Source organism: Hylobates moloch, unplaced genomic scaffold (genome assembly GCF_009828535.3).
Source record: "Hylobates moloch isolate HMO894 unplaced genomic scaffold, HMol_V3 SCAFFOLD_1, whole genome shotgun sequence".
NCBI lineage: Eukaryota > Metazoa > Chordata > Mammalia > Primates > Hylobatidae > Hylobates > Hylobates moloch.
The window spans coordinates 231,562,239-231,631,098 of record NW_026652276.1 but is presented as its reverse complement, the minus strand read 5'-3'; the positions used below and the strand labels follow the sequence as shown (position 1 = coordinate 231,631,098).

The 68,860-nt window shown below is 53.0% G+C and overlaps 3 protein-coding genes across 7 annotated transcripts in view; 2 read left to right on the top strand and 1 right to left on the bottom strand.

Annotated features, from left to right (window-relative positions):
* The first annotated feature begins 14,195 nt into the window (after positions 1–14,195).
* Positions 14,196–52,537, top strand: SMARCD3 (SWI/SNF related, matrix associated, actin dependent regulator of chromatin, subfamily d, member 3). Of its 3 annotated transcripts, XM_032762241.2 has the most exons (14): positions 14,196–14,475; positions 16,271–16,408; positions 45,931–46,142; positions 47,904–47,946; positions 48,766–48,888; positions 48,999–49,121; positions 49,371–49,466; positions 49,625–49,726; positions 49,950–50,111; positions 51,091–51,188; positions 51,367–51,502; positions 51,879–52,001; positions 52,128–52,229; positions 52,470–52,537. In XM_032762241.2, exons 2-14 carry the CDS (start codon positions 16,370–16,372, stop codon positions 52,521–52,523), a joined length of 1,413 nt encoding a protein of 470 aa, XP_032618132.1. In that variant the 5' UTR covers positions 14,196–14,475; positions 16,271–16,369; the 3' UTR covers positions 52,524–52,537. The 3 variants fall into 3 exon arrangements, with proteins under 3 accessions (XP_032618132.1, XP_058284098.1, XP_032618130.1); XM_032762239.2 differs by lacking the exons at positions 14,196–14,475; positions 16,271–16,408 and adding an exon at positions 42,906–43,114; XM_058428115.1 differs by lacking the exons at positions 14,196–14,475; positions 45,931–46,142 and having other exon boundaries at positions 16,279–16,408.
* Positions 52,538–52,585: 48 nt separating this feature from the next.
* Positions 52,586–59,133, bottom strand: CHPF2 (chondroitin polymerizing factor 2). 2 transcript variants are annotated; one of them, XM_032762237.2, is made up of 4 exons: positions 57,352–59,133; positions 56,006–56,570; positions 55,032–55,214; positions 52,586–54,251 (listed from the first exon to the last, which is right to left on the bottom strand). In XM_032762237.2, exons 1-4 carry the CDS (start codon positions 57,612–57,614, stop codon positions 52,944–52,946), a joined length of 2,319 nt encoding a protein of 772 aa, XP_032618128.1. In that variant the 5' UTR covers positions 57,615–59,133; the 3' UTR covers positions 52,586–52,943. The 2 variants fall into 2 exon arrangements, with proteins under 2 accessions (XP_032618128.1, XP_032618129.1); XM_032762238.2 differs by lacking the exon at positions 55,032–55,214.
* Positions 59,134–64,389: 5,256 nt separating this feature from the next.
* ABCF2 (ATP binding cassette subfamily F member 2) overlaps positions 64,390–68,860 on the top strand; it is a 16,085-nt gene continuing 11,614 nt past the window's right edge. The window contains exons 1-5 of one of the 2 annotated variants that reach the window (XM_032762234.2): positions 64,390–64,479; positions 65,142–65,337; positions 66,680–66,892; positions 67,563–67,745; positions 67,828–67,999. In XM_032762234.2, coding sequence (XP_032618125.1) covers positions 65,184–65,337; positions 66,680–66,892; positions 67,563–67,745; positions 67,828–67,999 — 722 coding nt within the window. In that variant the 5' untranslated portion in view covers positions 64,390–64,479; positions 65,142–65,183. Of the gene's footprint in view, positions 64,480–64,650; positions 64,786–65,141; positions 65,338–66,679; positions 66,893–67,562; positions 67,746–67,827; positions 68,000–68,860 lie in introns of those variants that run through there. The other variant, XM_058428109.1, reaches the window with a different exon arrangement.

The window sequence follows — 68,860 nt, the reverse complement described above, 5'->3', positions numbered from 1 at the left end:
CTCTAAGTAAGGGACAGAAATGCTTTTTGTCCCTCCTGATCCATTCTCTATCCTTCTCCTGCTTCATTTGTGCCCAAGCAAGCTGACCTCTATAGACTGCATTACCCCAGCTCTCTTATCTCCTGGCTTCTGGTTGGATTTGCCAATGCAGGCCCCAGCAGGAGACTGGAGGTGTAGAGGAAAGGTGAGTCATGGGATTTATCCTGATTTTGGCAGTGGCTGCATGTCCCCATAGTTCCTATGACACAGATCCTCTTCCATGGTCTCAACTCCAAAATGGATCTGATAGCCCAGCCCTGCTCCTTGCCCCTTGGTCTCCCTTTGGTGCTAGGGTCTGGGTGCCTTACCATCATTGTTGGTTCCCTTAGCCCTGCCCACCTCTTGTTAACGGGCCCTTCATTACTGTTCTTTAACTAAACCCTCTTTCTGTGCCACATCCTTCTTACCAGGAGTCTGACTGGTCCTGGGACCTTTAAGCAATTCAGCTTTGCCAAAGCACAAAGTTCAAGGTAGGAAGAAATGGTAAGAAATGAAGTGTATAGGCCGGGCGCGGTGGCTCACGCCTGTAATCCCAGCACTTTGGGAGGCTGAGGTGGGTGGATCATGAAGTCAGGAGATCGAGACCATCCTGGCTAACACGGTGAAACCCCATCTCTACTAAAAATACAAAAACAAAATTAGCCAGATGTGGTGGTGGGCACCTATAGTCCCAGCTACTCAGGAGGCTGAGGCAGGAGAATGGCATGAACCCGGGAGGTGGAGCTTGTAGTGAGCCAAGAGTGCACCACTGCACTCCAGCCTGGGTGACAGAGCGAGACCCGAAAGAAAGAAAGAAAGAAAGAAAGAAAGAAAGAAAGAAAGAAAGAAAGAAAGAAAGAAAGAAGAAAGAAAGAGAAAGAGAGAGAGAATGAAAGAAAGAAAAAGAAAGAAAGAAAGAAAGAAAGAAAGAAAGAAAGAAAGAAAAATGAAGTGTACAGGGAGAGTGATCAATTATGAGAAGCTTTGGATGCTGTGATAACATCAGCTGTGAGGCATTGGGCAAGTTACCTAACCTCCCTTACCCTCAGTGTCATCACCTATGGAATAAGGGCAATCATCAGACATGCTTTTTGGAGTGCCTGTGAGGATCAACGTAAAGAACACATATAAAGCACTCAACACAGTGACGGCCACAGCCAGGGATCGACAAATGTGAGCTGATTGTTGTTAGGGATGGTGGCTCATGGCAAGATTTTAAGAAAGGAATTGATCAGGGCCGATTTGGTAGTTCAAGAAGTTACACTGGAGGAAATGTAGAGAAGCGGTGAGGTTTGTCAGAGGCCACATGAAGTGCAGCAAGACTAGAGGCAGGAACACCAGTAAGGAGACTACTGCACCAGTCTTAGCAAAATAATAATAAATAAATAAAATACAATTATGAGGATCACCCCAATAAGGAATTAAACTAAAAAAGAGGAAGACATGGAATACAAGAAACAAGAGTTCTGACGCAACACCTGGGGCCTATAGATGGTTGTGTTTTGCTGAAGCATCGAACGTGAGGCTGCCCCTCCCCCAGCGCCACCTTCCATTGACTGAGATCCAGGGAGAACCCTCCTACATCTCTCTCTCTGCCACCTCCCCCGTCTTAATTCCTGATCATTTGGCTTTTTATTTATTTATTTATTTATTTATTTATTTATTTATTTATTTTTGAGACAGAGTCTCACTCTGTTGCCCAGGCTGGAGTGCACAGTCATGATCCTGGCTCACTGCAACCTCCGCCTCCCAGGTTCAAATGATTCTCCTGCCTCAGCCTCCCGAGTAGCTGGGATTATAGGCACACACCACCACACCCAGCTAATTTTTGTATTTTTAGTAGAGACAGGGTTTCATCATGCTAGCCAGGCTGGTCTTGAACTCTTGGTCTCAAGTGATCTGCCCTCCTCAGCCTCCCAAAGTGCTGGGATTACAGACATGAGCCACCACACCTGGCCAATTCCTGAAAATTTGAATGTCCATGTAGAGGATGCTTCCAGGACCCCAGCCTCTCAGTTCCTACCCTGCTCTCCTCCGATGAGCCTGCCCTTTATTCTCCCTTCGCATCTCATCTCCCTAGCCTTACCCTAGACCTCATCATTACCGATAACTGCAGCCTTTCCACACCTAAATAACCAATCCACACCCGCTCTTCTCCTCAAACCTCCAAAATCTCCTCCCCTATCCTCACACTCAGTTGATAATTTTGCTTCCTATTTCACTGAGGAAATAGCCATCAGAAGAGAACTTCCACATGCTCCCACAACTATGCCTCACACCTGCCTGTTTGGTGCCCATATACAGTTCCTTCCCCACGTTCTCTGCCAAGTCATCCCCAGAGACCCTGATTTCATGGGTCTGAGGTGTACAAATGGCAATTTTTTTTACAACTTGATTTTTTTTCTCCAGGTGATTCTAACATACATCCAAAGTTGAAAACTCTGCTATAGATGAATGACCCCTGCTTTTGTCTCCGGCTCACTCAAGAAAACTGCCCCAGCTGTTGTCTTCTCCCTCCCCCAGCATCATCAATGTTTCCCTCTACCGGCTCATTCCCATCAGCTCACAAACATGCTGTTAATTTCCCCACTTTAAAGAAACCTTTGCAACCCCATTTCTCCCTCCAACTCCTCTTCACAATAAAACTGCCCTAAAGGGCTGTTTCTAGTTGCTGTCTATAATTCCTCTTCTCCCCTTCTGGCTTTGCCCTACAGACCCATCAAAACTTTCACCAAAGTCAACAAATGACCTCCTCATTGCTACAGGCAACAGCCAAGTCTCAGTCTTCAACTTACTTGGCCACCAGCAACACGTGACATGGTTGATCACTCTTCTCCCTAGAATGCTTCCTCTAGAGTTGGTTTCTAAGATGCCGCATTCTTCTCGTGGGCCCTTCTCAGCCTCCTTTCCTGGCTTTTCCCTGTATCTGACCTCTTAGTGTTGGAATACCCTAGGACTCAGGCTTTGGGCCTCTTCTCTTTCAATGTTCATTCCCTTGGTGAGCTCACCCAGTCTCACGGTATAAACTACCAGCTAAATGTTGACTCCTAAAAGTGTATTTCCAGCTTAAGCTCCAGCCTCCTACATCCAAGTGCCAGCTTGACATCTCTTTTGGATGTCCAATAAGCATCTCAAACTTATCCTCCCAACCTTCCTCATGTGAGTAATAGCAGCCCCATGCTTCCAGCTGGGATCAGGCCACATCTTTAGGGCCATCCTACCTTCTGTCTTTCTTTCACACCCATGGGCAATCTAAGAGCAAATCCCACTGGCTCTAATTTGAAAATATACTCAGAATCCAACCTTTTATTCAAAACGTACTCAGAATCCAATCCATCTTATTCAAACCAGCCATTGCCGCCTACCTGAGTGATGGCACTGTCCTCCTAACTGGTCTCCCTGCCTTGAGTTAAGGGCCATAGACTGTGTCCCTCACAGTCTATGCTCAGTATGGCAGCAGATTGGCCCACTTACATGAATATCAGATCATGTCTATCCTTGCTTAAAATGCTACAGTGGCTTCCCATCTGATTCAGAGTGAAGGACAAAGTCTTTTTTTTTTTTTTTTTTGAGACAGAGTCTTGCTCTGTCGCCCAGGCTAGAGTGCAGTGGTGCGATCTCGGCTCACTGCAAGCTCCACCTCCCGGGTTCATGCCATTCTCCTGCCTCAGCCTCCCCAGCAGCTGGGACTACAGGTGCACGCTACCACGCCAGGCTAATTTTTTGTATATTTAGTAGAGACAAGGTTTCACCGTGTTAGCCAGGATGGTCTCAATCTCCTGATCTTGTGATCCGCCCGCCTCGGCCTCCCAAAGTGCTGGGATTACAGGCGTGAGCCACCCCGCCCAGCCAGGACAAAGTCTTTAAATACCCCCACAAGGTCCTGTACGACCCATCCTCTTCACTGCCCCCTATACATTGAGGCCATTATCTCTCTGACCTCACAGTCCATCAGCCACATTGCTGTTCCTCTAACACAGACCCTGAAAATCAAGGGAACTTGTACTTCATTCCCCTTCAGCTCCCACCCTTCAATTAAACTTTTTATGTGGGGATAATTGTAGATTCACATGCAGTTGTAAGAAACAATGCAGAGATGTGTATCTTTTGTCCAGTGTCCCCAACGGTAACATCTTGCAAAACTATAGCACAATATCACAAGGAGGAGAGTTGTGTTGGTTTCCTGTAGCTGCTGTAACAAATTACCACAAACTGGGTGGCTGAAAACAAGATAAATCAATGCTCTCATAGTTCTGGAGGTTAGAACCTCAAAGTCAAGGTACAGACAGGGCTGTGCTTCCTCTGGAGACTCCAAAGGGAATCCGTTCCTTGCCTCTTCTAGCAACTGATCTAATCCATCTTTCTGTGCTCCGCCTTCCCATCACCTTTTCCTGTGGGTCAGGGTGTGTGTGTGTGTGTGTGTGTGTGTGTGTGTGTGTGTGTGTGAAATCCCTTGCAACACTGGTGATGCCATTTAGGGCCCACCCAGATAATCCAGGATAATCTCCTCTCCAGATCCTTAAGTTAATTATATCTGCAAAGACCTTTTTTCCAGATAAAGTAACATTTAGATGTTCTGGGCATTAGGATGTGGACATATTTTTGGGAGCCATTATCAGCCTGGCACAAGAGTGAAGATTCCGGACGTTTCCAGTCTAAGAGAGCTCTTTAGACTGCCCTCTCATAGCCACACCCACTTCCCTCCCACCCTGTACCCTCCTTAACTCCTGGCAAGCATTAATCTGGTCTCCATCTCTCTAATTTTGCCATTTTAAGAGTGTTATATAAATGGAATGATTGAGTATGTAGCATTTTGAGATTGCTTTTTTTCACTCAAAATAGCTTTTTCACACTTTCAGTTAACTCAAAAAATTGAAATAATTTTTAAATTATTTGGAGGTTCCCCTGTGTAGCTGTGTTTTGTTTCTTTTTATTAGTTAGTAGTATGCCGTGGTATGAGTGTGCAACAGTTTGTTTAGCCATTTACCCATTGAAGGAATTTAAGTTGTTTCCAATTTTGGCTATTAGGAATAAAGCTGCTCTGAACATTGGTATGTAGATTTTTGGGGGAACATGAGTTTTCCTTTTTCTGGGATAAATGCCCAAGAGTGCAATTGCTGGGTTAAGTGCATGTTTGGTTTTATAAGAAACTGCCTAACTCTTTTCCAGAGTGCTGTACCAATTTGCATTCCCACCAGCAATGTATGAGTGATTCAATTTCTCCACATCCTCGCCAGCGTTTGCTGTTGTTACTGGTTTCTATTTTAGCCACTCTGAGAGGTGTGTAGTGTAACAGCTGCTGATGTTGAACATCTTTTCAAAGGCTTATTTGCCATCTGTAGGTCCTGTTTGGTGAAGGTCTATATGTGTTTTTTGCTCATTTTCTAATTGAGTTATTTGATTTTTTCTAACCTCTGAGATTTAAAACTTCTTTATAGTCTAAATACTAGTCATTTGTCGATACATAGCTTATACATATTTTCTCTTATTTTGTGGCTTTTATTTTCTTTTTTTTTTGAGACGGAGTCTCACTCTGTCGCCCGGGCTGGAGTGCAGTGGTGCAATCTCGGCTCACTGCAAGCTCTGCCTCCCGGGTTCACGCCATTCTCCTGCCTCAGCCTCTCCGAGTAGCTGGGACTACAGGCGCCCGCCACCACGCCCGGCTAATTTTTTGTATTTTTAGTAGAGACGGGGTTTCACCGTGGTCTCGATCTCCTGACCTCGTGATCCGCCCGCCTCGGCCTCCCAAAGTGCTGGGATTACAAGCATGAGCCACCGTGCCCGGCCTATGTGGCTTTTGTTTTCATCCTCTGTCACAGAGCGAAAGTCTTCACAAAACACAAGTCTTTTTTTTTTTTTTATGAAATCCAATTTATCAGTTTTTCCTTTTATGAATTGGCTGTTTGGTGTCAAGTCTAAGAATTCTTCACTTGGCCCTTAGCCCAAGATCCCAAAGATTTTCTCTTATATTTTTTCTAAAAGTTTCGTAGTTGGTTTTTTGTCTTAGTCCTTTTTTTTTATTTTTTTTTATTTTTGCAACAGGCTTTTGTTCTGTTGCCGAGGCTGAAGTGTGCCGGCATGATCATAGCTCACTGCAGCCTTGAACTTCTGGGCTCGAGGGATCCTTCCACCTCAGCCTCCCAAGCAGCTAGGACCACAGGTGCATGCCATGACCCCTGGCCAATTTTTTCTTTGTAGAGATGTGGTCTCGCTCTGCTGCCCAGGCTGATCTCAAACTCCTTAGCCTCCTGAAGTGCTGGGATTATAGGCGTGAGCCACCATGCTTGCCCTACAAGTTTTATAGCTTAATCTTTTACATTTATGTCTGTGATCCATTTTGAGTTAATTTTTGTATAAGGTGTGAAGGTTAGGTGAAGTTTGTTTTGTTTTGTTTTGCTTTTGGATGTCTGGCTGTTTCACCACCATTTATCAAAAGGCTATCTTTCCTCTATTGAATTACTTTGAACCTTTGTCAAAAATCAGTTAGGCTTATTTGCATGGGTCTATTTCTGGGTTCTCTGTTCTGTTCCATTGATCCCTTTGCCAATGCCCCATTGTCTTATTACTGTAGCTATATAATAAGACTTAACATGGGGTAAAGTGATTCCTCCCACTTTATTCTTCTATTTTTAAAATATCTTAGGTTTTTTAGTTCCTTTGCTTTCCACATAAATTTTAAAATAATCTTCTCTTTATCTACAAAAACTCTTGCAGGGATTTTGATAGGAATTGAATTAAACCTGTATATCAATTTTGGGAGAATTGACATCTTTACTGTGTTGTATTTTCCAATCCATCAACTTGCTATGTCTCTCGATTTATTTAGGTTTTCCTTGACTTCTGTTACCAATGTTTTGTAGTTTTCAGCATGCAAGTGCTGTATGTGTTTTGTTAGATTTGCACTAAGTATTTCCACTTTATTAGACAATTGTCAGTGATAGTGTATTTTCAATTTTAGTATCTACTTGGTCATTGTTAGTATACAGAAGTATAATTATAATAATTTTGTATCCTTTATCCTTTTATTTTTTTATTTTTATTTATTTATTTACTTTTTTGGAGACAGTCTCGCTCTGTCACCCAGGCTGGAGTTCAGGGACGCGATCTCGGCTCACTGCAACATCCGCCTCCCAGTTTCAGGTGATTCTAGTACCTCAGTCTCCCGAGTGGCTGGGATTACAGGCGTGAGCCACTGTGCCCGGCTAATTTTTGTATTTTTAGTAGAAACAGGGTTTCATCATATTGGCCAGGTTGGTCTCAAACTCCCGACCTCCAATGATCCTCCCGCCTCGACCTCCCAAAGTGCTGGGATTGTAGGTGTGAACCACCGTGTTTGGACTCTATCCTTGTATATCCTGTGGCCTTGCTGAACCTATTCATTAGTTCTAAGAGGTTTTTGTAGTCTTATTGGTGTTTTCTGTGTAGACAATCATGTCATCTGCAAATAGGGACACTTTTATTTCTTCTCTATTATCTCTATGACTTTTATTTCCTTCCCTTGCCTTGCACTGGCTAGAACTTCCAGCAATATGTTGAAGAAGCATGGTGAAAGTAGACATCCTTGCCTTTCCTTGATTTTAGGAAGAAAGCATTCAGTCTTTCTTTCACTTGTCAACCTAGATAATAAACAGAGAGGGAGACTCGCTGAAAGAAAATGATATTTATTTGGGAATAGAGCACTGCAATGGGAATATGCACACAATAGTAAATTATGTGCATATTCAGGGACACAAAGGAAGACTAAGGTTTTTAAAGGAAAAATGAAGAGAATTAACATAATTGTTTTGAGATAATTATCCTTGGCTACAAAAATCAATAACAAGGGTGGCCCCAGTTTGAGACTGGACAGGCAGTTGGCAAGTGGATGTCCTCACAGAAGTATTTGTGTGTGTGTAAGGTTACAATGGCCTTTGTGCAAGGTTGTGGTTTTTGCGGAGTCTTTTGTGATAGTTCTTGTTATCAGGCATTGTGGGTGAGAATTCTCCCTCGGTGGCCTTCCCTGGCTCTATTTGTCAGGGTTTTTAACACACATGACTCTATTTTGATTCTGATAACTTTCACACACCAGTAAGTGTGATATTAGCTCAAAGTGTTTTGTAGATGCCCTTTATCATGATGAGGAAGTTTCCCTCTTTTCCTATTTTTCTGAGAGTTTTTTTTATCATAAAGAGTTGCTGAATTTTGTTGAATGCTTTTCCTGCATTGCTCAATGTGGTGTGATTTTCCTTCTTCCATCTGTTAATATGGCAGATTACACTGGTTGATTTTTGAATATTGAACCAGCCTTGCATGAATGGAATGAACACCTCACATATTTTTCTTGGCTGTTGTCTATTTCTTCCATTTGATGATAAGTTCCGACTGGGCAGAAACTTCTGTTCATTTTGTTCAGTGCTGCATTCCAGTGCCTACAACAATGCTGGGCATATAGTGAGGACTCAATACTTATTTGCTGAATAAATAAATGAACAGAAGAGAGGTGAATGGAATCCCCAAGGCTATGGTGAAGGGAGACTCCAGGATGACAGCTGTGGTCCACCAGTCTGATGGGAGATGATGATTGTGGAGGAGGCTGTGCCTATATGGCGGCAGAAAGTTTATGGAAATCTCTGCACTTTCTGCTTAATTTTGCTGTAAATCTAAAACTGCTCTGAAAAACAAAGTCTATTTCTTTAAAAAAAAAAAAGAAAAAAAGCTGATCATTAACTCCAGGGAAAACAAAAGGGATCCAGGAAAAGAAAATACTCATAGTTTACTATCTGGCTCAGCCAGGGAGGGGAAGGTCCAGCTTGTGGGGCCGTAAGCTTATACGACTGGGGAGGGGACTATTTAAGAAAAGAAAAACACTAAATCAAAAATAAATCTGATTTAACCTCAGGGCAATTTCTGAACATTTTTTCTTATTTTTTATTTTTTTAGAAATAGGGTCTTGCTCTGTTGTCCAGCCTGGAGTACAGTGGCATGATCAAAGCTCACTGCAGTCTCAAACTCCTAGGCTCAAGCAAATTTTCTGGAATTTTTGACCCGATCTGTGGGGATATGTGAGGGACCATCAGGGATGGAGTGGGAGGTGCTGAAAGTCTTCCGGAAGTGGGCCCAAGAGCTCCAGGAGGGATGGCAGCCAGCCAGAGAGGTTAAGAGCTTTGCCTGCTGGTGCCCCATGGCCCAGGACAAGCCCACACCTCAGTGAGCATCTCAGAGCCCCCGCCTCAGGCATGCCCCTTGCTGGCCTTGTTTCCTGCCCCACCACACTGGTGGGTCCACAGGCACACTGTGCACTGTTCACACCCGTGACAGCAGCTCAGGCTGCTCCTCACAAGACAGGATCTCTCCTACCCTTCTTGCCTACCGGTAGTGACTCAATGGCCCCTCAACGCTCAGCACCAAAGCTGCCCCTTCTGCGAAATGTCCCCACCCTCCAGCTCCCACTCCCTTCCCTAGAGGCTGCCAGTTGAGGGGGAAGAAGTCTGACACATATGGATTTGGATCCCAGCTCTGCCACTTGCTGGTTATGTGGCCGCAAACATGTCACAGATCTCCCTGGGCTCTGTGTCCTGTCGTCTGTAAATGTCAATAATAATGTCCATCCTGCAGGGCCATTGGAAGATCAAACACTTGCCACAGAGCCCAACAGGTGGTGGGTGAATAAACACTCTTTCCATCCTTCTAGCATGTTTTCCCTTTTTTTTTTTTTCTTTGAGATGGAGTCTTATGCTGTTGCCCAGGCTGGAGTGCAGTGGCACTTGGCTGACTGCAACCTCCACCTCCCGGATTCAAGCAATTGTCCTGCCTCAGCCTCCCGAGTAGCTGAGATTACAGGCATGTGCCACCATGCCCCACTAATTTTTGTATTTTTAGTAGAGGAGGGGTTTCGCCATGTTGGCCAGGCTGGTTTCAAACGCCTGACCTCAGGTGATCCGCCTGCCTCGGCCTCCCACAGTGCTGGGATTACAGGCATGAACCACTGCGCCCAGCCTTCACTTATTATTTTTTTAAAACTTGGTAGAATACACATAACATACAATTTACCATCTTCACTGTTTTAAGTGTACAGATCAGTGGCACTGAAGAAATTCACACTGCTGTGCAGCCACCACCGCCATCCACCCACAGAACGCTCCTCATCCTGTGACACTGAAGCTCAGTGTCCTCATTGCACAGTAACCCCCCTCCACCAGCCCCTGGCATGTCCCATTCTACTCTCTCTCCTCTGGCATTTGGCCTGGCCTCTGTGACAGCACTGGCCCCTTCTAGCTGGTGTTGCCAGTTGCTTAGAAGTCTTAACCCCCCCGTAGGTCAAGCGGCATCTCATTCATCCTCACCCCTATTACCGAGGCATATGTTGATAACAGCGGTTCGAGAGGAAAATGCAAAGCAAACGAGAGAATGAGCAGAGAGAGGGTCACATGTGGGTTCACGGTTAAAGGCGCATAGCTTTGTGTCTGATTTTATGTAGCAGGTGCTCAGAATATATTGAAAGTCTAAATGATGATACAAGCGGTTTTTGTAAATGTTTAGTTATTTTTTGAATAGGTGAAATATTTGAAATTCAAAAAGGTACAAAAGAACACACAGTGGAAAGTCAGTCTCCCCCCAACCCAGTCCTCCAGCCTCACTGGAGCAACCACTCTGGCCAGTTTCTTCTGCATTTTTCTGGAGGAGTGTACACACACCACGCGTGCACACACTCACACGTGCGCATGCACATGTTCACACGGCACACGCTCGCACACTCGTGTGGAAGCATGCTTTATGTACTGTTTGCACATCCTGCTTTTTCTCACTTGACAGATCTTTGGGATCCTTCTAAGATCAGTATGTGGACAGTTTCCCCATTGTCTGATAGCATTCGTTGAATGACAAATTTATCCTGTCACCTGTTTACAGCTGTCACAGGATTTATGTCATCTGTCACCTGTTGATGACCATTCAGGCCATTTCTGAATTCTTGTTATACAAGCCATGTTGCAGTGAGCAGCCTCGGACACTCACGAATGACTGAATGACTGAATGCCTGAACATGACCCCTAACCCTATAGCCCAGTCTAACCCCTGCCTGGTCTCCCTGGCCCCCAACGCACCCCACCCTCCCAGGACTCCCACCTGCCCCCGCCATGGCTTGGGATCTTCCTCTTACTCCGTGACAGGCACTATGCTGGGCCCTAGAGCGTTCAGGCTGATGGGACCCAGTCCTGTCCTCACAGAGCCACAGCTCAGAGGGAGAGACAAATGAGGAAAGAGATATTTAGAAATCAGGTTTGAGTGCTGGGATAGACCTGCCACCCTACCTTTATGTCCCTCCCCTGACACCCGGGGAGCCACAGACTTATCCTTGATAACCTTATCCCCAATCCAGGCTCTCAGGGCCAAGGAGGAGAAAGGGAGGCTGTGGGGTGTGGGTCCAGGGTCAGAGGGGACCGAATGCCCATCTGGCTTCTCTGCCCTGCACCACCTGGGCCAGGCCTGTCTGTCTGATGCTGCCTGTGCCCATCGACTCCCCGCTGTGTCTTGGCTGCCTGCACTCTCTCTGGGCCCGCTCTGCCAATCCCCATGACAGGACCCTGCCACCTCACTGCCCTCCTCACTTTTGAAACTAACTACCTGTCTCATTGGAAGGGCTTTTCCACCCTTATTCTGCAAAGTTAATAGCTGGTGACAGTGGGAGGGGAAGGCAGCATTAAGGCCATTCAGATAGTGGGGAGAGGGCAGACACTGTCTGTACACAGGTTATCCTCGGCCCAAGTGAGTGAAGCCAGCGCTGACCTCTGGGCACCAGGGTCTGGGTCCCAGGAAGCCTTTCAAGTTGCATCAAAACCCACCATTCAGAAGCTCTCAGCCTCTCCCAGTTCACTGGACAACGCTCTCCCCACTCAAAATACCCACCCCACCTCTCCCTTCCCTGCCACACCTGCTGTCCAAGCACTGCCTCCAGGTTTATTTCCTGGGGTTATAAGACACTGAACCTCCAAAAACCCCTCATTCAAAGGGAAATGTCACCTGGAAGGACAAGAGGGACTCCTCCTTAGCATGGACTCAGGCCCCTTCATGACAACGGGTACAACAATCGGTTTTGATGAAGGGCATTAAGTAAGCAAATTTGGTTAAAATGTTCATAGCGGGTCCTTTGAGTAGCCAGAGGTGTAAGAGTGCCTGGGGTAAGGGTCCTGAAGGTAGAAACACAGGCGCTGGGGGAAGGGGCGTGGGAAGGCTGAGAACATCTTCTCAGGGCCGAGCCAGGGGCAGTTTCCTTCCTGTTTGATGTCCGCGTGTTTTAAAAGGGGAGTAAAAGCACAAATCACAACAGCCAGATGATGGAAGCATCCCAGTGTCCCACAGTAAATGAATGGATAAACAACAGTGCAGTGGCTCGAGCCTGTAAACCCAGCACTTTGGGAGGCCGAGCTCGGTGGATCGCCTGAGCGCGAGTTCGAGACCAGACTGGGCAACATGGCGAAACCCCATCACTACAAAAAATACAAAAACTAGCCTGGTGTGGTGGTGCGCACCTGTAGTCCCAGCTACTTAGGAGGCTGAGGTGAGAGGATTGCTTTAGCCCAGGAGTCCGAGGCTGCAGTGAGCCTAGATCGTGCCACTGCACTCCAGCATGGGCGACAGAGTAAGATCCCATTTCTAAAACAACAACAACAACAACAGGGGTGTATACACACAATGGAATACATTTCGGCCTTAAAAAGGAAGAAAATCCTGACTTGTGTTACAATGTGGGTGAACCTTGAAGACATTGTGTGAAGTGAAATAAGCCAGCCACAAAGGCACTATATGAGGTAAATGGAATAGTCAAGTTTATGGACAGAAAGTAGAATGTGGTTGCCAGGGGACGGGAAAGGGGAAGGGGGAGTTGTTGTTAGATGGGTACAGAGTTCCAGTTTGGGATGATGGAAAGAGTTCTGGAGATTGGTTGCACAACAATGTGAATATACTGTACAATACCTAACATACGCTTCAAAATGATAAGATGGTAAATTTTACATTATGTTTATTTTGTCACAATTAAAAATTTAAAACATGCTGGGTGCGGTGGCTCACGCCTGTAATCTCTGCACTTTGGGAGGCTGAGGCGGGTGGATCACCTGAGGTCAGGAATTCGAGACCAGCCTAGCCAACATGGTGAAACCCCGTCTCTACTAAAAATACAAAAATTAGCCCGGCATGGTGGCAGGTGCCTGTAATCCCAGCTACTTGGGAGGCTGAGGCAAGAGAATCTCTTGAACCCAGGAGGCAGAGGTTGCAGTGAGCCGAGATCGCGCCATCACACTCCAGCCTGGGGGACAAGAGCAAGACTTTGTCTCAAAAAAAAAAAAAAATTAAAAGAATAAAACATAAATATTTTCAGATGCAGGGAGGATAGGAAGGTACCAGAAAGGGAAGGGGTGGAAAAACTCTGTCTCTGCGTTGGGCCTGCCCATCAGAGACAAACCCAGGCAGTGCAGAGCCCAGACCCCAAAATACCCCTAGTGTGGAGGGTGTGGCCTGGCCTGGGGAAAGGCTGGATATCTGCAGGGGCAGAGGCGGGAACCTGAGGGAGAAGGACCTGACCTTGACCTCAGCCTCAGACCATGGGTCCCTGCTGCCTGCCTGCCTCCTACTGGGGGCCTGCCAGGCCCACTTGACCCCAAATGCTCGGCAGGCTCCCTGCCCGCTGGCTGCTTAGGGAGGTGCTCCCACTTCCCCCACCGTTGCCTGAGCTCTGTAGGGCTCCTTCCTTCTGCAGGTAGGCTGGGGTCCCCCTCTGTGCCGGGCACTGTGGTAGCTCAGCCGCGTGAGGCGGAGCCCTGGAAGAGCCCATGAGATGGCCAGAGCTGGGCTTGTCTGGCTGGAAGTTGGGAAGAGGCTTCTCCAAGCTGCCAAATTTAAGTATTGAGTACCTAAAAGGGGAAGATTGGCATTAGTGAGAACATGGCCCTGAGGCTTGATGGACCCAAAGCCTCCCAGGGTGTGTGCGTGTTGGGGGGTGGGGATGCACATGGGTGTCCGGGACCTCGTCTAGGTAATGTCTGCAGCCACACAGGATGATCTGACTGAATCTGTGTGTGAGGACAACTGTTTGTGTGCCTGTGTGTGTGCGCGCCCACGTGCATGCGCCTGTGTGGTCCTAATGTAGGTGTTGTCTGCGGCCACACAGGATGCTGACTGCGTGTGTGACTCGTGGGCGTGCAGATGCAAGCACAGACCTACGACACATCTGTGTACAGGCTGAAGATCACAACGGGTCTGGCCAGGGCCCGCCGCGGGCCTCCGAGCTGGCGAGCACACCGACGGCTGTATGGGGCGACGCTTCCTGCTCCGGTCCCTAACTCATTATTAAGCTCCTCGCTCTTTGCAGACGCTCCCTGCGCCTCCCCCGCTCCGGGCTGCAGCGGCGCAGGCGCCGGGCCGAGCCGAGCGCCGAGCGGGGAGCGGGCGGCTACGCTCCGGGCCGGGGTCCCGGGGGAGCAGGTGAGCGACCCGCGCCGCGCAGCCCCCACGGCCCTTGGCGAAGGCGCCTCCCGGCCGCGCTGCGCCGGCGCCCCCGCCTTCCCTGCCTGGCAGTCTCTGCTCGCCTCTGTTGGCATCCTCCTCCTCCCCCCTGCCTGGCATCCCCCTCCTCCCCCTGCCTGGCATCCCTTCTCCCCCCTGCCTGGCATCCCCCTCCTCCCCCTGCCTGGCATCCCTTCTCCCACTGCCAGGCATCCCCCCTCCTTCTCCTGCCTGGCACCTTCTCCTCACCTGGCACTTCCCCTCCTCCCTACCTGGCATCCCCTTCTCCCTTCCTGGCATCTTCCTCCCCTCCTCCTTTCCAGGTATCTCCCCCACTCCTGACTCTTTCCATCCCCCCGCCTGGCATCTCCCTCCACCGCCACCCCAACCTCGTACCTCTTCCTCCTACCCTTTCCTTGCACCTCTTCCCTGACTGGCAGACTCCCATTCAGCCCCTCTGTGACACCACCTCCTCCCCATCGCTGCCTGGCATCTTCCCCTCCTTCCCTCTCCAGTACCTTCCTATCCTCCCTCCACCTGCATCTCCCCTCCTTCCCTCGTCTGGCACCCTCCTGCCTGGCACCTTCCCCTCCTCCCCCTGTCTGGCACCACCTCCTCCCATTGCCTGTCACCTCCCCCCTGCCGAGCACTTTCTCAACCTGCTCCTGCCTGGCATGCTCTGCTTCCTACTCCCCCTGTCTGGCACCTTCCCTCCTTCCCCTGCCTGGCATCCTCTCCCTCCTTCCCCTACCTAGCACCTTCCCATCATTCCCCTGCCTGGCACCTTCCCTGTCTCCACTTGCCACCGTCTTCCCTGGATACCCCTCTCCTATTCAGGTTGTCCCTCTGTCCCCCACCTTCCTGCAGGGCACCTCCCCCCAACCTTGGACTGGTAACCCCTCCCCTACCGCATCTTCCTCTCCTCATCCTCCCCTCCCACTCTGTCTCCCGGACTCCACCAGCTCTGCCATCCCCAGCACTCCCTGTCTCCAGCCTCCTCTTTCCTCATCCCCTTTCCTCCCAACCCTGCTCAGGGTTGATCCATGGGCAGCAGCCCCTTTTGCCCACATGGCTTAACCAGACCCTGAGCCACTCCCAAGCCCCACCTCTGTCACCCACACCCTGCTCCTACAGCACTGCTCTCTTCTTAGCTCCCATGCCCCACCGTCTGCTCAGGGACTTCAGTTCATGAGTTGGGTCCTGACCCAAGGAGCTGGAGGCCTTCCTGCTCTTTCAGCAGGGAAGGAAGCAGGGCAGGACAGGACAGAGCAGGCACTAGCAGGTACCAGGAGGGAGGCGCCTAGGCCAGCTGGTAGTCATGGAGCAGGCTGACTACCTGCCTGCCACCTCTGGAGTCCCTCCATGCCCCTGGGCTCCAGGGCCATCCCGGTTACCATCCTGACCTGCCCTCTGGCCTTTGCCTCCAGTGCCCAGCTCTCTCCCTCCAACCATTGCCACACCCCAAAAACTGGCCTCTCCAGTCAGGGCTTGGGCTCTGCCTGGGGTCCCTGCTCTGTCTTTCAAGTTCTTTGTCCCACAGGACCCTGGGGCCGGTCTCTGTCTGCTTCCCACACATGCTGCTCCCACCCGCGCCCTGCCTTGTGCCACCCCAGCCCCAGCTGGCCCGTGCTGGTTGCCTCCATTCTAGGCCCTTTTTTCTGCGCAGTGTCCTGGCTTCCTCAGACCTCCACTCCAGGGGAGTTTGGCTTCTTCGCAGCCTCCCAAGGCCTCCTTGACTCTACCTTGGGGCTCAGAGTCTGACCTCTCCTTTCAGATCCTCAGAATGGCCCTTGGTGCTGCAGGCGCGGTGGGCTCCGGGCCCAGGCACCGAGGGGGCACTGGATGACTCTCCAGGTGCAGGACCCTGCCATCTATGACTCCAGGTCTTCAGCACCCACCCACCGTGGTACAGGTAGGTGCTTCCTCCCCTGCCAGCCCAGGAGCAGGAGCTCTGCGGCCCCATGAGAGTCAGCCAGCTCTCGGCTCCTGCTTCCACCACATGGCCCCCTCCTGGCATTTCTGCCCCCAGCTGGACTCCTTAGTGCCCGTGGCAGGGCCTCTCTGTCCCTCTTTCCACCCCTGCTGATACCTGTCATTAATGTCCTTCCCTCCATCCCACACTCCCTTTCCTGCGTGTCCTCTCACCTCCTGGTGTCCTTAGGTCCTGCCTCTCAAAACCGTTCTGAGCCAGGGACAAGCTAGCCTGAAACCAAGTTTTGGGTTCATGTGAGCATGGTCTGGGCTCTGGCGTGCTCTACTTCCTCCCCAGCTAGACACCCAGACAACACCCCATCTCCTCTCACTGCGTACATGCGGAAGCGTGCACATACGTGCACATGCTCACGTGCACACACACCACATGCTCTCTGCGAGCTGGAAGGAACCTGCTGATTCCTTGGCACAACTTGTGCTCAGAAACCTCTAAAAACCCTGCAGGGCCCCAGGCAGGGTTCCGCTTGTGGCAGGAGGGAGGTGGCAGCCGTCTACTGCACAGCCCGCGGTGGGAGCCAACCCTGCCCTGCCCCAGGCAGACCTCTAGCTCTGATGCACTCTGGGCCATTGCTTGCTTGTAGGGCCCTCCTAAACCTCCTCCCCAAGGAGTGAGAGGAAGATGGTCTGCATTTGTCCACATCAGTCCCCATTTGTCCAGAAGGACACACTGAGGCTCTGGGCAGAAAAGCTACCTGCCCCAGAGCCCCACCTGGCATGGTAAGGGGTCGGAACTGAAGTCTGGTCTGAGCTCTGCCTGCCCAGCCCCACCCATCATCACGCTGGCTGGCCTCACGGGTGGGAGGCACCTGGCAACAGGGTGGATACTGTCAGGGCCTCAAGGCATGTGGAGCCCAGTCCCTGTCCTCAGGGCCTGCGGCCTTGGAGAGCAGCCTTGACAATCGAGCACAAAGGGCCACAGACCACACAGGCCTCAGAGCACTGAGGAGGGAGACATCAGGAAAGTCCTGGAAAGGTGCCATTGGAAACGGGTCAGAGGAGCCTGAGGCTTGGGGAGGCCTGGGGCTGTGGGCAGAATGAGAGCGAATGAGAGCGCTTTCTCTGCTTCTCCCTCCTCAGAAGTGGGCAGAGGAACTCATCTTCCTGCCAGGCTGCCCTGAAGGCCAGGGACAGCCCCGTTCCCCTTCAAACTCCCCCAGTGCCCCTCCTCCTCCAGTGAGGTGCAGGCCCAGGGCAAAATGGGGCAGGGCACCGGCTGCTGGGGAAGCCGGCCTGGCCTAGAGGATCCAAGCCACACAGGGCAGCAGCAGGCACCAGTCACCTGGTACCCATCACCAAGGAAACACACCTGGTGCCGGCATGCCCAGCCCCACACCTGAAGCCCCAGGCCACCTGCAGGAAAGCCAAGGCCTCCAAGCAAAGGTCCCACCCTCATCCCCAACACCTCCCCGGCACCTGAGGTCAACTGGGGACTGGTTGCTCAGTTTGTGGTGATTGGTGTTTTAGCTGAAATTCATAAAGAAAAGGTGTGAACTAGTATATTAAACCAAGCACCCTACAGTTCTGGGGCGTCTGAAGGTAGAGGCCAGGTTGAATGAGGGGCAGGCTGATGGGAGGCAGCTAAGCTTCCTGGGGGGGTGCACCTGAAGTGGTCCCCCATGTGGATAGTCCTCCTAATATTTGACGTGCACTCAGGCCCTAAGGGGCTCCCCAGCAGCAGTTGGAGGGAGCCTTGGGCTGTTCCAGACCTTTCCTGAAGGGTCACTGCAGGACGGGCACAGGGGAGGAGGGCAGGGGAGGCTACGAAGATTGGAGCTGGGGCCCTGGGGCAGTAGGTCCACCCTAGTGACACCTGGCCCCAGAGTGGCCCTGGCCATGAGTCAGAAGCCCCAGCTCCAAGAGTGACAAGGTGGTGGAAGTTTGGCATCTTATCTTGGAGTCGCATTCACATGCAATCGGCGGTGTGCGTTGCAGGCTCTCGGCAGCCAGGCAGGCACTTGGGCATTTGGATGCTGACAGGCCCTGGTGCTGGTACCTAGGCGTCCATCCTCACCCCAAAGCTGGCGGTGTGACTGCAAGTGAGTGCTCATGATTAGTGAGAATTCAGTGGTGGAGGTAATGAGCTAGAGGTGTCACCGGGAGGAGGCTGAGCCACCCATCGGGGATGAGTGGACTTCCCTCAGCTGTTGCTGGACTCCGAACCATCTGGAATTGCTGTACCAGAGGGGCCAAGCTGAGGCCACCGCCTGCCTCTCACGGGTACTTGGCTGAGGGACATCTTGTAGGGACCATTGCTGTGTCCCCCTGTGCTCCTTGCTAATGAGGGGTGTGGGAATCCTTGGTGACTCATAAAGGACCGTAGAGGAGGGCTGATCACTTCAGCCAGGCCCACCTTTTGGGATAGCGTGTTCGGTTTATCGACTTTCCAAGCTGTGACACCGATTCTTGGCACTCTACACTTACTTCCAGGGATTTGAGAACGTGCCTTATGAGCGTGTGCCCCACACAGGCCTCCTACTGGAATTTACAAACTTGGACCATCTCCCATGTGAACCTTTTTCCCAGACCGAAGAGCGTTCTGGGAAAATGCCCTGGAGTGAGGGACACTGTGCCATAAGGGAGGGAGAGGAAGACACAGGGAGGTGTTCTTATGCTCCGCCTCATCCCGAAGAGGGTTTCAGGTAGTTTGCAAAGATACATACAGTGAGGAAGCTGAGACAGGGATAGAGTAGAGAAAACATGGTGTCACCTAGGATGTGGCTACTGCACCAGATGCAAACCATGAGGCCCAGAGACCCCGATGCCAGAGAAGCAAGCAATTACATGATTTACACTGTGCATAAGATAAAAATCAAATGACTTGCTCAAATCACTGTGATTTCTGGTCCCAAGCCCCTGGGAAATCTCTCCTGTATGAGGAAATGCAGGGGATGCCATGTGACAAAGTTACACAATGTTCTCAACAATGTCACAACCGCTTCCTAGGGTTAAGGCAAGGACCAACACAATACTCCCCAGCCATAAACATATTGGTAATATTGCTTAACCCAAACTTAAAATTTGGAGCAACTAGAGGAATGCATTGCTACCTTCAGGAAATACCCTCTTTCTCTTTTGTAAGAGACAGAGTCTCACAGTGTTGCTCAGGCTGGAGTGCAGTGGTGTGATCATGGCTCACTGCAGCCTCGAACTCCCGGGCTCAGGCGATCCTGCTTTAGCTTCCTGAGTAACTGGGACTACAAGCGTAAGCCACAATGCCCCGTAGCTTTTGTTTGTTTTGTTTTTATTTTGGTAGAGATGAGGTCTCACTATATTTCCTAGGCCGGTCTCAAATTCCTGGGCTCAAGCAGTCCTCCCACTTCAGCCTCCCAAAGTGTTGGGAGGCATGAGCCATCGAGCCTGGCCAGGAAATACTCTCTATATTGCTATTTACAACAATGTTTCTGATAAATATCAGGCAGCAGGAAAGTTTATTTAAAATTGGAAATTAAGTACAGAGTCACATTCTCCAGGTAGGGGTAATATCCTTATAGGAAATAAAGAGCTCCTTCAGCACACAGACCCCACAGGTGAGTTTGGGTACAAGGAGGGACCAGTCCTGGTCTTTCCCCACAGGTCCTGAACCCATGGAAAAACAGGCACAGGCATCAGTTAACTTAAGTGCAAGGAAAGTCAAGCTGAAGAGAGGCTTGAACCTGAGGCCCAAGTGTAGAAGGCAGGTCCTACTCCCTAACCTGGGTTTGCTTACCTGGGCACGGGAACAGAAGGAGATGATCTGTATCCTAAAACAGACTCGCCTAGAAGAGGAACACTGGCCACAGGGTAAGCAGCCTTGCCTTCAGCACCTTCACCCCACCCGCCTGGGAAAGGGATTGTGTGGCTGGTGCAGGCCCTCACCACCTCATCAGACAGAGCCTCCTCCCACAGGGAAGAAGGGTGGGGAGAGGGCCAGGGTCATTCCAGCATCTCCTCTCCTGGGAATAGACTACGTGTTTCCTTGTGAACACGTGAAGACAAGGGAGTAGGGCTCCTCCGCAGTGGGGTGGACGGGCCACATTGCTGAACAGTGACATCGAGTCTCAGGTCAGACCTGGAGTGACCAAGTCCACCCCCTTTCTTATCTCTCCATTGGAACAATTGCCACATCCTTTTATTTGATTTTATTTCCTAGGTAAGTGTCAATTCCATCTGCTTCTGATTTCCCACGTCACTGCCCTGATCCCCACACTGTGGTCTTCTGCCCGCATCTGAGTGCCGCATACTCAGCCTTGCCCCCGCATCAGACCCTAGCCCAGCACAGTAACCAGAATGGGCTTCCTAAACACAAATCTGATTTGTTCCGCCTTCCACTTCCTTGTAGCTTCATTCTTGTGCTCTCACTCAGGGCCCTCACACATGCTGTTCCCTGCACCTCTGACACCCTTCCCAGCTCCCTTCACCTGGCTAACTGCACTCATCCTTGAAGCCTCCACTTCAGTTCCACCTCTTCCAGGGAGCCTTTCTCCCACCCCTGCTTGGACGTGAAGGCCCACCCACTCTCTGCTGTCTTGCAGCACCTACCAAAGAGGCTAATACTGAGTTGCAGGGCTCCTTAAAGGCATGGCTGCATCTGTCTTGTTCCACACAGCACAGAGAAGTATTTCTTGAATGAATGAGCAAATAAATGTGTGAGGCAGTGGACAGAGAGGGAGTGGCTCTACGGCTGATTCTAAAATGAGCCCCAGATCCCTCTTGGTGCTGTCAGCCTCACCCTCTCTACACCACCACAATGCAAGGGTGGGCCTTTCTTGCCTGCCAACCTTGTCCTGCTGTTGCCTGGGCTGCCCCTCGTCCCGCGCCTCCCTCCTGTAACTCCATGGTTGGAGGAGTGCTCCATGCTCATTCCCTCTTCAGTTATTCCTATGGTGAGGGAGAATGTCACTCCCTCTGACCTTGGTTTTGCCTTTTGAGTTGCAGGGGGAAACCCCTTTCTCCCTCCAAGCCATCTGACCACCTTTCAACATGTGGAGGCAGTTTTCCCACAGGCTCTGTCTCCGCTCTGAACATCCAGCTCTGGCTCTTTCAAATATTCACTGCCTTTGTGCCCCCTGGGGAGCGCTGAAGATCCCCCAAGGCCATGGCCCACGCTTGGAGCCACCTGTGCCTGTGCTAGAAGGTGAGCTCTCCCTTTCCAGCCAGGCAGATGGGGAAAGGGTACTCAGTTTTCTGAGTGACATTTCTCATCTGTAGAATGGGACATCATGCCCTTCTATAAAGAAGCAGTGGTGATGCCGGACCTTCTGCACAATGCCTGCATTCACCGAGCGTCCCTTGCCACTGCAAGTGTTCACATGGGATGCTGAGCGCTGTCCCTGCTCCAGGTGTCATCTGTGGACCCCAGAGCACCATCTAATGCCACCAATGCCTCCTTTGGTTGCAGGTCCCAGCCTGCCATTCATGCTGCCCACATATGCCACTGGCCACCACCCAGACACCCAGAAGTCCATTCTTCCTGTTCCATATCTGTCAGCCCCAAATGGAGCTATCTTAGCTTTAGCCCATCTTTCCAGCCCACAGCTCCCATCCAGCCTGATGCAGTCTGCAGGTGGGAGAGGCCTGTCTTCTTTGCCTTTCATAAAGTTTTTAATTGGAAAAAAGAAAAAGTGAGCCAGCAGGGCCCAGGAGAGAGCCCTGTGGTCCGTGGGGATGGCTCAGGTGGGCCGGCAGCTGAATCCACAGCAGGGGACTCAAGGGTGGGTAGGCTTGAAGGAGGTGCTAGTGGGTGGGAAGGTGCCCCCCATGGGGGCCTAAGTAGGTGCAAGAGAAGCTGAGCTCCAGCTTCAGGTCTACAGCACCCACTCTACTCTCCCCAGCAGGAAGCAGCACTGTGCTTTTACCTTTTCCTGCCTCAGTTTCCCTTCTAACTCCCCCTTCACCATCACCTCACTTGCATCTTACCCAGGCCTCTTCCTTCAGAAGAAAAGTCTGTCTTTGAGACACTTTTGATCCATTCAGTGGGCAGGGATGTCTCCCCCCCGCCACCCGCCATCGCAGACCCCACCTCAGATTCAAGAGCAGCTGCCACAAACACAGTGACCTGTAGGAAGTGAAAGAGCGAAGTGGCTAGGGGAAGAGTAATAGCAGCCAGTAAAGACTGAGGGCTCATTGCGGGCTTTGGGAACTATTTCAAGAATTTTAGGCCAGTCGCAGTGGTTCATGCCTATAATCTCAGCACTTTGGGAGGCCAAGGCAGGAGGATCACCTGAAGCCAGGAGTTCAAGACCAGCCTGGGCAACAAAGCGAGACCTCATCTCTACATTAAAAAAAAAGAGAGAGAGAATTTTATGTGGTTTAATTTATCCTAACCACAACACTATAAGGTAAGTGCTGTTATAATCATCGTCACTCCAGATAAGGAAACTGAGGCGCGGGGCATGAAGGAACTTTCCCAGTGATCAGGGCAAGAGTCCCAACTGGGGTCTCTCCACCACATTTAGCCCTCAGAAATTTGCTCTGCCCAAACCTCAGGGGCCCTCACAGGGACAAGACAGCCACCCCTTTATTCAGGGTCTCAACCCAGCCCCTCCTCTCTTGCCCCCAGCACTGAGGCTCAAGCTCAAAGGCCATTTATCATCTCACACACAGCCTGTTCCACTCATTGACTTTCACTGCTGTGCCCCTAGGGTCATTTGAGTTTGTAGCCCCTAAAACAGGGCATGGGGAGGAGATGTGACAAATCGGAGGGCTCTCGCCCCTCTGAAAAGGGACAGCCCCTCCTCAGCTCCACCCGATTGTCTCTAAGGGGACTGGTGGTCTGGTCTTGCCAAATTTCTCATTTTTTAAGAGATTCTGGAAATCTGGCTCTGATGTGAAATCTCTCCGTCTTTAAGGTTGGTGCCTAATAAAAGTGTTTAGGACACAGTGAGGGCAGAGCAAAACCTGCCCGCCCTGCCCAGTTCGTAACACTCACCTTGAGCTTTCCTTGCCTGCCACTTGTCCCCTGCCCTCCCTTCTATTCCCCAGCCCAGAAAACAAACCAGCATTTCTCACTGAGAACTCAGGGCCCCCAGTTTGGGAAACACTGCATTAAGAATTGCTGTCACTTATTTATTTGTTTGTTTATTTATTTATTTATTTATTTATTTATTTATGAGACAGGATCTCAGCTCCGTCGCCTAGGCTGGAGTACAGTGGTGCGATCATGGCTCACTGCAGCCTCAACCTCCTGGGCTCAGGCAGTTCTCCCACCTCAGTGCCCCAAGTAGCTGGAACTACAGCTGTGCACCACCACACCTAGCTAATATATTTAAATTTTAGTAGAGAGGAGTCTTGCTATGTTGTCCAGGCTGGTCTCAAACTCTTGAGCTCAAGCAATCCACCCACCTCAGCCTCCCAGAGTGCTGGAATTACAGGCCTGAGCCACTGCACCTGGCCTGCTGTCACTTTAGTTGGCTTCTTGTCAACAATGAAATTATAAACAAAACGCAGAGTCTTTTCAAAAACTTGAGGACCCTCCCCCTAGAACAGATCTGAATCCCAGTTTGAGAAGCAGTGCTCATAAATCCTCATGATGGCTGCTAATGGGAAGGGCAGGGGCTGTTGTAGAATCCCTCTCAACTTGTCTGTGTCTTAAACCCAGAGTACCAACCCCTGAGGACTTCGGAGTACATTTGATAACGAATGGGGGAGCAGTCAGATAGTGACTCAAAAAGAACATGGACCTTATGATCAGAAAACAGGAGTTTGAACCTCACTTTCGACACTAACTTGCTCTCCAGCTGTGAGTCAGTCCTTAAAGAACTCTCTACGCCTTGTGTTCCTGTCTTAAAATGGATATAGTAATAGTCATCCCTTCAGCTTCCTGGAGTGTGGAGAGAACCAAATTGGATAATGCATGTTGAACTGTTTTGTAGGCTAAGCTCCATAAAGCTCTATGTGTTAATTTGGAGGTGTTTGACAAAGTGTTTCCCTGTATCTTTAGGGTATGATACATAAACGTGGGCTGGATGCAGTGGTGTGCCGATAAATGTTTAACAACTGGCTCTTGGCAGGACAGGGAGTGGGAGCAGAGCTCTGGTTTGTATCGTTCGCCAATTCCTGTGGTATAAATACCACTAGCTGGGTGCAGTGGCTGGGCCTGTAATTCCAGCGCTTTGGGAGGCCACTGTGGGAGGCTCGCTTAACGCCAAAAGTTCATGACCAGCCTGGGCAACAAAGCAACACCCCATTTCTACAAAAAATTTTAACAGTTAGCCAGACATGGTGGCATGCACCTATAGCCTTAGCTACTCAGGAGGCTGAGGCAGGAAGATGGCTTAAGCCCAGGAGGTCCATGCTGTAATAAGCCATGATCACACCACTATACTCTAGCCTAGGTGATAGCCAGACCCTATCTCAAAAAAAAAAAAAAACTCCCATATTGGCTGATGTTAAGCTACTGACATGACACACTAGCACATTGCTGGCTGGATGTTACTACAATTGGGCAAATTTGCTAAGAATTGAAGAAAGACTAAGCCCCAAAGGATGTACATTAGTCTGGAGAGAGAGAGCCTTGTCTTGCTTCCTGTCCCTTTCTCAATACATTCAGCAAAGATTTAGATGCAGATTGAGGGTCACACTCACTAGATTTGTGAATGACACACAGCCAGAAAAGATGGTGAATATTTTGGATAACAGAATTAATATTCAAAAGCTGTCAACATTCACCTTCTACGAATTATGAGCTAATTCGTAGAAGATGAATATTAACAGGAGTAAATGTTACGTGTCCATTCTTGAGCCAAAAAGACAACTTTACAAGTAGGGGATAGGGAGACATGTTTTGCGTAGAGTAGGAAAAAGAAATGGCTGGGTGCAGTGGCTCACGCCTGTAATCCCAGCACTTGGGAAGCTGAGGTGTGTGGATCATTTGAGGTCAAGAATTTGAGACCAGCCTGGCCAACATGGTGAAACACTGTCTCTCCTAAAAATACAAAAATTAGCCGGGCATGGTGGCGCGTGCCTGTAATCCCAGCAACTCAGGAGGCTGAGGCATGAGAATCGCTTGAACCCAGGAGGTGGAGATTGCCATGAGCTGAGATCATGCCACTGCACTCCAGCTGGGGCAATAGAGGGAGACTCCGTCTCAAAGAACGAAAGAAAAGAAAAGAAAAAAGTTGAGGTTAAATTGACAATAAGGTCAATTCAAGTCCACAGTGCAATGGGTGATTACCAAAGAGTGATAAATTAATGGCCATGATGACTTTACTCAGTACTCTGTGACTTAAAGATAATTTTCACATATGGAAAATCATTACTATTTTGCTATTCACAATAACCCAGTGAGAGAGGTAAGATGATAAATACCCACTGATGAAGAGACTGAGATCAGAGAGGTTAATGGTGACTTGGCACTTTTATCCTCCTATCAATGCATGATGGAATAAAGGCTCAAACTCAGGCCTTCTGGCCCAGGTTCTGCCCTGTGCTTTGCACCCTGCTTGGAGGCCTTGCTTTCACTGGGCAAACCAGAGGATGTTCCAAGGGGAGGCCCAGGTGGTAGGTGGACTAGCAGGCAGGTCTCATCATGATCACCCTGGGAGTCCTGAAGAGCAGAGCTGTGGGGGTGTTGAGTCACTAGGGCCGCCCCAACAAAGGACCACAGACCTGGCAGCTTAAACAACAGAGATTCCTGGTCCCAATATCGGAGGCTGGAAGTCTGAAATCAAGGCATCAGTGGGGTTGGTTCCTTCTGAAGGCTGTGAGGCAGGGATCTGTCTCAGGCCTCTCTCCTTGGCTAGAAGTTGAGCATCCTCTCCCTCTGTCTCTTTACATCATCATCTCTCTGTGCAAGTCTCTGTGCCCAAATTTCCATTTCTTGTAAGGACACCAGTCCTATTGGATGAGGGCCCACCCTAATGACCTCATTTTAACTTGATTACCTCTTTAAGGACCCTATCTCCAAATAAGATCACATTCTGATATATTAGGGGTTAGGACTCCAACATATGAATTTGGGGGGACACAGTTCAGCTCACAGCAGGGGGACTCTGACAGGTGCCTTCAGAATTTGGAGATGTGTCTTACAGAGGAGCGAGATGGCCAGAGCCTCAGGGAGCTGACAGGGGTTCAAAACCCTGGGCTATCCTCATCACAGGAAGAGCCAAGGCCCTGAGGGACAGGTCGACTCCCTGCCACTGTCCAGTCCTTGGGCCCCTGGGCTGCTGGAACACTAGTTCCCCACCTGGCTCCATGAAGAGCCACAGGGCAGCCTCCAGCCTCCCCTTCTGGCAGTTACCCTGGGCAGTTAGTATGCCACCTTCCCAGCTAGTCCTGGGCATGGCCCCACGGTCTGCTCCCCCTCCATCGCCACCACCACTGCTTCTGCCCCATGCTGGCTGCCGACGCTGCCTCCAGCAGAAGCTTGGGCCCAGCTCTGCCAGGCTCCCCAGAACTCCATGGATCCCACCATTTACCTCCTCACCTCCACATCAGGGAGAAGGAGGTGGCCTGCTGAGAAGTTAGGTCTTTAGGGGGTGATTGCCTCCATCCCAGAGGAACTCCCACAGTTCCTACCCCAGGCGCTGACCTGGCCTGGCCTGGTGGCTTCTTGTGTGAGACCATCTTCACAGCACTCACCTTGGGCTTCGGGATGGCCTACAATCATGTTTTCCTCTTCCCACACCCTGTGCCAAAAGCCACTGCCATCCTGGGGCACTTTCCAAGGCAGGAGCTGACATTAGCTCCTCTCCATTTTGGGGCAAAATCCTGACTTTGGCCGGGTGCAGTGGCTCATACCTGTAATCCCAGCACTTTGGGAGGCTGAGGCAGGCAGATCACTTGATGTCAGGAGTTCGAGACCAGCCTGGCCAACATGACAAAACCCCGTCTCTACTAAAAATATAAAAATTAGCCAGGTGTGGTGGCAAGCACCTGTAATCCCAGCTACTTGGGAGGCTGAGGCAGGAGAATCGCTTGAACCTGGGAGGCAGAGGTTGCAGTGAGCCAAGATCACACCACTGCACTCCAGCCTGGGCGACAGAGTGAGACTATGTCTCAAAAAAAAAAAAAAAAAAAAAAATCATGTCTTCAGGAACCTGGCCTTCAGACCCAGTGGCTGATGATTGCAGGTCAAGAGAATGGCAGGTGCAGAGGTCCTGAGGTGGGCAGGGACCCAGTGAGTTTGAGGACCAGATAGGGACTGGTGGAGCTGAAGGCACCCACAAGGTGGAGTCAGCCCTGTGAGCCCAGGAATTTGGATTCCGTCAGTGCCGTGAAACCACTGTCAGATCTTAAGCAAGGATGTACTATGGTCCTCATTGCATTTTTTAAAAGATCACTCTGGCCACGCTGTAGAGAGAGACAGAATGGAGAGATGGGACGATCAGTGCAGAAGAAAGATCGTGCTGGCCTGGACCAGGGTGGTGACAGAAAAAATGCAGAGACCAGTGGGCTTGAGAGATCAGATAATAGCACAACCAATAAAATTTGCCTATGGATTAAGTAGGAGGGCCAAGGGAGAAGAAGATGTTCATAATAGCAACCATGGAACAGCATGGAAAATGGCCAGACCCTGGAGCTGGGCTGAGGGAATTGGATGGCTTGAGAGATATGGCGATGTAGATGGGCAGGATTGAGGTTTGGAGGGATAAGAGGGACATTCTCCAAGGTGGAACCTGGGGAGGGCAAAGACAAGGCTTTGAGGCTGGTGAGGAGGCCCCCTTGGTGAAAGTGGTAGGGCCTTGGTGGATACATGGACATCCTGCCTCTCTCTCCCCTCCCTCCCCAGCTGCCTTCCAGGTTTTAAGTTGTGGTTACAGCTTCGGCCTTGATTTAAATCCCTCAGAACACCCCTTGGCATTTCTTTAATTAAAAAAAAAAAACTTTAGCAGGAGTGTCTGGCACATTCTACTTCTTCCCATCAAGTCTGCCCACAGCCTCTGGGCTAGGATCTAGGCTAGACACAGGCCACCTGGATGAAAATCTCAGCTCCACCCCTACTAGCTCTGCAATCTTGCACCAGTCATTTTGCTTCCTTAGGCCTCAGTTTCCCCACTTGTAAGGTGGGTTAAGGATTGTACTCGCAAGGTAGGGTGACTATTAACATTAATTGAGCTCAGAACAAACAGTGGCTGCTCCCAGTAAGAGTTGTGTGTGCTGGCTTCCCTGTTACTAGTTTTAGCCTGCTGGGCTCTGCAGGGCACCTGTCCTGCCCTTTCCACTATTCATGACTCTAGCCAAGATAAAGCACAAGTCTTGGGTGCCTCTCCCCTGACCTTCACAGAGGTGCCCAAGGAGGCACTGCCCCTGAGACCCACAGCACCCCATGCCAGCCTTGGGCGTCCCGCCCAGCTGGGGCTTTCCCTGGCTGTGCTCAGGGTCTTGCTTAGGTGTCGCTACTCTGAGACACCTGTTGGGGTAGCCCTGCCCCACCCTGTTAGGGGCCCCTCCTCCCCGCTCCCACGGGGCCCTAAGGACACACCTGGCACAAAGCCCTCTATCCATCATGTCTTTCTCGATGACCACCAGGTCTCAAGGGCAGAGGCCATGTCATGCGTGTAAATGGGCAGCACTTCCCAGGAGCCGCCCCAAAGGAGGTGCTCACTAAACGCGTAGAGGACAGAAGGCAGAGGAGCACACGGGGTGGGAGGAGGCCCTGCTTTTCCTCGGATGCTGTTACCAGCAGTTCCCAAACCTCAGCTTTTCTAGGCCAATAACTGGCCTTACAAAATCTTTTTAAATTTAAGTCCCAAAGCTGGGCATGGTGGCTCACGCCTGTAATCCCAACACTGAGTGGCCAAGGTGAGAGGATTCCTTGAGCCCAGGAGTTGGAGATCAGCCTGAGCAACATAGCAAGACCTTGACTCTAGAAAAAATTTACAAATTAGCCGGGCATGGTGGCACGTGCCTGTAGTCCCAGCTACTCAGGAGGCTGAGGTGGGAAGATAGCTTGAGCCCAGGAGGTCCAGGCTAAAGTGAGCTGTGATCACACCACTGCACTACAGTCTAGACGACAGAGCAAAACGCTGTCTCAAAAAAAAAAAAAAAAAAAAAAAGAGGGTTTAAGTGCAGTGGATGTGCTATGTGTGGTGGCTTCTGAATGTCTCCCTCCTGTCCTGCAGCCCAAGCTGCAGCCCCCACAGCTCAGTTGCAGGGCCACAGGCTTCCCATGGCATGACCCCTGCATGCTAACACCACTTGTGGCTGCTCTCTGCCCAAGGAAGCGTCCAGGGGTTTGAGTAGACCCCACACTTCCCGCAGGGCTCCCAGAGCCGCCATAATTAGCCACTGTGAATGGTCACCTGGCTGGCTTCTAAGAGCAGCAGCTCAGCCTTCGCTTGTACCCACCATGGCGTTTGTGATGAGCCTGCCGCCGAAGGGCTCTGAGAGCTCCCTGGTTCCACTGCGCCCCACCCTAGCTGGGGGTTGGTTGGCAGCAGGATCATCCAAGTCCGGGAGGTAAGGCAGATGAGCAGCAGCCGAGGCCACAGGGAATCCAGGCTGTGGGGCAGGCAGGCAGGACCATTGGGAAGCTGATGTTAACAGCTGCTGCTCGTTAAGTGTTGACCCTGTGCCAGGCACTGTGCTGAATTCTGCACATGCTCAACCACATTTTAATCCTCACATCCACCCGTGCATCACATGAGGGACCCCCAGTTTTGCAGATGGGGAAATTGAGGCTCAGACAGGTCAGGTAACACGATCAGGGTTATGGTCACTCAGTGGCTGGGTGGGGTTTGAACCCAGAACCAATTGACTCAAGGGCTGTGGTTCTCAACCCTGGGGCAATTTCACCCTCCAGGGACAAGGGTCAATGTCTGGAGATACTTTGTTTGCCACACTGGGTAGAGGATAGAGGCCAAGGATGCTCCTGACATCATACAGTGCACAAGGCAGCTCCTACAATAAAGAATCGTCCAGCCTGAGATGTCAGCAGTGCCAACTGGAGAAACTCTGTTCTAGAATCCAGGCTAGGAGCCATCACAGTGTGGACTGCAGAGACCCTGCCCAGAGCAGTGGGTCCAGGCAGGGGTGGAGAGCACAGCCAGCCTTAGTTACAAGGATTTGCCGAGAGCACGCCCCAACATCTGTCGCCTCCCCACCGCCCGCCCCTTGGTGAGTCTTCGTGAGGCTTCTTGCTGCCACTGTAGCCATTTGCGTCCCAGGGTAAACTCTGCTGAGTTACTAGTGTGCTCTGTGGGGACGGCAAGATGCTGAGCTTACTGTGAAGTCCTTGGTCATGGACAAGCCTCACAAGCCCCATCTCTTCTCAATCCCACTTATGTTTGCCTGGTTCTCCAAGAAATTGGTGGTCCACTCGGCATAGACAGAGCCTGTTGCTGTTCTCACCACTTCTCCTACCCCTCTTAAGGGCCAGTTGGATCCTCCAAGTTCTCCAAACCTAGTACCAAGTGGCACCAGGAAGGCAAGGCAAGGTGGTAGGGGGCTGTCCCAGGGCACCGCTTGGCTATGTCGGGGTAACGACAGGTTCCCAAAGGATAGCCGACTGAGGTCCAGGTAGGGGGCGGGGTGGCGTGTCGCCATTGGATTCGAGTGTGCATGTCGCACAGGAGTTACACTTGCTTGTGAGGACCAGAGAAGCCACAGGAAAAAGGGGCTTGTTCCAAGTTTAACTAGCATTCATTTTTTATTTTTTCTTGTTTTTGGCTAAAAAGGAATATTTCCACAGTAACAAAGGGAACCTTCTCAAATGCATTGAAATTTATTTCAGACACCTTGGTGGTAGCACATTTTCTAGAATTTGTATTCCCAATGTTTCGAACAATCAGCTTGAGATTTTGAGGGATGTGTTTAAAAGGATAATTAAGGGTAATTCAGCTTAGCTCTACAGGCTTCCAGGGATCTTGATTTCCTTCTTTAAAAGGCAGGTGTTTGGGGAAGGTGGGGTGCGTTTGTTGGTTAAAGCAGTCAAGCTTTAGCATGGGGACACTGGGGAGGCAGCTTGGGGTAAAGGAGAAAACCCAGGGACCTTGAGGACAGGAAACCTGATTTGCAATCCTGGCCCCACCCTGTGATAGCACAGCGAATTTTGGCCAGTCACACAACTTGTTAGAGCCTCATTTTCATTATCTTTATAATGGGGACCCTGCCAGGAACCTGATAGGGTTATCTGTTGGGATCAGACAGGTTACTGTATGTAGAAGTGCTTGGTCAATGGTAAAGTCCTAGACAAATCTAAGCCAATGTTATTACTGCTATGATAACAAGTCTCGGCCAGGCGTGGTGACTCACGCCTGTAATCCCAGCACTTTGGGAGGCCAAGGTGGGTGGATCACGTGAAGTCAGGAGTTCAAAACTAGCCTGGCCAACATGGTGAAGCCCCGTCTCCACTAAAAACACAAAAATTAGCTGGGCATGGTGGTGCGTGCCTGTAATCCCAGCTACTCAGGAGGCTGAGGCAGGAGGATCACTTGAACCCAGGAGGCAGAGGTTGCAGTGAGCCAAGATGACGCCATTGCACTCCAGCCTGGGTGACAAGAGTGAAACTCCGTCTCAAAAAAAAAAAAAAAAAGTCTCAGGTTGTAACCTCAGCTGGCATTTGGAAATCCATGCTGAAGATCCTGAACGGGCTCGGAGTGGGCTCTCTTCACCTCCACCCATCACATGTTGGAGGCTCTGCCATGTGCCAGGTACTTGGGATTTAGCAGTGAAGAAAACAGATAAAAAGCCCTGCCTCCTTTAGAAACACACACACACACACACACACACACACACACACACAGAGCCCCTAACTTTTTGGAGCTTACATTCTTTTTTTTTTTTTTTTTTTGAGACAGAGTCTGTCTCTGTCATCTAGGCTGGAGTGCAGTGGTGTGATCTCAGCTCACTGCAACCTCTGCCTCCCAGGTTCAAGCAATTCTTCTGCCTCAACCTCCCGAATAGCTGGGACTACAGGTGTCCACCACCATGCCCAGCTAATTTTTGTATTTTTAGTAGAGACGGGGTTTCACCATGTTGGCCGGGTTGGTCTCGAACTCCTGACCTCAGGTGATCTACCCACCTTGGCTTCCCAAAGTGTTGGGATTATAAGTGTGAGCCACCGCACCCGGCCTGGAGCTTACGTTCTAATGGAGAAAAAGAAAACTCAGGCATCAATGTAAGGGAGTAGATGATACAGAAAGGTGGAAGGTGTGGGCTCCTGTAGGGAAAGTGGAGGGGAATAAAAGAAATGGGCGTGTGGAGGGAGAGGGCTTGCAGTTTTTAATCAGGGAGACAGACTGTGCCTCATTGAGAAGGAGACGTGTGAACAAAGGCTTTTGGGAGGTGAGGAGTCTGCCATGTAGACTGCCAGAGGAAGAGCATCCTGGGCTGGCATGGACCTGGAGTTTCCAGAGCACCGCAGGGAGCCCAGAGACCGGGGCAGAGAGAAGGTTGGGGGGGGGGAGATAGCAAGAGGTGAGAGCAGAGGGGACAGGGAGTAAGGATGAGACCAGATCCTGCAGGACCCTCAGGACCTTGGCCCTTGCTTGGAATAAGACAGAAGGCCTGGAGGGTTTAGAGCAGAGCAATGCCATGATCTGACTCCCTTTTTCTTTTTCTTTTTTTTTTAGGCGGAGTCTCACTCTGTTGCCCAGGCTGGAGTGCAGTGGCGAAATCTTGGCTCACTGCAACCTTTCCCTCCTGGGTTCAAGCGATTCTCCTGCCCCAGCCTCCCAAGTAGCTGGGATTACAGTTGCATGCCACCACACCTGGCTAATTTTTGTATTTTTAGTAGAGACGGGGTTTCACCATGTTGGCCAGGCTGGTTTTGAACTCCTGACCTCAAGTGATCCACCTGCCTCCGGCCTCCCAAAGTGCTGGGATTCCAGGCATGAGCCACTGCGCCCGGCCCTGACTCCCTTTTTAAAGAACCTGTTGCCATGTTGAGAACAGACTGTCGGGGTGAGGCTGGAAGCAGGCTACCCAGTAGCTGTGGTTTGGAGCTCGGGTGGCATCCGGGGAGAGGTGAGAAGCAATGGGCTGCTGGTCCACAGCCAATAGGATGTGCCTTCATAGTGGATGTAAGGTGTGAGGGACAGGCAGGGGTCCAGGGTGTTCCAAGGTGTGGGCCTGGGCAGCTGGAAGGAGGGAGAAGACTGGGTGGAGGATGGGGTTTGAGGCAAAAGAGAAGGAGCTCATTTTGGACAGACCATGTTTGAGCTGTTCACTGAAGACCCAGGTGGAAATGCCAAATAGGTGATTGGATAGATGCGTCCAAGGATTGGGAGAGAGGACCAGGCTGGAGGAAACTGGGGGCTGCCGACATACAGGTGGTGCTGGACATGATGTGACCGCAAAAAGGATGAGATCTCTGAGGAAGTGAGCGTGGAGAGGTGAGGAGGACCCAGGCCTGAGTCCTGGCGCTCCTGCATGGAGAGGGAAGGAGAACTGGATGGTCCCCAGGGACTCAGAAAGAGCAACCCAGGAGGCAAGAGGTCAGCCAAGAGGGAGAAGCGTCCTCCCTCCACGGGAGGAAATGTTTGAAAGAGGACAGAGTGTTGTGACTTTGCCAGGTGTGGTGGCTCACACCTGTAATCCCAGCACTTTAGGAAGCCAAGGCAGGCGGATCACAAGGTCAGGAGTTCGAGACCAGCCTGTCCAATATGGTGAAACCCCGTCTCTACTAAAAATACAAAAATTAGCCGGGTGTGGTGGCAGACACCTGTAGTCCCAGCTACTCGGGAGGCTGAGGCAGGAGAATCGCTTGAACCCAGGAGGCAGAGGTTGCAGTAGGTTAAGAACTGACAGCAGCATTTGCCAAGGTGGAGGCTACCGGTGGCCCTGCCAGGGGCATTTCAGTGGAGCAGCGGGAGCAGCATCGACAGGATTGGGATTCAGGGAGAATGGAAGAGCACAAATGAGACAACTCTTTTCAGAAGTTTTGTTGCTACTGGGCAGCAACCTGTAGGATAAGTAGGGTTAAGAGAGATTGTTTCAGGAGGCCGGGTGCAGGGGCTCACGCCTATAATGCCAGCACTTTGGGAGGCTGAGGCGGGAGGATCACTTGAGCCCAAGAGTTTGAGACCAGCCCAGGCAACATAGTGAGACTTCGCCTCTATTTTTAAAAATGTAATACAAAATGAAAGAAGAGCACTTATTTCCAATGAGGATGTAACAGTACTTGTGCATGCTGCTGGGGGAACTCCAGGGGAGAGGGGAATGTTGATGAAATGATGGTGTGGGAGAGAATTGCTGGAGCAGTGTCCTTGGTGTGGAGGAAGGACGGAGCTGGCACACGGAGGCATGGCTGGCTGTAGTCGGGAGCACAGATAGCTCATCTGGAGGAACGGGATCAGCTGCTGGCAGGCAGAGGGTGTGGTGGGAGGCTCTGGAAGTTCTTCGGAAGCTTCTTTTTTCTCAGTGAAGGGGAAAACAGGGGCACGAGCTGGGAGTGAGGAGGATGGAGGAGAGGTTGGAAGTCAGAGGAGGGAGAAGCTGCAAAAAACTCCTGTCGGGGTGTGGGAGCGGGCATAGATGTGACTGTGCTGTGGGAAGAGTGGCCGGCCAGGCAGCACAGTGCCAGCTGAGCTCGTGCCAAATCCACAGTGAGACCGGGTGGGGTGGCTGTGTGTCTTTCTCTGGCCACATTCAGGTGCGTGGTTGCAGGGGAGGAGTTGATGAAGCTGGATTTACGGCTTAAGAGAGTCAAGAGTATATGCAAGGGGTCGGGTGCAGTGGCTCATGCCTGTAATCCCAGCACTTCGGGAGGCCAAGGTGGGCGGATCACTTGAGGTCAGGAGTTTGAGACCAGCCTGGCCTACATGGTGAAACCCTGTCTCTACTAAAAATACAAAAAGTAGCTAGGCATGGTAGTGTACACCTGTGGTCCCAGCTATTCAGGAGGCCGAGGCACAAGAATTGCTTGAGCCCAGGAGGCAGAGGTTGCAGTGAGCTGAGATCGCACCACCTGGGCAACAGGGTGACACTCTGTTTCAAAAAAAGCCAGGTGCAGTGGCTCATGCCTGTAATCCCAGCACTTCAGGAGGCCGAGGCAGGCAGATTGCCTGAGGTCAGGAAGTTTGAGACCAGCCTGGGCAACACAGTGAAACCCCATCTCTACTAAAATACAAAAAATTAGACGGGTATGGTGGTAGGCACCTGTAGTCCCAGCTACTTGGGAGGCTGAGGCAGGAGAATTGCTTGAACCCGGGAGGTGGAGGTTGCAGTGAGCCGAGATCACGCCACTGCACTCCAGCCTGAGTGGCAGAGCAAGACTCCATCTCAAAAAAAAAAAAAAAAAAAGTATATACAAGGGAGGTTAAAATGGTCAATTGTGTGTTACGTGTCACCGTCAAAAGAGCCAGGAGATTCAATGTGTAAGAGCAAGGGGTAGCTGTGGGGAGGGGTGCAGAGTGGTGAAATGAAGCAGAGGTTCCAGAGGAGTCACAGGATTTGGAGGTCAGGGAGCTGGACAGGGTGAACTGGAAAGAGGAAAAAGAGGAGATGGTGGTCAGTGAGTGGGGTGCATGGGACTGAAAGTGGGGGGCTGCGGTTGCTGCAGTCATCTAAGAGATGACCTTGGGAGTGCATGGCTGAGGGAATAGGGAGAATCGCTGGAAGAGGAGCTGCCAAGGAACGGAGAGGCCAGAGATGTCCGGAAGAGCATGCAGCAGGCTGGACAGGAGTGGTGCTCCAGAGAGTGACATGAGCCAGAAGCCAGAATCCGCACGAATGAAGGCTCCCTAGCTGGGGGTAAGATGCAGAGTCAGGGGTCTGGAAACAGCAGTGAGGGGCAACGGGGGGCCATACCCACCCTGAGGCCAGTGGTCGAGCCACTGCTGGAAGGGAGCCTGGCATCTTCTTCTGGAAGGCACAAAGGATGCTTCCAGAAGAGGTGGAGCATGTTGGAAATGTTCCTTAGGACAGACCACACAGTAGGAGGGTTTCAGGGGCTGGGGAGAGATGGCAACTGTAGGAGGGTCTAGGGCCTTGTGGGACTCAAAGTGCAGGAGTTGAGGGGTCTGGGGCTTTCTGTGGTGACTGATGCAGTTGGGGATAAAGGGCAGCATGAGATTGAACCTGGTGCCCTCAAAGCCAAAGGCAGGTCAAGGGCTCCCCCTGGCCCCATGGTGCAGAGTGGAAGGTGCAGTGTCAGACCCGCAAGGACAGCCGGGCGGCGAGTCCGCGCGACACTTCCACAGGGGTTTTATTTACACATCCCACTGCCCGCTGCCATTTGATTTAATATTCTCAAAAATTTGTTTAGAGAAATGCAGATGGACTTTTTGTAACTATTCACTTCTCTTCACTCCGGTGACACCCAGACCCCAGAATGCAGTGATTGGCAGGAATCTCCCTGAACACCTGTTCAGAGCAGTAGCTGAGGCCCGTTCCTGCCTCACAAGTCCTCAGAAGCTTCCCGAGGTGAGGGGCAGGACGCTGGGCCACCAGGATTGTCCTGACACTGTTATGGGGAGCTGTTAGCTGCAAAAGACAGAGAGAATTGGAGATGCCAGAATGGGGCTCCCCTCACTAAGAAAGAGGAGGGCTGGGGCCTGGGGAACACAGGACACACGTGGAGACAGCTAGCAGGGTGGCCAAAGGCCTCCCCATACCAGGCAGGGTGGAAGAGGCAGGGCCCTGGCCCAAAGCCCCGGTGAAGCGGGCAGCACTGTGTGCCTTGCCAGCATTTCCAGAGGCCGAGGTTGGAGGGAAGGCAGCAGCACCCTCATGTCACAGATGAGGACAGAGCTCCAGGGAGGAAACGGCATTCCCAGGGCCACACAGCCCGACATGAGCAGATCCCAAGTCGACCAGAAGCCACAAGGCTGCCCCCCAGATCCCTGGCAGCCAACATCTGGATGCAGCCAACATCTGGATGCAGCCAGCATCTGTAGAGAGATGGGGATGTGGGTAGGATGTCTGAGACATGCACTGGGTGACTCCCCTGGCACCTCAGGCATTTGGGACACTGCTGGGGCAGGGTGGGAGTGGGGCCTTAGCAGAGCCAGGGGATATTATGGGGATGGGTGGGCTTCCCAGCCCTGGCTGCCTGTTAACCAGGAGGCTGCTGGAGCCAGAGATGGCTCCCACACACCTGGGAGGAGGAGAGGGAAAGACTGGCTACTGTTTGGAGTCTCAACCACCCTATGAGTCCCGAGGCCATGCGATCCACTTGTGTTTGCCCTGGGTTTCAGCCACATCTAAGGCACTGAATCTGGCCAGATGCGCCAGGTGTTGATCTGGAGGGAGAGGAGAGGAGAGTGAGGATGGCTCTGAGTGACCCATCCCTCCCTCCAGGGGCCATACAGCCAGCAGGTCAGGGCACTGCCCAATTCAGGGTCCCTGGATGTGTCCCTATTGCCCGCCAGGCAGAGCCACACCCTGGAAGGTGGGAGAGAGGTTATTAGCACCCGTCAGGATCCCACGTAAACACCATCCCACAGCCCAGCCGTGTCCTTGCAGAAATGGGGACCAGGCCTGTGTGGCACGTTTTTATGGGGTGTGTGACCTGCTACAAGCGACCACCTCATTAATGGGGAATAAGAAAAAACCTGCTGTGAATCCAAAATGTGCCTTCCCTGTGGGCCAGCGGGATGCTCAGAGCCCAGAGGCCCAGCCCCGCTCTCCTCCTGCCACCAGCAGTTTATTGTGTTGTGTGTGGTGGGAGGGGTGTCAAGGAGCATCCCATTAGACTGAGGAATCCCACGCAGGCAAAGAGAGGAAGGAGGCCTCATTCATTCCACTAACCTTCGCATGCACCTGCCTGCCGCACAGGACCCTGGGGACCCCAAGGTAAGGCCCACCCTGCTGGCTGGATGCTGAAGGTGTAGGGGTGGGGGCTCAGCCAGGTGTGCGTGACAGGGGCAGAGCCACCCAGAGAGAGCTACTCTGAGGGGAGGACGGAGGGAGTGAGTGGGAGGGCCGCGTCCCTGAGGATTCCATAGAGGAGGGGGTGCTGAGCTGGGACCAGGCCTCACTCCTGGTGAGCAGCCCCCACTCACTCGGTGCGGGTCTGCTTCCTGGCACAGCTCCGTCGCTCTGCTCCCTCCCTCTGTCCCCCTCCTTCTTCCCAGTCTGCCTTGGTTCCTGCCTCTGTCTTAGGAAATTCTTGGATTTCAGAGCTGGAAGGGCTCTAGGAATGCTCTGACTTAAGCCTCTCCTTTCTCTTCTGAGGACACTGAGGGACAGGGAGGTACAGCGACTTGCCCAAGGTCGCACCATTATTTTGGTGTCCTAGTTTCTCTTTGTTTTTTTTGCTTCTATATATTGCATTTGTCTCTTTCGTGTATGTTTGCAAAAGTGACACAGAAAGACAAAGTCACACAGAGAGACAGCCCCCTTGATAGCAGCAGAGAGTGTCGGGGGTACAGAAACATCCCAACACAAACAGAGAGGGGCACAGCTGCCCTGGCCTGGAAGCAGCATGAGGGCAGCCAGGAGGAGGAGGAGGAAGGTGCCTGATGCCTCTGGCCTGGCCTTCGGAGCGTCCCCTCTGCTAACCGTCACCTAGAGGTGGGGGTTGAGGTACAGTCTCCCCTCCTCCCTCTCTGGAGCTGGGCGTGACCCCAAGGACTAGCCAGAGGTGCCCCGGGGCTGGGGCTTAGCCTGGGCAGGTAGGCTGGATGGCGGAAAGTGGGGCCTGGTTTAGGGATGGCCAGAACACCGAAACCAAGGCTTTGTGGTCCTCAGAGCGCCAAGTGGTCTCACTTTCTCCCTCCCATCTCTCTCTCCCTCCCTCTCCTCTCGCGTTCTCTCTCTCTCTCTCTCTCCTCTCTCTCCTCTCTCTCTCTCCTCTCTCTCTCTCTCTCCTCTCTCTCTCTCTCACACACACACACTCAGGCCGCCCCAGTGAGGGTGATCGTATTCCCCTAAGGAGAGCTTTATTGCTGGGGGTGTGGGGAAAAGGGAGTAGAGGCAAGAGCTCTCTCCCAAGCAATCCGTTCTCCCTCCAGTCTCGCTTCCTTTGTTCCTCCCTTCCCTTCCTCCCTCTCCCCTCGCCAGCTTCTCTTCTCTCCTTCCAGCCCCTTCTCCCAAGTTCCCCGCTCTCCCGCTCCTCCTGCCGCGCCCCCGAGCGGAGTCCCCGTGGTGGGACCTTCACGGAGGGCAGGAGGGCGGGACTGCGGCTGGGGCCCGGCCTCGGTGGCCATCTTCCCGCAGGGAAGGAGTTAAGTCTCTTCCCCGCATCCCTCCTCCCTCCGCCTCCTCCCCGGCCGCCGCGGAGTCCTGCAGCTGGGCCCCGGGCTGACCTTCACCGGGAGGGAGGCCGCGGTGCGCATGCCCAGGCCGGGGACCGGCGCGGGCGGAGGGAGGGGCGGCGCGGGCCGGGCCGGCCGGAGCCCCCCAGCTGCCCGGCCGCCGCCCGCTCGCTCGGGCGCGGTGGGGGCGAGGCGGCCGAGCCCGTCCCGCAGGCCGCGGCGCATCTCTCCCTGCGCGGGGAGCGGCGCTTTGCCATTTGGTGCTGGTGGTGCTTCAGCGAGGGAAGGAGCGATGGGGGGACGGCAGGGGGGACTGCGGCGCCGGGCGGCCGCCCTCGCCCCCGACAGGCGCACGGCCTGCCCCAAGTGCGGCGGGCGCCCTATTGCGCTAGGAGGAATCCAGGCTCTTCCCGGGCCTCTGTCCCACCCGCAGGAGCCATCGGCGGCATGGCACACCTAGCGCCCTTCTGGGGTTGAGCCATTGGGGATCCTGGCCTTTGTGAGGAGGGAGCCCTGGCCCGGGCCCCCACACTGGCGCCTCCCCAGCTTTCTGGTCTGAAGGCTTCTCCTGTCGCCCACCTAAAAGCAGTATGCAAATGTGTCTGGGCCTGCCTTGTGAATGGGGCCCACCACAGGATGTGGAGGTGCTCAAGGTGTGCCTGTGTGTGCAGAGCCATGTGGCTTCCTCGACCTTTTGGCGCTTGCATTGGTGTGTGTGCCTGGTGTGTGTGTGTTGGGAGGGTATGTGTGCAAGGTGTATCTATTGTCTGTGTACACTTAAGGATGTCTCCCAGAGGAGTGGCTTAGGAGGGGGCTTATGTATGGACTTGGATGAAGCTCACCAGCTCCTCCACAGGGGCCTCACCATAGCTCCAGGTCTAACTACCTTCTGCAACCTCTTCCACCACCAAGACCAAGCCTGGGATCTCCCAGGCCCTGCCTCAAACTTCCCAGCTACCCAAACTGGAGTGCCCAGCATCTCCTCTGCTGTCTTCTTTTCCCAAAAGGTCTCTCTAATAGTTGAGAACACTGAGCTTTAACAAAGCCTAGGGGTGTCTATCTCCAACCCCCAGAACCTCCAAGGCCTGTGGTTTCCCACGCCCCTGCTAGACGCACCCGTGGTGGGTGGGGGTGCCCATAGTAATTCACACCATCAGGTAAATGGCAGAGTACCAGCTCCATCCATTGGCTCATTGAGCTTTGCAAGCATCAGGTATCTGGGGTACTGTTGAGTTCCTGTGCCCAGGCATGGAGGAAGAGTGGGAATTAAAGATCAGTCTCTGACCTTATGGGGACCTTAGCCTCTCTAGGAAAGCAAAGCTAATGTCCTTGAAGCACAGTGCACGTCAGGCCAGTCCAGTGCCAATTCATGGTGCTGGGTAGATGGCAATGAGCATTTGGAGAGGAGAAAAATCTTTCCATACAAGTAGGACGAGGGAAGGCTTCCTGGAGGAAGTGGGGCCTGGGCTGGGCTTTAAAGAATAGGTGTGATTTGGACAAGCAGAGGGAAGGCAGAGGGCAGGCAAAGGGCATTCCAGGTAAAAGAATCGGGGGCAGGGGCTAAGAAATGGGAGTGAGCGGGGATTTGGGAGGTTAGCAGGCAGACTGGGCAAGTCACTTCCCCAGGTTCCCAGCAGCATGACCTATGGCAGACAGAGGCAGGCCACCCACCCATCCCCACCCTGTCAGGGCCCAGGCTCTGTGTGTGTGTGGCGGGGGGGTGTGTGGGGGAGTCTAGGCTAAAGCCCTGGTAGAGATTGGGTAGCAAGGGGATCTCTAGGTCCCCCTTCAAGCTAGAGGTGGCAGAGGAGCATCCTGGACCAGATGCCCTCCCTGACATTTCAGATTGACAGTGGGCACCTAAATGAACAGTGACAGCCAAGAACACAACCAGGGCCAGCAGACAGGCTGCAGGCAGAAAGGACCCCCTGGGCAAAGGCATTCTGAAGGGTTTAGGGTCAGTACCCTTCAGTCTTCAGGGCCCAACTTCAAGTAAGTGTTTCAACAAACTCCCCTAGGCACCAGGCTATGGTCCTGCCCTCACCTGGATTCTCACAGTGAGGCCCCAGCAGACCCCCAAACTTGACCCAAGGGGCCTTGTTCCAAAGCCCACGGGCTCCTCCCCAGACAGGAGGAAAAAGGGGCGTGGCCTTTGGGGACCTGGGTAGGCCCAGGACTCCCAGCCTGGGTATGTCAGGATTTGCCCCTCCTCCTTCCGGTCCCTCCTCCACTCCAGGGACTGCCAACTCCTTCCACACGCCCTTTCTGGGGCTCCTTTGCCACCCCACCCCACACCCCAGCCTCAAGACCCTCTCTTTGGGGTCTTGAGGCCGGCCCAATATGCCCACTATACCCAGCCCAGCTGCCCCAACTCCTCTGGGTCCCCTAACCCCACTCCACCCCCACCCCAAGGAAACCAAGCCCAGCTTGCCTCGTTCGCTCCACGCACCCACCCGAGCACCCCCCTGGCGCTGCGCCATTCCCTACATTCATTCTCTTCCTGTTCTCATGAGCACAATCCCTGTCCCTCTTTCTGAAATACTTCCCCTATTGCCCTCACTTTCTCACAGAGCGGCAAACAAAGACTCACATACCCAGAAATAGCCTCGCACAGAGCTGAAAGGCACAGGCCACGTCCTGCCACACACGCAGGCGCGCGCGCACGGAGGCTGTCGTGGAGGGAGGCACACAGACAAGGCGGTCTGCATGCACATAAGCTGCCACGCCACAAAAGGGCGCGGACACACACGGCGTGTGAGACAAGGGCACACACAGCTGTGGACGCAGGGCCACGCCGCCGCCCGGGCACACCCACCGCCGCCGGCCCCGGGCAGGCGCGAGGCCTCTCGGGCCGGGCTCCCCCGGTTCCTGCCAGCGAATGTTTCCCTGCTCGGCCTGCCAGGTCTCTGGGGAAAGGGCCTCAGAAATGCAGCAGGAGCCGCTGGGGGAAAAGTTGGAACTGACTGTTCCCTGCCTGGCGCGGCCGGCGAATTCCCTGACGGAGAAACTATTTGTGGCGAGAGCCGGTGGCCGGCGACCCCCCGCCGCCTCCCCTGGCGTCCCCTCCCCGCGCCGCCTCCCGCGGGCCTCGGCGGCTTCGGGCTGCAGCACTGCTGCCCAGCGCCCGCGGCCGGGCTGGTCGGCGCGCCTCGCCGCTTATCTGCGCTGTTTGGACAGCGGGCTTGGAAAGGCAGGCGGCCCCGTCCCCGCCGAGTCAACAGGCAGACCCCGGGCCGCCGGACTATTTCTGTCTTATCAGTGCAGGAATGCGGCAGCCGCGGCGGCGGCGGCGGCGGCGGGCGGGCGGCGGCGGCGTGGGCCGTGGGCCGTCAGGGCAGCCCTGAAGGGGCCCCCTCCCCACTCCGCTCGAGTAGAAGTGTGAGAGAGCCCAGCAGGACTCAGAGGGGAGAGTTGGAGGAAAAAAAAAGGCAGAAAAGGGAAAGAAAGAGGAAGAGAGAGAGAGAGTGAGAGGAGCCGCTGAGCCCACCCCGATGGCCGCGGACGAAGTTGCCGGAGGGGCGCGCAAAGCCACGAAAAGCAAACTTTTTGAGTTTCTGGTCCATGGGGTGGTGAGTGGGGGAAAGTTAGCGGGGGAGGGCGAGCGAGCTGGCTCGGGCTGAATGGAGGGCTGATCGGGAGGGGCCGGGAGGGCGCTCCCGCTCTCCCACCCCTCTAGTGGGGGGCGCCATGGCCCACAGCCCGGCCCCGGGACTGTGCTGGCGCCCTGGCACCCGAACACGTCGCCAGGCGGCCGGCCGGGTCTGACGCGAGGCGGGGAAGGGAGGCGTTTGCATGGCTCTTGTCAGGGGCGGGGGTGGGACTTGGGGACTCTCCCCCCCAAGTGGGGGGGTCCTCGCTGTAGCCGACAGGTTGACTTTCGTTCTTTTCCTTGTGGGCCCAGGTGTTGCCCCTTCCCTGGGGGTGGGGGTGGGGGATGGGGACATGGCAGAGGCTGGGCTGGGCTGTCTGTTCATCCGTTGGGACAGTGTCACTGCTTGTGTCTCCGGAGCAAGAAGCAGGTGACCCTGGAGGCACTGTAGCGGGAAGCTCGCAGGCTGAGCCACCTCTGCATCCCAGCGGCAGGGCTCTGGAGCTTCTGCCTTAGGGTGGGGGAGAGGCCCGCTCTAGGGACTTAGCCCAAGTTAGGGGCTCTGAGGGTCTTCTTGGCGGACTCAGCCACCAGAAGCTGATGTCCTTAACTCCTCGAAGGTGTGAAGGAAGGGCTGGAGTTGGGGACATGAGGCCTAGAGACCGAAGGGACAGAGGAGCACTGTCCTGCCACAGGCAGGCTGTGAAGGCACGTGGGAGCCTGGGAGGCTGGAGCTGAGTCAGTAGGGCCCGGCCGGGAGGGGTGTGGAGGGATGGGGAATGGGAGAAGCAGGGGCTGCGACTCTTGGGATGGGTGAGGGAGTGGAGGCCCTGTGTAGAGGAAGCTGTCAGGTTTACCATGGCCAAATTTGGTTGTGACCCCAAGGAAGGCACCTTCTCAGTAAGGCCAGAGTCCCTAGGATTTTGGCCTTTCGTGGGGGTGGGGCTGGTGGCAGGCACAGCTCTCTGGGGGCTCTGAAAGCCTCCCTCTCAGGGCCTCTTCAGCAGATAAGCCAGTATCCCTGGCCTTGATAACTGGGGAGAACAGCTGACAGGAACAGGGGTCCTCCCTGGAGTGGCCTGTCCTCCAGCCCCAGGGACCCCTGGGGGTAACTTCCCAAGGTGTCCATGTCAGCTAGCTGAGTTACCAGTCCTAACCTGGCTGCTGGTGGGAGCCCCTTTAAAAAGGCCCATCTAGTGGGGAGAGGCTGTACACGTGGACTGTTTTTTTAATCTGGTCAACTTAGAGCTTCAGTTCTTGAGTGGCTGTGAGCCCCAGTGCCCCACCTAGCTGGTGGCCAGGCCTGGGCTCCATTCTGGGCTGCTACCCTTGGAGGCGTGAGTGACAGGGTCAGGTGGGGTGAGGGAAGCAGACACATGAACAGGCAGGTTTCACTGCAGAAGAGATAGGCAGAGACAGCTGCTGACCAAGGGTGGGAGGACATTAGGGTTAGACACAGAGCCTGGAGGACCAGGAGGGAGAGGTAGCAGTTGGAAGGAAAACAGCAAGCCCAGGGGGGGCCCTCCTCGTGCCTGAGGGTGAGGTGGGTGGTGTGTCCATGTTAACAGGGCCAGGGTCTGCATCCCCTGCCCTCTGATCTTCTTCCTGCTTTCGTGGTCCCAGTCCCCATCCCACCCCGCTCGTTCTGTTTCACAGCCCCTGAAACTCTCTCTGGCCCTCCCCATCTCCCTTCTGGAGTCTGGACAAGTGGGGTTTGGAACACTTCGCTTGATGCATTTGCATCTCATTTACACCCCATCTGACCACCCAGGGGTAGTGGCAAGGGAGGAGGAGCCGCCTCCTCTCAGTCTCCACAGCCCCCGTGAACCCTGACTGCTGACCTCACTGGGGTGGGGATGGGAAGAGGAGGAGGTAGCTGCTGACCTGGGCAGACAGGAAGGGAAATGTGAGTGGAAGTGTCACTGCCCTGACCCACCCCAGGCCCCCTGGGCAGCCCATCTCTAACGCAGTTCCCCTCCTCCCAATCAGAGAATCCTGGCTGGGTCTGGGGCACCCCGGCAGGCTGCCCTTGCCTGCCCCGCCTCCAACCCTCACTCTGGGAGCAAATTATGGGGGCAGCTTCGTCAGCGAAGACCCTGGATGTGGGGACTTGGAGTCAGCCGAGGGGAGTGGGGTTTGGGACCCAAGGGTCAAAAGCAGGGACACGGGGAGCAGAGTGGCTGAGATGAGGAGCTAGTGAGTGCCAGGCAGAACCGCCCAAGAAGTGGAGCCTGAGAAGGAGGAGCAGGAGGAGGAGCAGAAGTCGGAGCAGGGAGCCGGGTACCGGACCTCAACCAAGCCGCAGAGAGCAAAGCCCTGGGCCCCTGGGAGGCAGCCCTTCAGGGGCTGCCCGGGCCAGGATGAGCTGTGTGACCTTGGCGAGGTCATTTTTCTCCTTGAGCCACAGTGGCCCCATCCGTCAAGTGGGGATGAAAGGACCTGCTCAGGCCGTCTTGCAGAGGAGCATGTGGATGTGAACATCTTTGAAAGGTTGAAAGGCGCCATTAATATTCATTTTTGCGGTACCTTCCGCAGCCCCGAGGCTCGCAATGCCCTGTGCGGTGCCTGGCTTCAGTTAGCTTCCTGCAGCCAAACGCCAAGCCCCTCCGCCAGAGCCGCGCAGATTCCGGCGCCCCTGCCCCTCCTACCCATCGCTCCCACCTATCGCTCAGCGCTCAGGGTCACCAGCCCAGGGTCTGGTGGGGGAGGGGAGACGCCTGCTCACCGCGCCTGGAGCGGGGGGCCCTGGTCTGACCCACGGGCGCCCGTTTCTGCTTCACCCCCGCCCACCCCCAGCGCCCCGGGATGCCGTCTGGAGCCCGGATGCCCCACCAGGGGGCGCCCATGGGCCCCCCGGGCTCCCCGTACATGGGCAGCCCCGCCGTGCGACCCGGCCTGGCCCCCGCGGGCATGGAGCCCGCCCGCAAGCGAGCAGCGCCCCCGCCCGGGCAGAGCCAGGCACAGAGCCAGGGCCAGCCGGTGCCCACCGCCCCCGCGCGGAGCCGCAGGTGAGTGGGAGGCCCGGCGCGGAGGGGGCGTGCAGGGGCGGGCCCTGGGGGACCCGCAGGGACCAGGTAAGCGAGTAGCGGGGATTGGAAGGGGCGAGGAAGAATGATTAGCAGGGAGCGAGGCTTCCCGGGTCGGATGCCCTCTGGGGAGGTGGGCTTAGGGGGCACCGGCCTGATTCTTTTGTGTACCCACGATAGAGACAGGCTGCGGCCGTCGGCAGCCGGTACTGCTTCCCTGCACGCTCCCTTCACCGTTCTCCTTGTCACCTGCTCAGTCCCTCTCTCCACCCATCAGGTTCTGGGTGATGCTTCAGTCTTTGGGGTGGGGGCGGGGCTTCCAGTGGGACTGAGGGCAGAGCTGTAGGACTGTGTTGCCCGAAGTGTGGTTCTCCGCTGAGCCTTCCTGCCAGCCCACGGGCTGTTTCAAAGCCACTCCAGATTTTCTCAATGGGACTCTCTGGCCATGCGGGTGGAGCTTGGGGATTTGCCCTGTGGGCAGGTGGTCTCTGCCCAGTCCTGCTCTTAATTCTTAGGCACCCTGGACCAGTCTGCTCCCAAGCCACCAGGGCCAGCCCATTTCCTTGCTTTCCTCCAGCAGCTGGTGGCACCCTCAAAGCCCCTGCTGGCTCCTGGCAACAGCAGTGCCCCTCTGGGTTTCAGTATTTAGCCAAATACACATGCTTTTTTTGCACAACAGATGGCTTTCTATAAAAGGTGTAATATCAATTTTACCTCATTATTAAGTATTTTTTACACATCAGGGAAAAATCACCACTTATAGGAATCCCATGATGAATTCTTTTGTAAAGTGCATCGTCATTTTGTACAGCAAATGGTAATTCCCTGATTTATCTTGTATAAATGGAGAGTTACACATAGATAATCTGTTTAAAACAAACCAGACCTTTAATGAAATCCGCTTGTTAGCCTTAGATTTCTGCATAGGGAGGGGGCAGTGCTTGAGAACACCACACGGGGGCAGTATGGAGCTATTCGCTAGGCTGCGTTTTCATCTCTTGACCCGCCAAGGTTTTTCTGGGGGTTTTGGGGTTAGTTAGAAGCGGTTAGTGGGTCAGAAAGAGCCCACATCCAGCTGCTACTACCCCGGGCCTAGTCAATTTGGCCTCAGCCTGAAGTCACACCCATGCACATTCTGGGCGCCTATGGCTGCAGCATGTCCCTCACCCTGTTGCCACGTAGTCCCAGGGCATGAGTACCCCCAGCCCATTAGCGTTCTCCTCCAAGCCCAGGGTGGCTGGAAGGGGTGCAAGCCCCGCCAGCTTCACACCATCACCTCCCGCTCCATGGATAAGAAGGAGGTCGTCTCTCTCCCTCCCTCTGAGCTTAGACCCCTTTGGACAGGGCACCCCCTGCTTTCCAGAAAAGGTCTTCGGAACCTGGCTTCCCTCTCCTTTGTCCTCCGTCATTCCCACCTTTCCTCAAACACTTCTGCAGCTCGAATCTTTTGGCAGCACTGCCCCCACCAGCCAGTCCCTCCTAAGTCTAAATTTCTGTCCCCGAGGATGTGGCAGGGTAGAAGGGGGCTCCCAGGCCAAAGAATGGATGGGTCACTCCTGTGTCCTGAGAGAGGACAGAGCACCAGTTCCACACACCACCGTCATAGCCCTTGGGCCGGCAGACAAGCGGGCTGTGGGAACCCCAGCCAGGCAGGCGGAGATGTCGGGATAATTTAGCAGGTGGCCTCGTTACTCCCAGATCTGTCGCCATGGTAACCTGGTTTTTTCTTTAAAAAATGTACAGTGCCAAGAGGAGGAAGATGGCTGACAAAATCCTCCCTCAAAGGGTGAGTGCCTTTCACAGCAGCCCCTAGCCCACCCCCCACCCTTTGCTGCTCCGCCCTCCCCTCCCCCCTCAGAAGCAGGGCTTCAGCGTCACAGTCACTTTCACTTTTTGTTTAAAAAAGCTCATTAATAAGTGAGGCTCCCCAGCCAGAGGGAGGGGGTGAGGTGGAGGGAAGCAGCAGAGCCACTGGGGCCAGAACACAGGGGCCTGTCAGGGGGTTGGATCCAAGTGGTACTAAGACATAGAGTTGTGGGACCAGGAGGGGGCAAGAGCTAGGGGATCAGAAGCTGCCAGGCAGAATGAAGGGGATAGAAGGTGGCCAGAGATCCCGAGCGTCCTAAAGAGACCCAGGTCCAGCTGGCTATGGGGACAGCACAGTTGGGACAGGTGTAGGGGCTGAGCAAGGTGCCAGCAGAGAAGAAAGCACCGCTGTCCAACTGTCTCAGGGATTGAGCCCTTACTAGGCACTTTGCAGGGGCCCAGGGGAAGCCCAGTGGGCATATGATATGGAAAATGACAGGATGAGGAGACTAAAGGCTAGTGCTTGCTGAGCTCCACAGTTGCTACCTCCTCCCCGATGATGAAACACAAGGCTCTTCCTAAAGAGAGAGGCAATTGTTATCTCTACACAGCAAGGCCCCTACTGCTGGATAATGGCATCCTGGGGAGAGTTGCTGTTCCCACTGTCAAAGCTCCATGCCCAGAAGTAGGATGGCTCCCTCGACATCTTTTGTACCCTAGGATTGCACAATATGCATACATTCCATGGTACAACCCTGGACTTGAGCCTCTGACTCCTGCCCTGCTCCTCCTTCTCCAGATTCGGGAGCTGGTCCCCGAGTCCCAGGCTTACATGGACCTCTTGGCGTTTGAGAGGAAACTGGATCAAACCATCATGCGGAAGCGGGTGGATATCCAGGAGGCTCTGAAGAGGCCCATGAAGGTGCCTTAGTTCGGGGGTAGGAAGGGGACTCTTTCAGGATGGGGAAGCAGGGTGGTCGGGGTGGGAGCGCACAGCATTCGCCCGGTTCTACACTCTATTTATTTCTACAGCAAAAGCGGAAGCTGCGACTCTATATCTCCAACACTTTTAACCCTGCGAAGCCTGATGCTGAGGATTCCGACGGCAGCATTGCCTCCTGGGAGCTACGGGTGGAGGGGAAGCTCCTGGATGATGTACGTCCCGGCCCAGGTCTCTCCAGGTGTCCTGGGGTGGGCAAGGGCTGCACTGAAAACAGAACAAGGTGTCTGCACTAAGGGCTAGGGAGTCAGCCCAGGCTGGGTGGGGGGGGCAGGCCTAGAGACAGTCCAAGTGCAGAGGATTTCATCTAAGCCCACTGCCCTGTCTGCTGCCAACTTGGCCTCCTTCTGCTCCTCCCACCCCGTCCCTGTTCTGCCCCCATGGTCCCTGTTCCTCTCCCACAGCCCAGCAAACAGAAGCGGAAGTTCTCTTCTTTCTTCAAGAGTTTGGTCATCGAGCTGGACAAAGATCTTTATGGCCCTGACAACCACCTCGTTGAGGTAAGACCAAGAGCCCCTCCGCCCTTGAATTGCCACCCTCCCACAGGCCAGAATCCCTGAAGAACCAGCACAGATTTGGGTCAGGGACCACCCTAGAGTCCTGGGACCCACCATTCCAGATGGGCCTTTGGGAGACACAGCTCTTCTCTCCTGGACAGTGGCATCGGACACCCACGACCCAGGAGACAGACGGCTTCCAGGTGAAACGGCCTGGGGACCTGAGTGTGCGCTGCACACTGCTCCTCATGCTGGACTACCAGGTCTGCACCTGCCACGCTGCCCCATACACGCCACACAAAGCCCTCAGGGCAGGGCTAGGTCCCAAAGTGGTGCATCTTGAGAGACCTCCTTCCCCTCCCAACCCTATCCTTCCCCAGGGGCATGTTTCCTCAATCAACACATCCCCCTAGTCCTGAATGGCCTGGCCCTGGGCTCCTCCCTTTCTCTCCCTTTGGTCTAACTTTCACAGTCCCCTTTTCCCAGCCTCCCCAGTTCAAACTGGATCCCCGCCTAGCCCGGCTGCTGGGGTTGCACACACAGAGCCGCTCAGCCATCGTCCAGGCCCTGTGGCAGTATGTGAAGACCAACAGGCTGCAGGACTCCCATGACAAGGAATACATCAATGGGGACAAGTATTTCCAGCAGGTAACCTCTCTCCTGAACCCTGGGATCTGGGGAGCAGGCAGAGTTCTCCAGCAGGGGAAGTACCTCTACCAAGGTAACTACCACCCCTCCCTTCTAGATTCCTGAGTAGCAGAAGCAGTACACAGTCATGGTCTTGGAGCCAAAAGACCAACCAGGATTCTAGTTCAGGCCCTACTGTGGATTAGCTCTGTGCTGCAGCCAATCCATGTTAGCCCCCCACCCCCCCCCCAAGTTAGGAAGACCTGGAAACCCTACAAAGCCAACCGCTTTCTGGAATGTAATATTCTTGGCACTTGGAGTTAGGATCCCCAGGTTCTAGTCCTGAGTCTGGACTCTGGGTAAGTGACTCAGCGATTCTGAACCTTGTTTCCTTATGTTTGAAGTGGAGTGACAATACCTGTCCTATCTACTCTCCTGGGCAGTTAGGAAAATCAAATTGCTGCAAAAGTGATTGAGCAAAATTCCACCAAAACAGAGAATATTCTTATTAATGCATTTAAAAATAAATACGGCAGATAAACCTGAGGAGTAAAAACAGCAGTTGATATTTATTGGGCACTTACCATGTGCCAGGCACTGTTCCAAGCACTTTATGTGTATTAGTTCACTGACTTCTCACGACAGCCCTGGGAGATAGGTATTCTTTTCATCCCCACTCTAGAGATGAAGACACTGAGCCCTGAGGTGTTAACTTGCTCCAGGTTGCATAGTAAGTGGCAGAGGCAGGACTGATACATAGGCAGGCTGACCCAGGGCCTGCACTCTCAATCCCTGCCCCACACTGACCCACCCCCTACCTTGTCAGCCATACTGGTGGCTCCACCACCAGACTAGCCCACCCTAATCCCGTCCCCATGCGCACTGACGAATCAGACTTCCTCTCAGCTTCTTGCGGCCTTTCTAGAACAAAAGGATCTACAACTGCATGATGATCTCTTCAAGAAGAGTGATCTCTCTCTCCCCAATTGTCCTGCTTCAGATTTTTGATTGCCCCCGGCTGAAGTTTTCTGAGATTCCCCAGCGCCTCACAGCCCTGCTATTGCCCCCTGACCCAATTGTCATCAACCATGTCATCAGGTGAGGTGGCCCCAGCTTGCTTCTCAGACCAGGGAATGGTCTCGTTCCTGCCTTCCCTGCCCCTCCCTCTCCTCCCACTCCCATCTCTTCTCCCTCCCTGTTGGATCTGCCCCAGCCCCGGGGCCCTGGGACCTGTATGGGGGCATCGTGGACACAAAGGGCTGGACTTCCCTGGCAGCGTGGACCCTTCAGACCAGAAGAAGACGGCGTGCTATGACATTGACGTGGAGGTGGAGGAGCCATTAAAGGGGCAGATGAGCAGCTTCCTCCTGTCCACGGCCAACCAGCAGGAGATCAGTGCTCTGGACAGTAAGGTGGGGCCCAAGCCCAGAGCTGGAGTGGGACATTAACCCAGAGTTGATAGAGGAGACTTTTCTGAGACCAGGGTGTGGTTGCAGATGAGCAGTCTGGGTTAAATAAAATAAAAAAAAATAATAAAAAAAAAGAAGAGACCAGACTCTGGGCCAATGGGGCACACACGGCCCTTCCATGCTGCTTGGAGTTGAACCTCATTCCAAGTTTTGTTCTGCCCATCCCCTCCTCCCCTGGGACTTCAGAGAAATCAGGGGCTCTGAGGGGTTGTCCTTCACAGAAGAAACCCCCTCTCCCTCCCCTTCCCACCCGCTTCCTTTCCCCTCGTCTCCCACATCACCACAGCCAGGTGGAAAGCATCTATCTTTCTACCTGCAGATCCATGAGACGATTGAGTCCATAAACCAGCTCAAGATCCAGAGGGACTTCATGCTAAGCTTCTCCAGAGACCCCAAAGGCTATGTCCAAGACCTGCTCCGCTCCCAGAGCCGGGACCTCAAGGTGAAGAGGGAGACTCAGGGAGTACTGGAGTGGAAGACAAGCACATCGGGAAAGAGAGTAAACGTTGTACTCCAGGGGCAGGTGAGGGGATTTGGGGCTCAGGGCTCACCCCATGCTCCCTCCCAGGTGATGACAGATGTAGCCGGCAACCCCGAAGAGGAGCGCCGGGCTGAGTTCTACCACCAGCCCTGGTCCCAGGAGGCCGTCAGTCGCTACTTCTATTGCAAGGTATGGAGGGACCCTTGCCCTGAGGCTTCCCCCTCCTCAACTCCAAGAGAAACCTCCCTGTTCAGCTTGTGGGCAGCCCTCGCAGCTCCCCACAGTAAAGCTTCACCACACTGCCTCACCATGCAGCAGCCCTCCCTGCTCCCAGATGCTCTTCCAGGGCAGGCGGTGTCAGTAGGTGGGATTGTCCTGATCACTCACCAGGAACACTGACACCTGCTCCTGTTCTCACTTCCTCTAAAGATCCAGCAGCGCAGGCAGGAGCTGGAGCAGTCGCTGGTTGTGCGTAACACCTAGCAGCCCAGAAATAAGCAGCACGACGGAACTTCCGGCCGTGTCCCAGGCCCCGGCGTTTTGCCCCGGGCTCCAGCATCACTCCTTTGCCACCTTGGGGTGTGGGGCTGGATTAAAAGTCATTCATCTGACAGCAGCCGTGTGGTCATTGGAAACTGGGAGGGGAGGGAGAGGGAAGGGGGAGGGAAGAGGGTGGGGAGGCAGTGGGTCCCTCGGGACAACTCCCCATACCCTTCCCTTCCCTTGGATTCTTCTCCTTACTCAATTTTCCCTAGACCTAAAAAGTTTGGCAGAAGACATGTTTAATAACATTTTCATATTTAAAAAATACAGCAACAATTCTCTATCTGTCCACCATCTTGCCTTGCCCTTCCTGGGGCTGAGGCAGACAAAGGAAAGGTAAGGTTAGGGTCCCAAGGTGGGCTAAGTGCTATTGGCCTGCTCCTGCTCAAAAAGAGCCATGGCCAGCTGGGCACGGCCTCCTAGCCCCTCCAGGTTGCTGAGGCGGCAGCGGTGGTAGAGTTCTTCACTGAGCCGTGGGCTGCAGTCCCGCAGGGAGAACTTCTGCACCAGCCCTGGCTCTACGGCCCGAAAGAGGTGGAGCCCTGAGAACCGGAGGAAAACATCCATCACCTCCAGCCCCTCCAGGGCTTCCTCCTCTTCCTGGCCTGCCAGTTCACCTGCCAGCCGGGCTCGGGCCGCCAGGTAGTCAGCGTTGTAGAAGCAGCCCTCTGCAGAAGCCTGCCGGTCAAATCTCCCCCCTATAGGAGCCCCCCGGGAGGGGTCAGCACCAGGAGGGGAGGGGGGGTCAGGGCCAGCCCCCGGGGGCCCTGGGGGTGATCTCTGTGGTGACAGGGCAGGATTGAACTCCTGGAAATGGACTGGAAAGAAGGCCTGCCAACCAGAGATGGCATTCATGCGACAGCGGTTGAGGACTTCGGGCCCAGGCCTCGTCCACACGGTGGTGAGGAAGAAGAGAGTGTCCACAGGGTGCTTCTTCGAGACCACGTCCATGAGTCGCACCTGGGAAGGGGCCTCTGCTCGCACAGCGAGCCAGGCCAGCCTCGTCCCGGGGTACCGTCGCTCTAACTCAGCTGCTGCAGCCTTCACCCCAAGAAATGGGTCTGGAGCTCCACGGCCACCTTCTCGTGGCCCGTAGACCAGCAACAGGGTGAGCAATGCATGTTCTCGTGGCTCCAGGACATTGGCTGCAAAGGCCTCGAGGAAAGCCGGGGCTGCAGCAGCTTCAGCCACCAGGAGCGGCAGCACCAGCTGCACTCGGGTGGCCTCAGTGACATAGGGCATAGGTAGGATTTCCACCCGGCTCAGTGGCCGCAGCAGGCTGACCCTGCGAGCCAGGGCCCGCCGGTGCCCACGCTGTGTCACACATTCCAACAGCAAGTCCAGGGTGTACTCCATGCCCCGTGCTGGGTCGAAGCGCCGGTAGCCATTGAGCAGTCGCTGCTTCTGGAAGCGCAGGCGGGGCTGATAGCGCCGATTGAGCTGCTCCAGGGCAGTCTCCAACGCATCACCCACGTCCGCCCTGCTAGCCCCCTGTAGTGGGCACTTGGGAGCCCCATCTGCACAGGAGAAGGTGTGCTGCTCTGTGAAGTAGTCCCAGCCCAGCACCTCAAAGCGAGAGTGTGGTGTGAAAGGAGCAGGGAGCCCAACGGGCCAGCTCAGCCCTGCCTCCCCTTCGGGGGTCAGCACGGTCAGGTTCCGGATCTGAGCCTGGGTTGGAGGGAATGCGCTTCACGTTAGTGCCAGCTCCAGGATCCTACCCAGCTCCAGCTGCCTGGGCTCTGAGATTCAAACAGCTGAGCTCTGTCCTAACTCCATCAACACTTAGTGAGGGGTCCCTCGCTAATCACTGAATCCCTTGTACGCTATTCTTCACCTCTAAAATGCAGACGGAATAGAAATCATACTCACCTTACACAAATGCCATGAGAAGGAGGTGGAAAATGTGCTTTTTGCATAGGTAAAAGTATCTTGAAATAGAAGCTCAACAGCCTTTCTCTCTTATACCCAAAGGACTCACATCCTCTTCATAATGACACCCTTGTTTTCATCTATAGTCCACCTCTGCCAACCCTGACATTCAACTTGAGAATTCTACCTTCTACCCTTGGGCTTTCTTGGGACAGTTCTAGAAGTAAAGAAACTTCAGAGTTTTTGCCTCCTCAATGGACAGGCGCTATTGGGAGGAGCTAAAACTTTTCTGTCTGAACACTGTGCGGAGCTTCCTGATCCTGAGTCTGCTTGCAAACCGCTTTAGCTGCATTCAGGTTGTGCTGGGAGCTCACCTTATGATTGCTTTGGACCCCCAAAGACATTTGTCCCTGTAGTTGTTTTAAATTTAAGTATGATCGGCCTCTTCCTGCCCTGCCATTATACAGGGCCTAGCCCAGCCCCACTGCCAGCTGCTCGCTCACTGTATGCCTGGACATCTCAGGCTCTCTCTGACCCTCTGACTGCGGTCCTCTGCCCACCTGCTCCTCTTCAGCTCACCTGCAGTTGTTCTATTTCACTGTAAGCCCGCTCCAACTCCAGAGCGCTGAAGCGTTTGTGGAGCCGGTACATGAGGGTACCTTCGGAGACAGGGTGCACGGCGAAGGCACTCAGGAAAGCCGAGCTCCCTTCCTTCTCAGGGTCCCTATTTTTGGCCAGTTCAAATGAGCGATACTGCTGCCCCTAGAGGGACAATCAGACCAATCAATGACACACGCAAGAGCTGCCGGTCCCAAACCGCCCTTAACCATACTCAGTGTCCACATCTGTTAGCACTGCTGCGTTAGGACAGAGGACAGAGGAGGCACCCTTTCCAGCACCTCGCTTAACCCCAGTTCTTTCACTGCCCACATTTTGGAAAGTAGAAAGCAAGCAGGCAACTAAGGACACTCTCGGCTACTCTCAGTGCATTGCCTATGGGCTAGCCCTGCTCTGCAAGGAGCTGTCACAGAAATAACATATTAAAAAAAATAAGGATACCCTCTTCCCCCAAAGATTCCCATTGTTCCTCAAGGGAATGAATGATACAAGCCAGAAAATCTTCCCAATACTTTGGTTTGAGAGGATGAGCCACCTCTGGGTTCTTCCACTCCTCTCCAGGACAACCAACAGGGCAGCTCTCTGGGCTGGAAAAGTGATCACCTCACTTCTCTGGGGAGTGGCCATCTCTAAGCCATGCCCATACTGCCATAACTGAAGTGCGGATGTCGGGGGAGGTGTGGAGGGCAGGGAGGCAGGGGAGAAGGACTGGTGAGTAGGAGCACCCTTTGGTCTTGCTTAGGGGTTCCTAACAAGATACCACTTTGATAGCCCCAGGTTCTCAGATTGCCAAAGGTGAGCAACGGAGGGCTCACGGGGTGGCCAGTGGCCAGGAAGGGAGAACAATGGCCTCTAAGGTGCTGCTGGGAGGAAGGCCAATCACTCATCCCCCACTAGCTTATCAGGGACCGGGACTGACTTGAAAGAGCTGTCACCTGGTGCTGTGAGACACAGCCGACGCCCAGAGAGTCAATGAGGCAGCGTCCAAGCCACTCGTCAGGACGGGCACTGAGAATGTCTCCTCGGCAGCCATCCAGATGTGGCCGCAGACGAAGCAGGAGACTCCGTGACAACAGGTAGCCAAAGCCCCCATGACAGTACCGGGCCTGCTCGCCTGCGCCAATGAACTCCTCTGCCCGGCCTAAGTACAGGTCTTGGTTGATGCTGAGGTGGCCAGCAAGGGCTGCCAGACGGGGGGCCTGCACATATGTGTCATCCTGCATGATGAAGAACCAGTCGTAGTCGGCCCCAAAGTGTGTGTGAAGGTGGCGCAGGGTCTCTGACATGAGCCAGGCGGGCCGCTCATCCCCATGAGACACCACCTGCATCCCTGCTGGAGCCCGGGCCCCCCGCTGCCCAGTGAAGTACAGTAACCGAGGGAAGTGATGGGCCACTGTACGGTTCACAGCCACGGCCAAAGTGGACAGTGTAGCTCGGGAGGTCAGGACAGCCACCAGCAACCGCTCACGGGAGCCCAGCTCTGTCTGGATGTACCGAGTCCTGTGGAGAGACCAGTGTGCCGGGGTCAACTCCCTAATCTTTAGGAACCCAGCTTGTTCAGTATATACATCCCCCTCTAGGAGTGAGTTGGGGCTGAGAAGAGAGAAACTTCCTTCTTTGTCAATATTAATTAGGTACTGAACTGAGTATCCACTAAGTAGCTGACACTGGAATTGATTTGGGAGGGGAGGGAGTCTACTAAGGATAGATTAGATAGGTTAGATGCAATTCCTACTCTGTTCAAGAACATCGAACCCTGGCCAGGCCCGGTAGCTCACGCCTGTAATCCCAGCACTTTGGGAGGCCGAGGCGGGCGGATCACCTGAGGTCAGGAGTTCAAGACCACCCTGACCAACATGGAGAAACCCCGTCTCTACTAAAAATACAAAATTAGCTTGGCGTGGTGGTGTGCACCTGTAATACCAGCTACTCGCAAGGCTGAGGCAGGAGAATCACTTGAACCCGGGAGGCAGAGGTTGCAGTGAGCCAATATCGCGCCATTGCACTCCAGCCTGGGCGACAAGAGTAAGACTCCATCTCAAAACAAAACAAAAAACAAAAACAAACAAAAAACATCAAACCCTAATTTAACACCAATGAATGCGAGACTTTCTAAGACCTGAGAAGGAGGGAAAAAACAGAAAGAAACCATGATGGAAAATAAGCCAGAATTGCTCCACGTCACCTGACACCGATTGCCAATGGAAAGGCAGAGGCAAGGATTTACATCAGCCCAAAACAGGGCCAGTGTCTGGGGACTATGCACACACGTTGCTCTCACCTGAGCACCTTCTTGTAGGGCTTGTTGGGGTCCCTGTAGTAGGGGACAATCCGGGGTTTGAAGTCTTCATCACTTTGGTCTGGCCGAGCTCTCGAATCTGGATTCTGTGGCCCTCCTCGCTCCCCTACAGCCTCGACACAGGGATCTTCTCCCTCCCCCTGGATCCAGGAAACCCGCAGAAGGCTCAGGCTGCACCCCAGAGACAGCCCTAGGATGAGGGGAAGCGCTGGCCGCAGCAGAGCCAACAGGGAGCTCAGTCGCATGGTGGTAGGCCCTGCCAGGTGGGTGCCCCAGGGGCACAGCCTCAAGGATCAATGGATTGATGGGCACCAGGCCAGTAGTAAGCTTGCAGTTTTAACCAGAGAACCTGGGGTCAATGAGGCCAAAGACAGAGCAAGGCCCACTGGCTTCCAGGCCCAGCATCCCCAAGAAGATTGTCCTGTCTTCACAACTCCTTCTGCCTGCTCTTCGGAACTAACCCCCAGCCAAAACGGTAATAAATGAAACAATCAATTTCACTCACACTGGGATTATGGTCTGTTTTCCACTAGAAAGAGGAGGAAGTAAAACTCAATACTGCCAAAGCTAACCCAAAAAGGAGCACTACACACATCTGCAGGTTGGGCCTAAGTCAACAGATGACACCAAGTGGTAAGAGGTTAGGGAAAAGCACACGATCCATCAAAACAACAGCCCCCAACCAGAGGAGCCGGAGCCTGCCTCAGTGGGCCTTTCCGGAAGAATGCCTGCCTCTGGCATCGGTCCTCAGGCGGGCTACTGAAGGGGCTGCTGAGCCACTGCGGCAGGCCCGGCGGGCACAAGGGAGGGGCCGGAGCCTCTTTCTACTCTGCTCCCCGTGTGTGAGGAGACGCAACGGCTACAAGAACCCCTCCTCCCACTCAGGAGAGGTCTGGAGCCACTCGCATGGCACACACAAGTTCTGCCCACCCGAATGAGGTAGATCGGTGACTCAGCACTGACAGCCTCTCAGGAGCGCCATGGGCGATGGAGCCATCTTGCAGGGCATTCTCCTCGGAACCCCAGCTGCTGAGGAGACAGCAGGCGGGGACTGGAACTCCTACTGTGTGCGAGCGATTCGGTGCCTGATTTTACCAGGGCCCCAGGGGCCAAATGAAACAAACCAAAAGCAAAGAGAGAGGACAAGCAGCAACTAGAGACAACGCCAGGGTTCTGGGAACGCAAACAGAAGCGCAGCCAGCTTCCGACAGGACCCCTGCCGGGGGCCCAGAGCCCCTGCTCTACCTCTCGGCAATCAGAGACCAAGTCCAGCCCTAGAATGAAGGCCCGACGCGAGTCTTCGCCGTTCTTCCCAAAACAGAAATAAACTGGCCACGTCTCCGGGCTGCTGAGAAGGGGGCTCGGGAGCCCAGCTCGGGTCGTTCTGCGAGCCGGGGTCGGAGGTCGCGGCTGGGAGACTGGGGCACAGACCTCGTTCTCAGGCCCGTCGGCGGGAGCGGAGGCCGCGCCAGAGACAGCACCGAGGCAGCGGGCGCAGGGCCAGGAGGGACGCCCAAGGCCCTCGGGGAGGAAGCCCGGGTTCCAGGGCCGGGGGCCGGCGGACACCGGATAAAGGACGACCGGGGGCTCCCAGCGTCCCGGGAGGGGGCGGGGCGGGGGCGTGGGGACCAAGAGCGGCGTCCTGCACGCGCCTGGCAGGGAGCAGGGACGGGGAAGGGGGAACAGACCCCAGTGCCCGCTGAGGCGCCGGCTCCGCCGCTGCAGCCGCTGCCACCTCACAGCCCCTGTCCGCAGCTTCCTCTTCCGCTGCCTGTCAGTCACCCGTCTCTATGGTGACCGCATCCGGCCGCTCGCTCCGCCCGCGCGCTCTCTATGGTCGCCCCCACGGCTTCTCCGCACCGCGCTCCGCCTCGGCTGGGATCCGGGCTGCCTGGCCCCAACCGGCCGCCCCCCGATAAGACGCCTGCGCCCCCACATACGCGAATCCAGGCAAATCCAGAGTGGACCAAAGCTGCCTGTAACTTGGGCTGAACCCCATCTGCCCTGGAAAAAGCATACCCCCACCCTCGAGAGCGCTTTTCTCCCAATTGGCTGGGGAATCCCATCAGCCTTTCAGTTGCCTAAGAAATGTTTGTTGTTTGCCAGGCACGTACGTTCATCTAAGGATGCTAAGTTCCGGGCATCTTCGTGAGTGCTGGGTAAACAAGTGGTGGACGAGATGGGCATGGTCCCTGCTCTCAGGGAACTGAAAGTTGAGGGAGACAGGTAATAAACACACTTGACATAGCAAGAATAAAACAGGTAGAAATCCCAATCTGTGATAAGTACCACTGCAGAAAAACACAGAGTCCTGTGGAAAAACTAAACAGAAAGTATTAAATTAGATTGGGAATTTGGCAATGCTGAGATCCAAAGTTTCAGGAATAGTTATCCAGACACGAAGTGGACAGTTTTCCAGGCAAAGAAAAGAGCACCAGAATGTCCTGAGAGAGGAAAGAGATTGGCTTGGAGAAGAACTGGGAAGGCCCAGGGTATCTTAGAGCCTGGTGATGGGAGAACAGCCCAAGGTAAGGCTGGGGAACGGGGAACAGGTAGGGCATTCAGACCACCACAGTGGTTCCCCGACCAGAGTGGCACCCTCCCTAAGGAGCAATTTGGAAATGTACGGGGCAATTTTGTTGTCAAATGACTGGGGGAGAGGAGCCAAGGAGGCTCCGTGTCTTGCACATTGCAAGATGGTATCACACAAGAAAACTGTCCTGATCCCACACAGCTTTCACATGTCCTACTGAATATTCATATAAGTTAAAAAAAAAACTGGTTATAAGCATCTGATGTGCCTGTGTCTTATATACAAAAAACAAAGTAATCTTGTAGGGGTGTAAAATGTGCTGAACTTTTTAAGGAATGTAACCTCCATGTTAACAGAAGGAAGATTATACTTTGTTGTGTTCAGGAATTTATTAGGAGTTACTCACCATTTTGGAGAACTGGGTCACTGATAGCAGTGTTATTCATAGCGTTCAGTCTGCATTTGCACTGTCACATTCAAGGTGCTCCTATGCATAACTACTAGCATCTGACTAATTATGCTTTCTAGCATACTGAAAAGTATTATCTTATTATAAAGGATTTCCTTTTATTTCTTCTTTCTGCTTTGGTTCAGACACTATAATTTTTTTTGAAATTATGTATGTAGTTAGGCTATACTATCTATAAACTTCATTTCACAATAGTAAATGGGGAGTTATAAAAATGTTATTAAAATGGAACATTGGGGCTGGTAAAGTTAAGAACCACTCAAGAATGTCTTGTATGTATATCTTATAGATACCATTCTAGGAGTATATAAGCTAGAACTCACTGATATATTGCCTACCAGCACCTGTTATCCCTGTTTTAGTCTCATCCTTAGACTGCAACTGAATCTGTTCTCATCAGCTGGCACATGATAGGTGGTAAATGACTCGTTGGAAGAGACTCCGGGAAACAGCAGAGACACTTAGCTCAAGGTCAGAAGATTTCTAGACCAGCGCTGTCCAGTAGAAATCTAGTGTAAGCCACAAATGTGAGCCATATATGTTGTTTAAAATTTTTTAGTAACCACATTTTTTAGAGTTAAAAAAGGTAAAATTAATTTTAATATTGTATTGTATTATTAGATATATCCCAATCATTTCAACATGTCAATGTGAAAAATTATTGATGAGATACTTTACATTCTTTTTTCCATACGGAATATTTGAAATCTGATGTGTATTTTACACTTACCAGCAAATCTCAATTCAGACTAGCCACATATGGCCGGAGGCTGCCATATTGAACAGTGCAGGTCCAGATCCTTTTCAGTTACTAAGTTCCTAGGTAATTCTCTAAGAGACATTTTCTTCCTTGGGTCTCCGTTTCTTCATAATTTAAACAGAGTCTAAGCCAAATGTTCTTGTTTCTAGCACTGACCTTCTGTGATTTTTTCAAATTTAGCCAGTCCCTTTCTCCTCTCTCTTTACTCACCTCCTTTTCTCCCCCATTTTCCCATTTCTCTTTCCCGATTTCTTCTCCCCTCATCCCGAGTTCTTTTCTCTGGCTAAACCCAGGGCGGGGTGGGCAGGGGGAGGGATGGTGGCTCACACCTGTAATACCAGCATTTCAGAAGGTCGAGGCAGGAGGATCTCTTGAGCCTAGGAGTTTGAGACCAGCCTGGGCAACATAGGAAGACACCATCTCTATGTAAAATTTAAAAACTGTAGCCAGGTGCAGTGGCTCATGCCTGGAATTGTAATCCCAGCACTTTGGGAAGCCAAAGTGGGCAGATCGTTTGAACCCAGGAGTTCCAGACCAGCCTGGGCAACATGGCAAAACCTCATCTCTGAAAAAAAAAACCACAAAAATTAGCCAGGCATGGTGGTGCTTGCCTGTAGTCCCAGCTACTTGGGAGGCCAACGTGGGAAGATCACTTGAGCCCAGGAGGTCGAGGTTGCAGTGAGCCATGATCATGCCACTGAACTCCAGCCTAGACAACAGAGCTGCCCAGAGCTGCTTGTCACCTTAGTTTCCTAATCTGTAAAATGGTAATAATCCTCACCTCGGAGTTTGTTGGGGGTGGGGAGGTTAATGTGATGCCATAAATGAAAGAGCATAATAAATATTGTTATCTGTAACCACGCATTTTTAAACGAGGCTGGGAAAGGAGAAGCATATTTCTCCCAGGAGGCACAGGTGCTTGAATCTGTGTTTCTTTGTTGTGTTTTGTTTTTTGAGACAAGGTCTTGCTCTGTCGCCCAGGTTGGAGTGCAGTGGTACGTTCTCAGCTTGCTGCAGCCTTGACCTTCTGGGTAGCTGAGACCGCAGGTATGCGCTACCACGCCCGGCTAATTTTTGTATTTTTTTTTTTATAGAGATAGGGCTTCGCCGTGTTGCCAAGGCTGGTCTTGAACTCCTGAGCTCAAAAGATCCACCTGCCTCCGCCTCCCAAAGTGCTGGGAATACATTCATGAGCCACCACACCCAGCCAAATGAGTGCTTTTTATGTGATCCACAATCATAAATAACTCTTTTTTTTTTTTTTTTTTTTTTTTTTGAGACGGAGTCTCGCTCTGTCGCCCAGACTGGAGTGCAGTGGCACGATCTCGGCTCACTCCAAGTTCCGCCTCCCAGGTTCACGCCATTCTCCTGCCCCAGCCTCCCAAGTAGCTGGGACTACAGGCGCCCGCCATCACGCCCGGCTAATTTTTTTGTATTTTTAGTAGAGACGAGGTTTCACCGTGTTAGCCAGGATGGTCTCCATCTCCTGACCTCGTGATCCGCCGGCCTCGGCCTCCCAAAGTGCTGGGATTACAGGCGTGAGCCACCGCGCCCGGCCCATAAATAACTCTTTTGCTTCATACAGAAGGGCTTTGCAGTCATTTAACTGTATTCTTTTTGTAACTATCATTCCCATTTTACAGAGGAGAACATGTACTTTGCCCAAGGCCACACAATGAATCGTAGAACTGGGGTTATGCTCTTAATTATGCTATGCCAAGTGAGGTCTCCACCTAGGTACCCCAGCAACACACAAAAGTCACTTGTTTTAGGGCACTTAATGTCATGGTGTCAAGGTCTGGTTTTTTTTGTTTTGTTTTGTTTTTGTTTTTGTTTTTTTAGAGACAGGGTCTAGTTCTGTCACCCAATCTGGAGTGCAGTGGTTTGATTCTAGCTCACTGCAGCCTTGAACTCCTGGGCTGAAATGATCCTCCCATCACGGCCTTCCAAAGTGCTTGGATTACAGGTGTGAGCCACCACACCCAGCTTGTTTACTTTTCACATGTTCCTTCTTTATTATGAGCTCCCTGAGGTTAGGGAGTGACTTTGCACCATTGCAACTCCAGCACATACATCTGAGCCTGACAGACAGTAGGCACTTCGTTGGTGGAGGATATTCTAGGAAAATGTATGTTCAAAGGCATGCAGGTGTAAAATAGCATGGTTAATCTCCGAACTATTTAAGTAGGTAAGTTCTACTGAAGTATAAGTTTGAGAAGAGAAACTAGTTCTCATTGTTTGAGTCACGGACTGTGGGCGAAAAGGTGCCACATTTGGAGAATATGCTCACAAGGAGCAATAGCTTCCTTTGCTTCCCCAAACGTCACTGATGGTGAGGCTCCTGCTGCACAGGAGCCTGGAGAAGTAACAAAGATCACAAAGTCCGCCTTGTACTTGAGGCTAAATATTTGGAGTTTACAATGTAGGTAATGTGAAGTCCGTGAGAGATTGTATTTATTTTTAAACCATCCAGCCCATAATGTCATGTGAGAGATTTTAAACAGCGAGACTCAAAGGGAAAGTAACGGGCCCGGTAGCATGGCTAACTAATAATAAAACAAATCTCGGCCAAGGGGCCTTTCTATCTCAGGGCTCTTTCCACCACACTTGCACGGCTTCGGTGGAAACCTAACAATTCTGGAGTGGGTAGACTAAGCGGCCGAGGTTCCAAAAAAACGTCTGACACCTTCTAAAAGTATAACAATGAACCAGCCTCTAAAATTACGGTTTTATGAAACCAAGGCACTTTCTTTCGTGAAGGAATTCCGTTGGCAACACCTTCGCAGTGATGCCCCGCTTTCTGGAACCCCTGCCCAGGGCCCCCTTCATTTTAGTCCTTCTCCCCTCACTCTCCCACCTCTTCTCTCCCATTGTTTCGACCTACTCCCGCTGAGGCAAGCTGGGAAGTGTAGTTGCACGCCCTGCTGCCTGAGTCGGTTAGGTAGCTCTAAAAACTCGTAACTCCACAACAGCTCAATCGATTTTCGAGAGGTGGGGTAAAGCCTGGAAGGCTCAGCCGGTTTATCCGACGAGCAATCTGGGATTTGCAGTTTCCAGCGCCCGAAGTGGGCCCGCTAGCAGAGAGCTCTTGGACTCTAATCCCGCCCCCTCCCCGAGCCTCGCGCATCCTGATGGCGTCACGCGGCCCCGCGAGGTCTCTGGGATACATGGTAGTCCTCAAGGCGGGTCTCACTCTTTGCCGCTGCAACTTGAGGACTACACTTCCCAGGAGGCAGCGCGGCGGCGCGCCGGGAACCACCCGAGGCCGTGATTGGCTGGTGAGCCGGCCGCACGCGGAGGAGCCTAAGGAGCAGCTCTGTTGCGACAGAGGCCGAGCAGCGAGGCCCGGTGAGTTAGGGGAAGGGGCGCTGTAGGGAGAGGGTGCCCGCCGGTGAAGGGGAAAGGGAATTAGAAGAGGAAGCAGGGACGGGGTTTGGATGGAGGGCTCTGCGAGGGGGAAGATAGGGCTAAGGGAGAGAAGCTGACGGGCAGGGTGGGGGAGGACCTGGGGGTGACGAGCGTGGAGACTCGGAGGGGACTCACGCGGGCGAGGACGAGTGCGTCTCGGCAAGAGGCTGGGCTCGACGGCCGGGTGATGTGGAGAGGGACGACCGAGAAGAGGCCCGAGACGGACGGGAGGAGGAATCCCGGAAAGTGAGGCGGCTAGCTGAGTGCGGAGCGCCAAGTTGTAGGGAACCCGGAGACGGGGACCTCCGCTGAGGGGCAAAACCTGGTCCCCAGCCGGAGGCCCTGAAAGAAGGAGCGTTTCCAAAGTGAGGCAGTCCGTGGGGGACTGGTGCCTGTGGGAAGAGATGTTAAGATTAGAAGAGCCGCTGAGAATCGGCATTGGTTTGAGAGACCCTGACCAAGTTGGGACAGACGAGGCAGGGGCAGATCAGGGCATCAGAGGCTTGATATTGATAGGAAGATTCCTGAGAGGGATGGAGCAGGGCCCAGGCATTCTTACTAGTAAGTTTAGAGTTTGGGGGTATCTGTTTGCCTTCCTTCAGGCTCCCTGAAACAACAGTAACCTACCCCTGTGGGTCATCATCATGCCCTCCGACCTGGCCAAGAAGAAGGCAGCCAAAAAGAAGGAGGCTGCCAAAGCTCGACAGCGGCCCAGAAAAGGACATGAAGAAAATGGAGATGTTGTCACAGAACCACAGGTGGCAGAGAAGAATGAGGCCAATGGCAGAGAGACCACAGGTGAATTGAGGGAGGGGTGAGTTGGGGATGGTTGCTAAGACTTAATGCATGCCCCAGCCAGAGTTGGAATCTTGATGCTGGGGGCAGTGGAGAATGTATCTGGTGTCATGCAACTTTTCATGATGAATCAAATCAATAGAGTTGGAATTTGTGCCACCCTGTCATTGAGCAAGGAAGCCGAAGACGCGGTTCTCACATACTCAGTGGCAAGCGGATGTGAGAGTTGCTGAGCTGCCTTGCTGCTCTATTAGACTGTGAGGAGGGGGTCAGTTCCCTGCCCCTTTCTCAGTTTCCATTTCTAAGCATGGTGGCCAATGTGCCAGGTTCTTTGCTACATTATACAATAAGCTTGTTCTCTCGCAGGGGTAGTGGCTCTACCTACAAAAGAGTAACTTATGAGTTGTTTTACGGGGTTTTTCCTGGGAGAGAGCTCCCTTTCTGTTATTTATATTTTGGGAAATATTTATTATTTCTCAAGTGCTAAACATGGTGCTACACACTGAGGCACTACAGTCTTCCCTCCAAAAACTTACCGTCTAGACTGGGAAACATGGCAATATGCGGTAAAGACTATTCCAGGCCCTTGGCAGTCCAATCCCAGCCCTCTTCCCTGCTCCCTGAAAACTCCCTAAACAGCCTTCTGCTCCATCCAGACTATTTATTATCTCTTGGATAGTCACCACATCTCTGTCCTTTCACACACTGAATTATATAATACCGTCATGTTTTTGCTAGCTACATTTGACATTTCTGTCAAGGCCTAGCTCAAGATAGTGAAGCTTCTCTCAGTCAAACCTGACCACATTCCTTTTGCTGTCTTTTAGTGTTACTTACCTTTTTATGTTGTATCTCCTGTTTCTTTGTCTAAGTTGTTTCATCTTCGAGTGCAAGGACCCTGTCTTGGGTTTTTTTTTTTATGACTTGCTTCTCAGGTAGACACTAAGTAAATGTTTGAAGAGGAAAGGAGAATTAGTCGTGCAGATCGTAACAGACAGGCATTCAGCAAACGGGGAGTTAGAAAGTGATCAGAAGGAGCAATAAAGCCAGGCTGTGGGGAAGTTTGATTCCTGGCCACAGTAGTGGATGACAGAAGTTATGAATGATGGGAGTAAGTAAACAGATATGAGAGGACAGAACAAGGGCAAGGGAGGTTACAGTTAAAAGGGTGGGTGTCCAAGCAATCAGGGTGTCGGGGCAGCTCTGTGTCATTGTGTACTCTGTAAAGCTTGGGGAACATCTGAGTGCTCAGCAGGATTGGAGCCCGGTCCTTCAGGATGTTCACCTTTGTGGAGAGCCGAGTCTGTCTCACAGCCATCTTCTCAAACTGCTTTTCTATCTCCAGAAGTAGATTTGCTGACCAAGGAGCTAGAGGACTTTGAGATGAAGAAAGCTGCTGCTCGAGCTGTCACTGGCGTCCTGGCCTCTCATCCCAACAGTACTGATGTTCACATTATCAACCTCTCACTCACCTTTCATGGTCAAGAGCTGCTCAGTGACACCAAACTGGAATTAAACTCAGGCCGTCGTTATGGTCTCATTGGTTTAAATGGAATTGGTGAGGCCCTTGGAAGGGGAGGTGGGAGGTATCTCTCCTTAGCTCATCTGTCACTCACAAGTATTTATTTAGCATCAACTGTGTTCAGAGCAAAGCATTTAGAATATGGGTGGGAGACCAGATTATGTCCAGGGGAAAGGAACTAGCAACGCAGAGCAGTATGTGTTATATACAGGTTGAGTATCCCTTATCTGAAATGTTTGGAACCAGAAGTGTTTCAGATCTTGGAATATTTGCATTATACTTACCGGCTGAGCATCCCTAATCCAAAAACCTGAAATCCTCCAATGAGCGTTTCCTTTAAGCATCATGTGAGTGCTTAAAAGGTTTTGGATTTTGGAGCATTTTGGATTTTCAGATTAGGGTGTGTCCACCCTGTACCACATGAGTAGTTACAGCAGGTGCTGGAGAAGTTGGTCAGGGGCGTGTGAAGCTGTGGTTAAGTGAAAAAAGCTTCAGAGAAGGGGTGGGGCAAGAATTGGAGGAAAGTTAGAAAGGAATCCCAAGAATGGGGGCTGGCAAGATTTGAACAAATGAAGGGAAGAAAGGTCCTCAAAAAAAAAAAAACAAACATGGATGAGGTCCCAGTTTGGCTGGGGTGGAAGAACTAGTGGTGAAGAGGGATAGGGGAAGTTCACTGTACCAAGCGTCTGCTGCTCTCCCCTCTCAGGAAAGTCTATGCTGCTCTCTGCTATTGGGAAGCGTGAAGTGCCCATCCCTGAGCACATCGACATCTACCATCTGACTCGAGAGATGCCCCCTAGTGACAAGACACCCTTGCATTGTGTGATGGAAGTCGACACAGAGCGGGCCATGCTGGAGAAAGAGGCAGAGCGGCTGGCTCATGAGGATGGTAGGGCTCCAGACCGGGGCATAGGGGTGGGCGTCCTCCCAGAAAGGCCCCCAGGAGCCTCATGGCCGTACACTGTCCACAGCGGAGTGTGAGAAGCTCATGGAGCTCTACGAGCGCCTGGAGGAGCTGGATGCTGACAAGGCAGAGATGAGGGCCTCGCGGATCTTACACGGACTGGGTTTCACACCTGCCATGCAGCGCAAGAAGCTAAAAGACTTCAGTGGGGGTTGGAGGATGAGGGTTGCCCTTGCCAGGTGAGTCCCTACCTCCTTCCCTTCCCCCATAACTCCCCCATCTCTACAGAGTTTAGTGTTCACTCCAGTGGAACTGTTTGGAACAGGAGTCAGTGGTAAGTGTCAAATGAGACATGGACATCTGCAGTGTGGAGGGGGTTGTTGTGTATAGGCTAGAGAGAGAGCTTCCTGGCTGAAGTGGTAGAGTGACTCAGGTTTCTGTTGGATTCTTAGCACCCAGCACAGAGTTTAGAGATCCTAGGGGTAGTCCTAGGTAAAACGGTGGAGTAGGTCTGTTTCTGTCCTCTCACCAGGATTCCCTTTCCACCCTTTTTGTGCTGTAGTCCTGCTAATTCCAGCTTTAAAGATAAAATGTTAGACAGCTGTTACGATAGCTGTTGTTCTTATTCTCTTGTGGCCTGGACTCAAAGTGAGTTTCCGTAGACCAGCATTCCCCCAATAATCCCCCCAGAGTCACTAAACAGGTAATTCCTTGCCCCATCATTCTCTGTGAAGGGAATTTATAAGACTTGATATACTGCTCTAGAAAGTTTGTGCCTTAGAACATAAGCACAGTGGTTCCACATATTAGCAAGGATTAGCTGCCTCCGGTTCACCCAAGGAGCTTTTAAAAACACAGATTTCTGGTTTGGGAACCAGAGCTTTAGAGTCTATCCCTTGCTAGACTCTGGCCACCCCACGAGATAGGTCTATCTTCAGACCTTCAGATAGGTCTAATTTGTTTTAGCAGTTTATTTCCTCTGTATTTTTTTGTCTTCTCCAAAGTTGAAGTCTCCAACTTCAGTGTACAAGGCTCATAAACTCATAAAGACTTCTACAGCCTTGCCTCAAACTGTCCTTATATGCTTCTGAGCCCCGTAT

Bases quoted from the DNA above. Each gene is read 5' to 3' on its own strand.
- CHPF2 (XM_032762237.2), bottom strand. From the start codon at position 57,614: ATGCGACTGAGCTCCCTGTTGGCTCTGCTGCGGCCAGCGCTTCCCCTC. The intron at 55,215-56,005 runs GTGACAGCTCTT...TTGTCCCTCTAG, and splicing joins GCTGTGTCTCACAGCACCAG to GGGCAGCAGTATCGCTCATT. The intron at 54,252-55,031 runs GTGAGCTGAAGA...CCTCCAACCCAG, and splicing joins GTGAAATAGAACAACTGCAG to GCTCAGATCCGGAACCTGAC.
- SMARCD3 (XM_032762239.2), top strand. From the start codon at position 43,037: ATGGCCGCGGACGAAGTTGCCGGAGGGGCGCGCAAAGCCACGAAAAGC. The intron at 47,947-48,765 runs GTGAGTGCCTTT...CTCCTTCTCCAG, and splicing joins ACAAAATCCTCCCTCAAAGG to ATTCGGGAGCTGGTCCCCGA. The intron at 51,189-51,366 runs GTGAGGTGGCCC...CTTCCCTGGCAG, and splicing joins GTCATCAACCATGTCATCAG to CGTGGACCCTTCAGACCAGA.